Raw genomic sequence first — 72,089 nt, 5'->3', positions numbered from 1 at the left:
AATTGTTGCTCCTGTCGGCACCAATGACTCCTGCCGTCTGGGTTCAGAGGTCATCCTCAGTTCGTACAGGCGGTTGGTGGAATTGGTGAAGGTGGAAAGCCTCGCTCGCGGGGTGGAATCAGAGCTAACTATTTGTAGTATCGTTCCCAGAACCGATCCGGTCCTCTGGTTTGGAGCCGAGTGGAAGGCTTAAACCAGATGCTCAGACGATTCTGCGGAGATCTGGGGTGCAAATTTCTCGAGCTCCGCTATCGGGTGGAGAAATGTAGGGTCCCCCTGAATAGGTCAGGTGTGCACTACACGCCTGAAGCGGCTACAAGGGTAGCGGAGTACGTGTGGAGTGCACATCGGGGTTTCTTAGGTTAGAGAATTCCCTCCCTAGGCCCGAAAAGACGCCTTCTGAGACGCGGCAAGGTAGGAGTAGGCAAAATGCAACAGGGAATAACAATATTAATGTGCTAATAGTAAACTGCAGGAGCGTCTATAGAAAGGTCCCAGAACGGCTCTCATTAATAGACGGTCACAACGCCCATATAGTACTAGGGACAGAAAGTTGGCTGAAACCAGATGTAAACAGTAATGAAATCCTAAACTCAAATTGGAATGTATACTGCAGAGACAGGCTGGACAGTGAAGGGGGAGGCGTGTTTATAGCAATAAGAAGTGCAATAGTATCGAAGGAAATTGACGGAGATCCGAAATGTGAAATAATTTGGGCGAAGGTCACGGTTAAAGCAGGTCCAGACATGGTAATTGGATGTCTCTATAGGCCCCCTGGCACAGCAGCTGTTGTGGCTGAGCACCTGAAGGATAATTTGGATAATATTTCGAGTAGATTTCCCCACCATGTTATAGTTCTGGGAGGAGATTTAAATTTGCCAGATATAGACTAGGAGATTCAAACGTTCATAACGGGTGGCAGGGACAAAGAATCCAGTGAAATTTTTTTAAGTGCTTTATCTGAAAACTACCTTGAGCAGTTAAACAGAGAACCGACTCGTGGCGATAACATATTAGACCTTCTGGTGACAAACAGACCTGAACTATTTGAAACAGTTAACGCAGAACAGGGAATCAGCGATCATAAAGCGGTTACGGTATCGATGATTTCAGCCGTAAATAAAAATATTAAAAAAGATAGGAAGATTTTTCTGTTTAGCAAAAGTGACAAAAGGCAGATTACAGAGTACCTGACGGCTCAACACAAAAGTTTTGTCTCAAGTACAGATAGCGTTGAGGAATAGTGGACAAAGTTCAAAACCATCGTACAATATGCGTTAGATGAGTATGAGCCAAGCAAGATCGTAAGAGATGGAAAAGAGCCACGGTGGTACAACAACCGAGTTGGAAAACTGCTGCGGAGGCAAAGGGAACTTCACAGCAAACATAAAAATAGCCTAAGCCTTGCAGACAAACAAAAATTACGCGAAGTGAGATGTAGTGTGAGGAGGGCTATGCGAGAGGCGTTCAATGACTTCGAAAGTAAAGTTCTATGTACGGACTTGGTAGAAAATCCTAAGAAATTTTGGTCTTATGTCAAAGCGGTAGGTGGATCAAAACAAAATGTCCAGACACTCTGTGACCAAAATGGTACTGAAACAGAGGATGACAGACTAAAGGCCGAAATACTAAATGACTTTTTCCAAAGCTGTTTCACAGAGGAAGACTGCACTGTAGTTCCTTCTCTAGATTGTCGCACAGATGACAAAATGGTAGATATCGAAATAGATGGCAGAGGGATAGAAAAACAATTAAAATCGCTCAAAAGAGGAAAGGCCGCTGGACCTGATGGGATACCAGTTCGATTTTACACAGAGTACGCGAAGGAACTTGCCCCCCTTCTTGCAGCGGTGTACCGTAGGTCTCTAGAAGAGCGTAGCGTTCCAAAGAATTGGAAAAGGGCACAGGTCATCCCCGTTTTCAAGAAGGGACGTCGAACAGATGTGCAGAACTATAGACCTATATCTCTAACGTCGATCAGTTGTAGAATTTTGGAACACGTATTATGTTCGAGTATAATGACTTTTCTGGAAACTAGAAATCTACTCTGCAGGAATCAGCATGGGTTTCGAAAAAGACGGTCGTGCGAAACCCAGCTCGCGCTATTCGTCCACGAGACTCAGAGGGCCATTGTCACGGGTTCACAGGTAGATGCTGTGTTTCTTGACTTCCGCAAGGCGTGCGATACAGTTCCCCACAGTCTTTTCATGAACAAAGTAAGAGCATATGGACTATCAGAGCAATTGTGTGATTGGATTGAAGAGTTCCTAGATAACAGAAGGCAGCATGTCATTCTCAATGGAGAGAAGTCTTCCGAGGTAAGAGTGATTTCAGATATGCCGCAGGAAAGTGTCATAGGACCGTTGCTATTCACAATATACATAAATGACCTTGAGGATGACATCGGAAGTTCATTGAGGCTTTTTGCAGATGATGCTGTGGTGTATCGAGAGGTTGTAACAATGGAAAAGTGTACTGAAATGCAGGAGAATCTACAGCGAATTGACGCATGGTGCAGGGAATGGCAATTGAATCTCAATGTCGAGAAGTGTAATGTGCTGCGAATACATAGAAACATAGATCCCTTATCATTTAGCTACAAAATAGCAGGTCAGCAACTGGAAGCAGTTAATTCCATAAATTATCTGGGAGTACGCATTAGGAGTGATTTAAAATGGAATGATCATATACAGTTGATCGTCGGTAAAGCAGATGCCAGACTGAGATTCATTGAAAGAATCCTAAGGAAATGCAATCCGAAAACAAAGGAAGTAGGTTACAGTACGCTTGTTCACCCACTGCTTGAATACTGCTCAGCAGTGTGGGATCCGTACCAGATAGGGTTGTTAGAAGAGATTGAGAAGATCCAACGGAGAGCAGCGCGCTTCGTTACAGGATCATTTAGTAATCGCGAAAGTGTTACGGATTTGATAGATAAACTCCAGTGGAAGACTCTGCGGGACAGACGCTCAGTAGCTCGGTACGGGCTTTTGTTAAAGTTTCGCGAACATACCTTCACCGAAGAGTAAAGCAGTATATTGCTCCCTCTTACGTATACCTCGCGAAGAGACCATGAGGATAAAATCAGAGAGATTAGAGCCCACACAGAAGCATACCGACAATCCTTCTTTCCACGAACGATACGAGACTGGAATAGAAGGGAGAACCGATAGAGGTACTCAGGGTACCGTCCGCCACACACCGTCAGGTGGCTTGCGGAGAATGGATGTAGATGTAGATGTAGATGTAGATGTAGAACAAGTGTGTATATTGTAAGGGTCCATTTGAAGGCGTTGCTGCAGCGTGCATGCAGCGTAGAGCGACTTATGTTCTGGTATGCAAGCACCGACATCTAGGCAAGGGATTACTGTGGCATTCGTGCCTTCCCGACGTGCATGCGGTAAATGCTGAAACATGAACTATGGCAACGTTGTTATCAAATGCGTCCGAACTGGACTAACGTGCTGTTATTCTCTTCTTAGCTGCTAAAGGAGAAGCCCTGGTAGACATCAGTCAGAGTATGAAGAACGTGTATGGTGCAGCATGCCTTTCGAAAACCACCATTGTGAAATGGTGTGCCAAGATCCGTGCTGCTCCGAGATAACGCACATCCCCGTATTGCAAATTTCGTAATGCAGGAACTACGCCAACTCAAATGGAAGCACTCGAGCGCCCGCCCTAGAGTGCTGATCACTTCGCACCGAGCGAGGTGGCGCAGTGGTTAGCACACTGGACTCGCATTCGGGAGGACGACGGTTCAATCCCGTCTCCGGCCATCCTGATTTAGGTTTTCCGTGATTTCCCTAAATCGTTTCAGGCAAATGTCGGGATGGTTCCTTTGAAAGGGCACGGCCGATTTCCTTCCCAATCCTTCCCTAACCCGAGCTTGCGCTCCGTCTCTAATGACCTCGTTGTCGACGAGACGTTAAACACTAACCACCACCACCACCACCTGATCACTTCGCATGCAATTATAACTCCTTCGGTCGCTTAAAAAATTCCTTCAATGGTCAACGACTCTTGGCGGACGAGGAAGTGCAGGAGGCAGTGAAGGACTTCTTCACGTAGCAGGACACGATGTTTTACGAAACGGGTATCTTCAGATTGGTGCGTCGGTCCGATGTTGCCTCAGGGTTCACGGCGATTTTTCATGACTGGCATACCAATGCTGGGCTGTACGGCCTTCGAACAGAAACTTTTTGATCGTCCCATATAGTTCAGGGATGCCAACAAAACTTCAACCTGTCGTTTGGACAGCAAACTGATGGCATGTTTTATTGACGTTTCGGCTTGTTACTAGATCCAGCTGCTTTCGCTCATAAGAAACAAATTAATCTTTTGGAACACATTGCATTACAATCACAAGTGGCAGGTACATTTCTTTGTGTTACAGGGAAAATTATTATAGACTTCTAAATTATGTCAAATAATATCAACAAAAGCCAGCCGGTTTTAAGGACCGTGCAGCTCAACACAGATGGGAACTGCTACCAGCTGCTATTTCTAAATGAGAATTGTATTTCTCCCTTTGAAAGACACGGGTCGCACCTCAAACTACGCTTTCCACTTTTGACACAGTTTTAACCTTCCCACTATATTTGTTTCTATTTGAAATTTAGCCCAACCTTTTCTCCCACTCTATAAACATCTACATATTGCCACAGCTGTATATTTACAAACTGTTAATTAACTGGCACTCGTATGATAACATTTGACTAAGCAGAACACAATTGGAACTGAACTGTAACTGATTCGAATGCGACTTGTCTTCGTATTATAGGCGCAACGGAAGTAAAAAAGTATCTGGCCCTGATGAAAATTTGAATTTTGTAGGACGGTGATTTCAAATAGGTATGGAACGAGAGCAAATTTCTAACCATTATGGATAGGAACATACAAAAACTGTTGCAAATAATAAGGTTTTCAACACGGCTGTCAATCAGCGGCTGTTGTATAATACAAAATTTTGAAAAACACAGCCCTCAGTCGCGAACACAATTAATTTATAAACTAGGTTTCAGTGTCACAAGGGACACGTTCTTCGGACTAAATTAAAACTAAATGTTACAGCATAACGTACCAAAAAATATGAAAGCTGCGGTCATACCTGACAACGTCAGGTAGTCAGAATTAAAATAAAATGCAACAGAGGTGCAAGCCACTAAGGGCTGCCATGTGTCCTCTGCTACAGTCAATTGTTACAAATACAAAGAGAATAACAGTTTTGCAAGAATATCACTTAAAGTACAATAAGTAAAAATTTTCTTCAGACTTACAGAACATGTGAATAGTTGATTTGATTCAATTTTATTTTATCAGGGAAGCGAAAATAACACTGGTCAAGCCCACTGCCGCCGGCACAGAAACAGAGTTTATTATGCCGTATCATTCCCTGTGTCCCTACTAAAGCCAACCAATGCCCTTGAACAATGCAAGGTGATCCTTAATCAGTGCTTTCCTAGACACAATTTCTTCAGCTCTGGTTGATCCCAATATTCTGTGTCTATTAATCTTGAATGCCTCACATTCCAAGATCAAATGTGATTCAGATCCTCTCCCACCACACATATCCTACATTTGGGGTCTTTTGCTATTATCGCCATTTTTGTAGGTCATTTTTAAATTCCCATGGCGTGGCAATAGTCCAACCATGAGTTTCATTTCCCTCCTGTTCAAGCCTAGGATTCAGAGACTTCTCTTAGAACATGGCTTACACATCAATAGCTTGCCATGTTTTTTTTTTGCTTTTAGACCTTAGCCCGATATTCTACATGCTGTCTCCTTGTCCAGTCCCGTAGTTTTATTTTGATCATCGTCTTGTTGATTGTCAGGACAGGTTCCAGGCCAATAAATGGTGTCATCGCCGCTATCCTGGTCAACCTATTGGCATGCTCATTACCACTAGTCTCTGAGTGACCAGGGACCCACCATAGGTTTACCCCATTGCTTTCCCCTAGCTCCACAAGGACTTTGTGGCATCCTGTAACGATCTTTGTTCTTGTTGCAGAGGCTTGTAGTGCTTTCAGGGCTGCTTGTCTGCCTGAATAACTGAGCACGCTATGGCCTCTGTAGCACCTCCGCAAATTCTTCTCCAGGGACACCCTGATAGCAGATATTTCTGTTTGAAAAACAGTTGCCATCTTTCCTAGAGAGACTGCACTCTCCAGCCTTGGTTGTACTCCATACACATCGGCCCCAACACCTTGGTCTGTTTTCGAACCTCAGTGAACCAGACTATGTCCCCAGTACAGTGTCGAAATTTATTCTCCCAGAGCCCTCAACTTCCAATTACTACCACGAAAGGCTTGTTGAAGCAACTGGGAGTTATTATACAGTCAGCCAGCATTTCCCCAACCATACCTACGTCTCCCTCACTCAGTATTTTAGTGTGAAATCCTGGATACCCCAGTGGGTGTGCTGCTAATTCCGCCTGTAATGGCTTAGCAGGCCAATATCTACACATTAGCAAGATCCTTAGCAGCTACCTGCTGTTCTACCTTTTTACATCACACTGTAGCCCCATTAACGATCACAGGTCTTACTTCTGTGGTGTACATCCAGTACATACTTTTGGGGATTATGCCCCAGTATATACCACAAGCTCTCCTGGTACTTATCAGAGTACCTTTCGCCTTGGAACAAGTGCTCCTTACGTGAGGGGTCCATGAGAGTTTCTCATCCTGTGTTACCCCCAGATACTACAACAGTCTTCGTAGAACTGTCCCTTAGATCCTGTTTCGTGCACCAGTTCTGCATAATATTCAATGATCCTTGTGCCATTGCTCTGAGTGGACCTGAAAACTTATCAAGTATTACTATGACAAGATTGTCTGCATATCCCTGGTAATTCTACAATGAGTTCATTCACCACAATGATCCACGGTAGAGGGGACAGGACCCCTCCTTGTGGACTGCCTCTTGCATCATGGTGGCTTCCACCTTTCTATCACTATGCATGGCTCCAATCCACCGGCAAATGGTCGTCTCCAAGCCAAGAACCTCTGCTGCCTTAACTATGGATCCGAAGATGTCCAAGAAGATACAGAAGGATATTTCCTGAAAAAGTAGTACTTTCTCCACCTTCCCATCAATCTGGTGTAGTGCAGTTTAACAGAATTTTCCTGGTTGGTACGCATGTTGTTTTATGTTTAGAGGGACTCTAGTTAACCTCATCTCCCTAACATGGACGTTGATAATTTTTCTAATGTTTTAAGAAGAAAGGAGAACAGACTGATTGGTCTCATGTTCTAGGCATTGGTATGATCAGTTCTCCCTGGCTTTGGAATGAAGACAGCCTTCACTGCCCTTCAGAAGTTAGGACTGATTCCTGCTGCTAGGCTAACCCCAAATAACCTGCTTCGAAATCTTTTTAAGTTTACTCCTACCTGTGGCAAGACCGCTGAAATAATTACATCTGCGCCAGGTGACTTGAACAGATGGAATATTGCTACCGCCCATTGGATTTTACTGTGATCAACACATTCTCCGACAGATTCCCAGTTCTCCCTTAGAATACGTGAAAACCGATATCTCACAGGGACCTAGTCGTGGTCTAAGATGTCAAGGAGGTGTAGTTCCAGCGCTTCATGTGCGGTCCTTGTATACTACCCATCCTCTTTCCTTATAGTTCCTCCTGGATTAGTTGGTATCCTAGTGAGGATTTTGTAAAGTCTGGCCTGAACAGCTGTGCAGCGAGCTACGTTAATTTAAGTATTAACTGTATTGTTCTTACTTGTCACTTCTTCTTTCATGTGTTTTTGCTTCTAGGAAGCTTTAATTTTTGAGTACTAGTAATAGTGTTCCATAGATTTCGTATTTGTGTTGAATACAGTCAGAGAGAGTCCCTTTAGTCAGCTGTAGTGCCAGTAGTGCTAGTGTTTGTTCTGAATACAGTCCAGAGACAGGTGGTGCTATTTTCATTGTTTACTACAATAAGTGTCTAGTAACCACAGTTTAGTGAACTATCAGCCGCCTTTAGTGAATTAGCAGTCTAGTTAAAAGTTGATTAACTCTCTACTGTAAATTGTTAATTTCTCAGAATGGATAGGGTGTGTGACTGCTGTGTACGGACGCAGGAGGAGCTGGCCACTGTTTGCAGACAGCTGAACGTGTTGATGGTCGCTGTCAGCCGTCTTCAGGCTGCTGCCTCGGAGTGTAGCGGCAGTGGGGAGTCTGGTGCGTCGCATGGTACACCCGTTACATGCTTCACCTACGGTCCCTGCCGTTGAGTCATCTTCGCGGGTACCGGGTGCGGTTGGGCCACCCTCTTCCCAAGGGGAGTGGCGAGTTTAGCGGCGTTCGCGGTGCACGAGGCGGAGGGTCAATGTGGATGCTGGCCATGTGGCATCGCCCGCTCTGCCTGTGAGTGGACATGTCACCGCTCCTTCAGCAACGTCCGAGCAGGCACACGGGGGGGGGGGGGGGGGGGGTATTAGTGATTGGGAGCTCCAATGTTAGGTGGGTGATGGAGCCCTTTACCGAAATAGCGGAAAGGGCGGGGAAGAAGGCCAGTGTTAACTCTGTCTGCTTGCCGGGGGGTCTCATCCAAGATGTGGAGGACACACTGCTGGCGGCGATAGAGAGCACTGGATGAACCCGACTGCCAATTGTTGCTCATGTCAGCACCAATGACTCCTGCCGTCTGGGTTCAGAGGTCATCCACAGTTCATACAGGCGACTGGCGGAGTTGGTGAAGGCGGAAAGCCTCGCTCTCTGGGTGTAATCTGAGCTAAATATTTGTAGTATCGTTCTCAGAACCGATCCGGTCCTCTGGTTTGGAGCCGAGTGGAAGGCTTAAACAAGAGGCTCAGACGATTCTGCGGAGATCTGGGGTGCAAATTTTTCGACCTCCACTATCGGGTCGAGAAATGTAGGGTCCCCCTGAATAGGTCAGGCGTGAACTACACGCAGGAAGCGGCTACAAGGGTAGCAGAGTACGTGTGGAGTGCACATGTGGTTTTTCTAGGTTACAGAAGTCCATCCCTAGGCCCGACAAGACGCCTCCTCAGACGCGACAAGGTAGTAGCAGGCAAAACGCAACAGGGAATAACAATATTAATGTGGTAATAGTAAACTAAACAGAACTGCTCTCATTAATAAACGGTCATAATGCCCACATAGTACTAGGGACAGAAAAGTTGTCTGAAACCAGATGTCAACAGCAATGAAATTCTAAACTCAGATTGGAATGTATACCGCAGAGACAGGTTGGACATTGAAGGGAGAGGCGTGTTTATAGCGATAAAAAGTGCAATAGTAGAAAGAAATTGACGGAGATCCGAAATGTGAAATAATTTGGCTGAAGTTCACGGTTAAAGCAGTCTCAAACACGGTAATTGGATGTCTCTATAGGCGCCCTGGCTCAGCAGCTGTTGTGGATGAGCACCTGAAGGAAAATTTAGAAAATTTTTCGAGTAGATTTCCCCACCATGTTATTGTTCTGGGTGGAGATTTTAATTTGCCGGATATAGACTGGGAGACTCAAAAGTTTATAAAGGGTGGCAGGGACAAAGAATTCAGTGAATTTTTTTAAAAGTTCTTTACCTGAAAACTACCGTGAGCAGTTAAACAGAGAACCGACTCGTGGCGATAACATACTAGACCTTCTGGTGACAAACAGACCTGAACTATTAGAAACAGTTAACGCAGAACAGGGAATCAGCGATTAAAAATCGGTTACTACACCGATGATTTCAGCCGTAAATAGAAATATTAAAAAAGATAGGAAGATTTTTCTGTTGGAAAAAGTGACAAAAAGCAGTTTTCATAGTACTTTACGGCTCAAAACAAAAGTTTTGTCTCTAGTACAGATAGTGTTGAGGAATAGTGGACAAAGTTCAAAACCATCGTACAATATGCATTAGATGAGTATGTGCAAAGCAGGATCGTAAGAGATGGAAAAGAGCCACCGTGGTACAACAACCAAGTTAGAAAATTTCTGCGGAAGCAAAGGGCACTTAACAGCTAACATAAACATAGCCAAAGCCTTGCAGACAAACAAAAATTACGCGAAGCGAGATGAAGTGTGAGGAGGGATATGCGGCAGGCGCTCAATGAATTCGAAAGTGAAGATCTAGGTACTGACTTGGTAGAAAATCCTAAGAAATTTTGGTCTTATGTCAAAGCAGTAGGTGGATAAAAAAAATGTCCAGACACTCTGTGACCAAAATGGTACTGAAACAGAGGATGAGAGACTAAAGGCCGAAATACTAAATGTCTTTTTCCGAAACTGTTTCACAGAGGAAGACTGCACTGTGGTTCCTTCTCTAGACTGTCGCAAAGACTGCAAAATGGTAGATATCGAAATAGATGGCAGAGGGATAGAAAAACAATTAAAATCGCTCAAAAGAGGAAAGGCCGCTGGACCTGATGGGATGCCAGTTCGATTTTACACAGACTACGCGAAGGAACTTGCCCCCCTTCTTGCAGCGGTGTACCGTAGGTCTCTAGAAGAGCGTAGCGTTCCAAAGAATTGGAAAAGGGCACAGGTCATCCCCGTTTTCAAGAAGGGACGTCGAACAGATGTGCAGAACTATAGACCTATATCTCTAACGTCGATCAGTTGTAGAATTTTGGAACACGTATTATGTTCGAGTATAATGACTTTTCTGGAGACTAGAAATCTACTCTGCAGGAATCAGCATGGGTTTCGAAAAAGACGGTCGTGCGAAACCCAGCTCGCGCTATTCGTCCACTAGACGCAGAGGGCCATAGACACGGGTTCCCAGGTAGATACCGTGTTTCTTGACTTCCGCAAGGCGTGCGATACAGTTCCCCACAGTCTTTTCATGAACAGAGTAAGAGCATATGGACTATCAGAGCAATTGTGTTATTGGATTGAAGAGTTCCTAGATAACAGAAGGCAGCATGTCATTCTCAGTGGAGAGAAGTCTTCCGAAGTAAGAGTGACTTCAGGTGTGCCGCAGGAAAGTGTCGTAGGACCGTTGCTATTCACAATATACATACATGACCTTGTGGATAACATCGGAAGTTCACTGAGCCGTTTTGCGGATGATGCAGTAGTATATCGAGAGATTGTAACAATGGAAAATTGTCCTGAAATGCAGGAGGATCTGCAAGGAATTGACGCATGGTGCAGGGATTGACAATTGAATCTCAATGTAGACAAGTATAATGTGCTGGGAATACATAGGAAGAAAGATCTTATATAATTTAGCTACAATATAGGATGTCAGCAATTGGGAGCAGTTAATTCCATAAATTATCTGGGAGTACGCATTAGGAGTGATTTAAAATGGAATGATCATATAAAGTTTATAGTCGGTAAAGCAGATGCCAGACAGAGATTCATTGAAAGAATCTCAAGGAAATGCAATTCGAAAACAAAGGAAGTAGGTTATAGTAAACTTGTTCGCCCACTACTTGAATACTGCTTACCAGCGTCGGATCCGTACCAGATAGGGTTGATAGAAGAGATTGAGAAGATCCAACGGAGAGTAGCTCGCTTCGTTACACGATCATTTAGTAATGGCGAAAGCGTTACGGAGATGATAGATAAACTCCAGTGGAAGGCTCTGCGGGAGGGATGCTCAGTAGCTCGGTACGGGTTTTTGTTGAAGTTTCGAGAACATACTTTCATCCAGGAGTCAATCAGTATTTACGTATATCTCACGAAGAGACCATGAGGATTAAATTAGAGAGATTATAGCCCACACAGAGTCATACCGACAATCTTTCTTTCCACGAACAATACGAGACTGGAATAGAAGGGAGATCCGATAGAGATACTCTAAGTACTCTACGCCACACACCACTAGGTGGCTTGCGGAGTATGGACGTATTTGTAGTTGTAGATGTCTGCTTTTCTTGACTAATTGCAAGATTGTATTTGACAAGGTCCTCCCAATATTCTGCCCATTGTCCTTTCCTTCTTGTGAGGTTAAACAGTCTTCGTACTTGCTTGCTCTGTGATTCCAGGTTGTTGTTCCACCAACGTACATTCCTATCCTACACTTCTTCGTGATTGAGCAGTTGTCATGCTATGAGGTCATGATGGCAGAAGTCAGTGCTTCTGCTTCTTCATAAAATTCTACTGGATCCCTTATCAGAGTACTGAATTCCGATAGGCTTGAGTCGAGGTGCCTCCTATTTGCCTCCTAGTCCGTTTTCCTGGGATTCCTATAAGGCATGGTCTGTCTAATGCCCATTTCCATCTTGAAATTAATATACACATGGTCTGATGAGGATGGCTAAAATCCACATACCATTATATGTCATAACTATCCGTGGAAGTGGAACCAAAGATTATGTCAATTACCTCTTCCCGCCTTTTATTCCTAAATGTAAGTTCAATTGCCCGTATTGAGGATCTAAAATACACACCTCTAATGTTGGTATCAGCGCTGCCCCACATTAAGTTGGGGGCATTAGCATCGCATCCCACCAACATTTGGTCGCCCTGTTGTACACAGGCCTCTGTCTCCTCACCTTCTGAGATGGAGGAGCACTGTCTTCGTAAGAAAGGTATGCCGAGGCCATTACAAACTCCCTTGTGATATCCTCCTCACGTTACTGTATCCTGATGGTTACTTAGTCCCTAGAGCAAAATTCCGCCATTGGCATGAAGGGGATTCCATTTTTTCTGTAAATGCATGTTCTGGAGTTTCTTATATTTTTAGCATAAACCAGCTTACCACCAGTACCGCCGAGAGTGATACATCCCTTCTCCATAAGAAGGATTCTTGAACCAGTGTCACATCCACGTCCTGTCTTCCCAGAAGACGAATCAGGGCAGCAGTGGCCGCTTTACTCTGTTGCATATTTATATGTAGCACATTCAGTGTCCATCTTGCCTCCATTGTTACTTCTGATATCTTTGATTACTCTTACAGCAACCTGTGAGAATCTCAAGAATACTCAGGTCCTGTTCCCGCATTATGTCCAGGGACTTCTCTCCGACTTCGAACACAAAAGATCTGGTTGTTTGGGCAACCTCCTGGTTGATAACCTTCCTATATTTATTCGAGGCTTTCAGGTTTTGAGACCCTATCTTCTCAATCAGAGTCTCTGGAGATGTATCCCTAAGAAATTTTGGCATCCACATTAATAACATTGCGGTCTTGAAGAGCTTAGCCGCTATGTTTACCAGCAGCTTTGCATCCTCCCATGGTTATATTAGGGACATCTTTCCATTAAGCCAATACACTGTAACAACCCCCTCACAGACACAGGTAAGAGCACTGTGATCTAGATAGACTCTCCTGAATTTGGGTTTTGAACCATCGTCCCCTCCCCTCAATCTTCTCAAAGATCCTGCTACAAGGTGATCTTGATGAGTGGATACCCTTTCTGGATAACAGCAATCCTGAAAACCGAGACAGCAGTCTGTTTCCCTGCTTCTTGCATCAGGTTTTTCTGGATATGGTTATCCTGGGAAGTGAGAGTCTTAGATTCCTCCCTTGTTCTCTTACTGCCTGTCCTCGATGTAGAAGGGGTTTGTACACCCCCTTCACCTTGGGACAGTCTTTTCTTGGGGGTCTTAGGCTCAAGCCCTTTTAGTTCCCCCCACTTTTGTTTTGGAAGCCACTCTTTTCCTTCCTTTAGCTTTTGTTAAGAAGTATCCTCCCTTGAGTCCCAGATAAGTCTTTTTTCTTAATCTGGTCCATCTTCTTGGTAATCATTCCCACTTCTTGAACAGGTCTGTTCCCTTTTCAGCTGACGGGATGTTTTCCATCGGTTCCAGCCGCAATGTTTCGGTGTCTGGGGTCTCAAGTTGCCTCTCAGCATTGCTATTTTCTTTCGTGTCCATTTTGGTCCCACATGAGTTGGGGATCTAATCGGTCCACGCCACGGTAATCCCACAACCTGCAAGACTAATTACTCAGGGAGGTCGCCTGGTATCCCTGAGGCACTTTGATGACAGATCTTCCTATGTCCCATGCACCTCTCGGCACGGACCACATCACACCTTGGGTTAGGTTCAAAATGGTTCAAATGGCTCTGAGCACTATGGGACTCAACTGCTGTGGTCATAAGTCCCCTAGAACTTAGAACTACTTAAACCTAACTAACCTAAGGACAGCACACAACACCCAGCCATCACGAGGCAGAGAAAATCCCTGACCCCGCCGGGAATCGAACCCGGGAACCCGGACGTGGGAAGCGAGAACGCTACCGCACGACCACGAGATGCGGGCTTTGGGTTAGGTATTGAGGAGTTGGAAAAGAACAAGGAGTGGATGTGGGATGACAGGTCATTGTGAGTCACACTTAGAGTGGACCATCTCCCAAGACATTACCGACCATAGGTTCTCATAGCCAGCATAGCCCTCAGCTTCAAGCGACCACACAAGCCCCTCCACCTGCATGGACAGTACTACTTGAAGGTGGTGTCTCCTTGAGAGGTGAGAATGGTTAATCAATAGAATTTACCACTGGTTTAATTTTTCATGATCTCTATGAGAACGATCTGAACAGGGTTATTTTGAAAGTTTCAATGTCATATTTTGTGTTGAAGACATATTGGAGATCTACACTGTTTTTGTAGCACACAGGAAGTGGGTCAGAGTGTCTATACCACACAAGGCCTACGTTTCTGAAGCACAGACTCATATGGCAGTAGCAATTTGCACAATGAAACTGGGTAGAAAAGTGTCCTTGTTATAAACGACCAACCTTCTTGAGCTCGTTGCAATAACGTTACAGTTGGAGGCAGAAAAAGTGAGACTAAGCACACTTCTTGCCTGGGAACTCGACACACGTCCAAACAGTAAAATGTAGTATCTGCTTGAAGCAGACTGTAGATCCATTGATAACCTCAAAGCCATCTTGTAGTATCAAAGAGATCGTTACAAAAGTCAGTTGCAACATATATCAATGGTGTATGCCAACATCTGACGAAATATTTCGATATATATTCACTAGATATATTTCTTCCTCCCTGGCAAGTGTCAATAAATTGTGGCGAATGTTACAATTTGTTACATTTACGGTATACAATTACCTACATTGAGACAGGAGTAATAAGGTGTTACATAGTTGTGTATATGGAATACACACGTAGTGCAATGATAACACCAGGTTTCTATGTGTATGTAACAAGAAGAATAAAAAATTGCATCGTGGTTTTACCATAACATATTACAGAAAAATCAGATGAGTAACTCATGTGAAAAGCATACAATAATAGGCATGATAATAAACAATTATAATATCTGTGCAGAATGACCCTACAAAAGACTCCAAATCTATTCAAATAAATATATTTGTGTGAAAATCAGTGAAATACACAGAAGTAATGGGAGAAAGGTAGAGAGAGAAGCATAAGGTTCTTGAGGATTTGGGAGTAACCGAGGTTCACATCAGATAAATCTTTATGCAGTCAGTCAAACATCAGTCTATGATTATACCTGATGAGGTCAGTAATTAGCATGCAACGTAGTTATAATTCATTCTTGAGTTCGTGCATCTTTTAATGCTTTTGTCCACAATTTAATCAAACTTTCATCAAATACAGCTGTTTACTGTAGTCTTTACTTCTTTCTGTCATAAGTTTCATACTTCCTCATAATTTCATATTATTTTTGTCTATGATGTCATCAGACTTTCAACAAATAACACTGCTTACTGTACTCTTTGCTTTTTCCTGTCATATGTTTCATACATTCTCATAAGTTCATATTATGAAGCTCCATTGCCCTACATACCCGTTTGTCATCTTTGCTCTACCTACCCAATTCTCATGTTTGTCCCACCAACCTTTATCTCTTTGTTTCCTCCTTACAAATCGTTGATGATTTCTTACACATCTTAAACGATTTGTGAGAGCTCCATACAGTACTATACTAAACATAATTATTATATTAATGGCGCCGCATCCTATGCTAATAATTTCTACAGAGAATATGCCTTATGAAGAGACTCAATAAATGACATGAGTAGGAAAGGAAAATACAACCAGAAAATTCCTTAAGTAAAATGAAAGTGTGTTATTACATTACATCACATGTCAATACAAGAAGACAGTTTGGAATGTCACACACGTTAGCAGGAAAATATAGATTTAAGAATCTTATACTGTGCTATGGCAAAAGAGAATAAAGCTGAAATGTAAAAAAAAATCATCATGTAAAACTGAAATGTAAGAAAAACATCATCATTAGTATCCCTCATACTTCCTGTACCTCCTTTGTCTCATTGAGTGTACTGTATCCATGTGATTCAAGAGTTGCAGCTTCACTTTCCAAGAATTTAAAATTTTACAATCACCTAAACTGTTAGGACATCGTTTCATACATATGAAAAGTTTATCGGTTACACAAAGCAAAGGCATATTAATTCTACAGAAAAACAATGTCAGTCATCAGTATAAACAAGACAATAGACACTAACAGAAAGACAAGTAACAAAAAGTTCAGTGAGGTACTATAGCATAAAAAAGTGTCTCATAGTACAGAGTAGCATTCAGTTCTGAGCCAAATCTTGCAAAATATTTTTTGTGCAAAAATGGAGCCAAAAATATACACCTCTCGAATTATTATAAATTATAGCTGTTACACGTTGTGTTGCTCTGATGAAAAACATTACATGTGTTTAGTAAAAAGGTTGAGTAATTTGCATCAGATAATCATATACTCCATATCAAGGAAATAACTATGTTCTGTTAAGTCACGTTACTTTTGTCCACAATTGTCTTCCAGCCACATCTTTTACGCTTATAGACATGAAATGCGTCCACATCGCATAACACTGACCGTAACAGGAAACAGCGTCCCTATGCCATACCCATCACTCACTCACTTACTATACATTAAAAATCGTAAAAATTGTCTCATTCTATAACAAGGTGTATCATAAGTTTCGTAACTGTCGTCTCATGTATCTTACCAACATAAATCTCATTATCCTATTACAATATTAATCGCTGCCTTCGTCTCAGCCGGCCGAAGTGGCCGAGCGGTTCTACGCGCTACGGTCTGGAACCGCGCGACCGCTGCAGTCGCAGGTTCGAATCCTGCCTCGGGCGTGGATGTGTCTGATGTCCTTAGGTTAGTTAGGTTTAAGTAGTTCTAAGTTCTAGGGGACTGATGACCTCAGAAGATAAGTCCCATAGTGCTCAGAGCCATTTGAACCTTCGTCTCCACATACACTTCAAATAACAACTCCCTGCTATGTTTTCGTCCACTTATTTCCGCGTAACACTTCACAGCTATGTTCGAGAAATATTACAGTTCAGTAAACACAACATCACTACCTCACAATAGATCCTGTAACACTTCATATATCAGAATTTTTGTGTACCGCCCACTCGTCTAATACAGGGATCGCTAGACAACAGTTCAAGCAAATCATATTAATTGAGTTCACTAAACTGACGATACTTAACTCTACGTATCCACAAAGGCGTGTCTCAAGCAAATGGATACATGCAAATTACCAGTGGCCTTCAGTATATACAATTTCAATGCATGGGGGAAAATGCAGTTCGTAAGTCACTGCTGTAGCGTTTGTATGACGGCTCGTCTTGAAATCCAGCCACGGCTTTGCGGCGCGGAGCTTATATTCTCTTCATGTAGAGGCCACTCCTGTCTTAGTGTCGCCTTTGTCAGCGTACTGTTGGTTGACGTCGTCTCACAGCCTTCTCTGCTCTTCCGTTCTTCATTGTCGTGCCAGTGCTTGTCGTTACTTCGGAACATTCCTCCCTTCCCCTCAATCCCCCAAAGCGATGGACAGTTGTCGCATAGGGAGCGCCATAATGGCGGGGGATGAAGAAGGGTGGACGCTTTGCTGAACCGGAAGCTGTGGCCGCAGGGGACGTCAAGCTTCCAGTCGTACCCTGCCATCCAGCCTTCGTTCTGGCGGGAACGTGCCTCAGAAAACGACCAAAAGGATACGCGTCCACCTCTGGAGGCTAATAACCAGATGTAGAAGGCGTCACCTGCAACACTGTGGGCGGGTCCAGCTCCATCGGTAGGACTAGGAGGAGGTGAAGGTTCCACCGAGTCCCCGGGATCCATGAAGCGTGGGGAAGAAACACAGAAGGATCACGGTGCACATGACAGAGGCGAAGTTGGTTGAGATTTCGGCACTGCAGTCTGTCTGGACCTGATATGAGACACATGCAAGGGCCACGTCGACTGACGATCTCGCCTCGCTCCCAAAGTCTGCTGCCACTAAAAACCATGTAGACGACAATATCATGCGGTGCGAGGCGGTTCTTGGGGCCTTACTTCGGCGCTGAATGTTGAGAAGGGTGGGGTAGGTGGGGCAGTGTCCGATGGCGGGGGCCGTGAAGCAGTTCCGACGGCGATGGACCATGTCGTGGGTGCAAACGATAGGAGGCGAGAAACAATTACAATACTTGATCACTGGTCTATGCGGAGCGAAGTTTGGCCATCTTCTGCTTGAACGTTCTAACAAAACGTTCCGCATCGCCGCTTGACTATGGGTAGAACGGTGCACTAGTTAGATGCTGCACGCCATTGCGTTCATAGAATATTTCAAATTCATTTGACGTGCGCTGAGTGTCGTTGTCTGACACTATGGCTTCAGGAAAATCTTCGAAACAAAAATTGAGTGTAACACCTGAACTGTGTTACTTTGTCGAGTTCCGTGGAGCAGGCAAAGGAAACCTGCTACCACTATCAAACAACGAGTGTTCCAAATAGGTCCCACAAAGTCTATGTGCACACGTTGGCATGGTGATTGCGACTTAGGCCAAGTAGAGAATTTTTGTGAAGGAGCGGGCTGGTTTCCCGCACAAGCATGACACTGTGATGTTAATTTTCATTTTAGTAATCAACAGCCTCGGTTGTGCTGTACTCGTGGCTGCCGCATCGCGGTCGCGAAGTGGGGCCGTGGCAGTTTCAGGTAGGTTTTCACAGTCTGACGATAATTTATGGATTTGTAGTTTTAGCTTGACGTTGTCCACTATGGACAAACGGTAGTTCCTGTTATTCTGAAGAAGGTTGGGTTATCCCGACTGAATACTAGGTAAATTATAGGTAAACGGTGCAACTGAGGCTGTCGGTAATTAAAATTAATAAAAATGGTACAAATGGCTCTGAGCACTATGGGACTCAACTGCTGAGGTCATAAGTCCCCTAGAACTTAGAACTACTTAAACCTAACTAACCTAAGGACAACACAAACATCCATGCCCGAGGCAGGATTCGAACCTGCGACCGTAGCGGTCGCGCGGTTCCAGACTATAGCGCCAGAACCGCTCGGCCACCAGCGGCCGGCAAAATTAATATTTATACAGTTGCTGACAGGGTCGCGAAATGTTGAAGATCTTTAAACACAGTGATTTCATCTGTTCTATTTGGATGTCCATACCCTGCCAAGTACAGTGTAGGTGCCCTGACTGTTTAATATCAACAAGCCAACATGGACCTTGGTGAGGTAATGCAACACTTCTTTTTGCAGCGCTTTAGATATCAACACACGTGGCTGTCCACTGTCATTTGGAACAAGAATCCCACCTTCTTGTATAGCGAGGCTATGCCGCCGTCAAAGTATCGGTGCATTACGGAGTTCTTTGAGCTACAAAACAAACGAGGCCAAGAGAAGAGAATGTACATTAGCTAAAGCTTTAAATCTGAATCAGCGTCCGTGGCCTGTGCTATTTTTTTCTGTAGTTCAGAGGAAAAGATTGAAGCAATTCAGAATCCTGAGTATCGATGTGACACCTCAAGATGCAGCAGAATCGTCAATGTCATCAGTGTCAATCGGAAGACTTGGAAGTGCGTCTGCATTACCATGTTGAGCTGCTGTCGGTCGATAAACAATGTCGTACTGGTATCGCGACTACAACAAAGCCTGTCTTTGCAATTTTAGGACAGTTCTTACAGGAACCGGTGCCGTCGGATGAAAAATGGACTGCAATGGCTTTTGATCCGTTACTAAGTAGAAGTTTCTTCCATAGGAACAGTGGTGAAATTTGGTGACACCATACACAATAACCACAGCCTCTTTCTCAATTTGTGAATAGTTACACTGAGCCTTGGACAATACTTTTGATGCGAAAGCGATAGGCCTGTCGTTATAATCAATTCTGTGCGAAAGCACTGCACCTATTCCGTAAGAGGAAGTGTCAACTTTTGCGATGCATCTGGTTTGTCAGGATCAAAGTGAATTAAGCATCGATCACTGAGTTGCGTATCTTTAATTTTTTGAATAGCTACTTGGCACTCATCTGTCCAAACAAAGCAGACATTCTTGCGACGCAAGCGATGCAGTGGAACTGCGATTGTTGCAACATTCTGTGTGAGCCGGATATAATAGTTCATTGTCCTCAAGACTGACCACAATTCTGTGATACTGCAAGGAACTGGCAAATCCGGTATGGCTAACAAATGCGACTGAAGAGGATGAACACCTTGACTGTTTATTATATGACAGACACTGCAACTCAAGTTTAAAAGAATCACACTTGTCCAGTCCACACTTTAGTGCTACATCAGATAATACAAGAAACAAAGCAGACAAATGTATAGTATGATCTTCAGGTACACCATCTGCTACGACAATATCGTCCAAATAGTCTCAAGTTTTGCACTGGAGCAGTCAGCTATTCCAAATACCGCTGGAAAACTTTGCCTACAGAAACACTGCCAAAAGGCAAATGCAAATATTTAAACAAGCACAAGTGACAATTCACCACAAACACATTTTGAGGTTCTGCATCAAGTGGTATTTGAAGATATGCGTGATGCAAATCAATTTTTGGAAAGTAGCAACCAGTGCTTAAGCTGTCCTGGAGATCCTCGGGGCATGGCGAAGGGTAAGTATCAATTACAGTTTATTGGTTGACTGTAAAGTCAACACAGAGGCGAAGGCGACTGAAGGTTTGGGGAGCGAAACCAGTGGACTTGCTCACTGACAGGCTTGTATGGGCGCAATAGCTGCACTTCCTTGAATGCTTTAAGTTCAGCAGCGACTCTGTCCCATAATGAAAAGACAAAAGTTCTGGCCTGACAAAATTTTGGCTAAGCATTGTCTTTCAGAGCAACATCTGCAACAAAATTAGTTTCCTTGCCTAAACCTGCAGAAAAGTCTTCTGGAAAATCTTACAGCAAGCTAGCTACACTGTTGTTTGCATGGAATGCAGACACTGGCAACATACTGTTCTGAATGTTAAAGCCAAACAAATCAAATGAATCAAGACCATATATGTTCTCACATTGTGTGATTGTAGCACCTCAAAAGTCACTGTTCGAGTAAGCAAGCGATACATGGCAGGTAAAATACATTTTTCGAAAATGGGAGTGTCTTCTCCATTATTAGACATCAGATGCTTGGTAGTTTTAGACAGCCATGGGGAACTTAAGAGTTCATAGGTGTGATGATTCAGCAATGTAACCGAGGCACCCGTGACCAAGTGAAATTTTCCACGATTCCCACAAAGAAGTAAACGAACAAAAATTTGTTGGAATGGCGTAGCACTGAAGAAACAGCTCGCTTGGTAGTTTTGCTACTGCTTGTTGCAGACTTTGAATATACTGAATTAATGGCATGGGCCTTGTGACTAGATTTTTGTGAGTGGGCCAAATTCTTATGTTTGTTCTTTTCCAAAGATACGGATTGTGAATTTCCTATCCTGCCACAAGCATAACACAGTGCTTATGAGGGGAAGAGGGGTGGGGGTGTCTTGGCATTTGTGCCGAGAATAACACCAAGGGCATGACTTAATTATGTTCGCCTCTGTAGCTGCCTGTTTAACAAGCTACTTAGGCGGCATGGAAAGTTGTTTAAGCGGCATGGCGAGCACAAGCTGTCACTGCCTAACGGGCCGGTCGCAAACAAGCGTCTCAACACGATAAACTTCGGGCTGTTCACATTTATCGGCCAACAAGGCACCTGAACCATACTGATCTAGTATTAGCACTACTTGCTGAAATGATGGATTGGTTTGTCCCAAAATCTGTTCTCTCAGTTTGTTATATTGTATACAATCGTATCAGACAACATAACATCTGAATATAAAGCACCACAAGCACATTTTAATTTGCATTTCCTCATCATACCATGCAAATCTGTTACCCACTCGTGATAAAATTTGCTCTGAACGTTTTTGGCAATTAAAGGACTGATACCTTGTTGCTATCACATCCACTTGTTGGTAGCAGTAGTTAGTTAACGACTCTACAACCTGTTCATATGAAATTTCACTCAGAGTGGCGTTAGGGAACAGTTTTAGGATGAGTCAAAACACTGCACTGTTTACCTTGGACAATGGACGGATACGTTTCACAGTACCTGGTACGTTGTGAGCACTTACGTGGGCTTCAGACAGTTGCAATCACTCAAGCCATTCCCCTTCTTGTTCATGAAACTGGTGAAAGCTGAAAAGGCGGTACAGTGCTTGGAACTGCTGGAGGTGTTGCTTGTGCTGCATTAGTAGTTTGGTTCTCCAGGAGCTGCTGTACCTCGTTTGGCAGCGACAATATTTGCTGGCTCTGAAACTGAAACATCTGCAATAGTTGCACTGCATCTAACGCTGGCAGCTGTGGCACCTGACCAGGGGGTGGTGTAGTTGGGGTGGTCATGTCGGAAGAGACAAATGCAAGAAACTAACAAGGCAAGGAAGAAAAATAAGTACAAAAGCAATTGAAATTTCTGCAATGCCCACCTGCAAACACTAATTAGCAAAATCACAATAAGAGACTGTTAAAGCAAGTAAACACCCCTGCAAAAAGAAACAAGAGAGGAATAAGGCGCCAGAAAAACACAAAAGAAAATTCCATGCCCATGAGGTGCAGCGTTTTTTTTCCTTTTTTTCCTTTTTTTTTTTTTACCCTCCATCAATTTTTGTGTATCGTCTAATGTAGGGTGCCTACGAAGCTGTTCCTCGGATCGTAACACGACAGTTCAAGCAAATCCTATTAATGGAATTTATTAAGCTAAGTTAAACTGACAATACTTAGCTTTGTGTATCCACAAAGGCGTGTCGCAAGCAAATGGAGACATGCAAAAAGTCAATGTCCTTCAATTTATACAATTCCAATGCAAGCAAAACAATATCGTTCATAAGTCACTGCTGTAAAGTTTTTATGATGGCTCGTCTTCCAGTCTGGCTATGGCTAGGGAGCGCGTTGCTTATGTTCTCTTCGTGTAGAGGCCGCTCCTGTCTTGGTCTCGTCCTAGTCAGCGTACTATTGGCTGATGTCTCACAGCCCTCTCTGCTCTTGCTGCTCTTGTTCTTCACCGCCTTTACACTGTGAAAGAAATACCTTTCGCTCTTATTTCCAGACAACACAATTACCATCTTAAAAGTCTGTATATCTCTTCAAAAGTGATAGAAAGTGTTTAGCCTATCTGTATTATTATTACTGTGTACATCCAAAAATATTTCTCAATGTCAACGTTCATTTTTTAGAAATTATTTGTTTTTATTCTAGAAGAAATTTCGAAGTCCGTAGCAGTTTGTTTAGTGTAGAATGTCGTGGCACCATATCGCTCGATTTTTTGCTTGATAAATGAAGTTTGTTGCTCAACCATAGCTGCCCTTTTCTATCAAAAGTTGCCTGTTGCGCGACGCGAGTTGCTCCTGCATGTGGATGAATTTATGGATGAATTTGTGGTTCACAAAAGTTGAATATTTAGAGGAAAACATTAATATGCCTTTTACTATATCATGGATAATAATTCATTCCCTGATTATTTAACTTTTTTCTACCTTTTAATTCCTTTTCTTCTATTTTTACAGCGGGCAGATACTGTTAGACATGGCTGAATTTTCTCATGCTGAGAAATTAGAAGGAGCGATCTGTTTTACTTAGTAAAACATTCTAAAGCCAAGATCGTAATATTTATTTGCTTACAAATAACGATTTAAAGCACATTTTTTCTGTCATCTTCAGGTCTGTAACATAGTGAAATAGAAACGAACACCCTCCGAAAAGGCCTTGAAGGCTCAATGGTATGGACCGGCCCCCGTTTCATCCTCAGACCTTCCCTCCACCAGAAGCACATATGGAGACGCATTTGGTCAGCAAACCGCTCTCCCAGACATTTCCAGTTTTCGCGATCGACGCTGCCACTTCTCAGCCAAGTAGCTGCTGATTTGGCCTCACAAGGGCTGAGTACACCAAGCTTGCCAACAGCACTCGGCAGACCTGTGCAGTTGCCTACCCAAGTGCTAGTCAATCCTGACAGTGCTTATCTGAAATATATCTCATATCAAGAGTTACCACGTGATATTTACCATGAAAGTTTTTCGTATTACCAAACTAAGAATTTATCTCAAGGATTACGACATAGGTCATGAGATATATCACATGTATATGAACCATGTTACAGACCTGAAGATGACAGCAGTCTGCCGAAACCGGTTGCTTGGAAATAAGGAAATATTTATGAGATGTTGGCTGTAGAAAGTTTTTACCAAGTAAAAACTGGCGTTGCTCCAGTAGTACCACATTCACAGATATGAAGTAGGCATTTCCCCTCTCCTACATAAATTTTTACGATTGGACTGGTTCAACTGGCTCTAAGCACTATGGGACTTAACATCTGACGTCATCAGTCCCCTAGACTTAGAACTACTTAAACCTAACTAACCTAAGGACATCACACACATCCATGCCCGAGGCAGGATTCGAACCTGCGACCGTAGCAGCAGCGCGGTTCCGGACTGAAGCGCCTAGAACCGCTCGGCCACATCGGCCGGCTTTACGATTGGACTGGAAGTCCAAGAATGAAGTTCTGGGATTAAAAAGGGTGTCAGACAAAGATGCAGCCTCTAAGCAGGCTCTATGGGACTTAACATCTGAGGTCATCAGTTTCCTAGACGTGGAACTACTTAAACCTAACTGACCTAAGGACATCACACACATCCAATCCCGAGGCAGGATTCGAACCTGCAACCGCAGCAGCAGCACGGTTCCGGACTGAAGAGCCTAGAACCGCTCGGCCACAGCTTTTCACCTCTACTGCTCTATCTACATATTGAAGAAGCAGTCTCTCTCTCTCTTTCCCAGCATTTATCCCAACATGCGGGGTTTGCTGTTATGGTCAACCGAATTTGGCGTGTTACTATTAAGGGGTGGCCAGATGCCCTTCCTGTTGCCACCCTGTACCCCCCCCCCCCCCCCAGGACAGAATGTCTGTATATGGTGTAATCCATGGAATAATGCAAATGTCTGCGAGTCGTGGAACTGAGGTGGTACATGGGGACAGCCTCAGTATTCACTTATCAGGATGTGGAAAACCGCCTAAAGTCCACATCCAGGCTGGCCAGCAAACCAGCCCTCGTCGTTAGGATGCCGGGCGGATTCGACCCGGGGCCAGCGCGCCTACCCAAGTCGAGGAAGCAGCACGTTAGTGCTCTCGGCTACCCTGGTGGTTACACTGAAGAAGCAATGATGGAAATAAAAGAAAGTTTCAGGATTTGAATTAAATTTCAGGGTGAGGGGATATCAGTGATATGACTTACTGATGACGTTGCTAACCTCAGACGAAATCCTGTAAGAAGCGTCATGCTAAAGCTTTAATCGGATATGTAGAGTGGTCAATCCAGGTATTATATAGCATGGGTCTCAAAACTGAAAGACGAAAACGATCTACAATGGAGATTCAATTTGCTGGATAAGCAATATTTCTGGAGATGAACTTTGATATTTATGTTACAATGGGCACAGGAAAACACTTTCCTTTCTATTAGTGTCAATATTTCCATATCTGTGGAAAAACAATATGAAAAGTAAACCACACATACATGAACTACTGCATGACGCACTCTATCAACAGCCAGTGCAGCAGTTGGTATCTAACAGATTATCCTTTTGTCGGAGTTAGTATACGTCGTTATTGTGCATGTAGACAGTTTATAATTAGCTAGGCTAACTCTTTTATTCATATTTCTCCTGCTGGCAATTGACAGCCCTAAAGCACGCAATGTAGTTTCTTAGTGATCAAAGACTATATCTTGATAACTGTTAATAGTGACCTTTCCCAAGTTGTAGCCCCTGTTTCCCTCACATCACCAAAGTTAAGCGCTGTTGGGCTTGGCTAGTACTTGGATGGATGACTGTCTGGTCTGCCGGTCGCTGTTGGCAAGCGAGAAGCACTCAACCCTTGTGAGGCAAATTGAGGAGCTACTTGACTGAGAAATAGCGGCTCCTGCCACGAAAACTGACACCGGTCGGAAGAGCGGTGTGCTGACCGCACGCCTCTCCATGTCTGCATCCAGTAAGGCCCCTTTTAATTAAAACTTACACTTTAACTCCTTGGCGATTCCTTGGCGACGCTGATGTAATTTGAAAAACTGTGAAAAACTGTATTAGATCCTCCTTTGTTTGCTTCTGGAGTTTCCCTTCACAAGAATCGTGACTTCATCGGCGTATGGCTCCACTGTTATCTTCGTTTCGTTATCCTGCAGCTCTGTGTGCCTTCTGACCAGATCCTGGGAGGTGGAGTAACATATGAGTCCCTGTGCACAACCTTTCGAAATTTCGTAGGACTCCCATCTAGACACGACATCGTCTCCTCTGTATTTGTTAATAGTCATTAAAACAGCTGTGTAACACTCGTGAGAAGGCCAAGAAACTCAGACAGTCAAATAGGTTTGGCGGTTGTATGATGTCGTAGGAGTGGGAAAGAACTGTTGAATAATAAGAGGAATTAAAAATGAAGGAAAGAAGTCTACATATATGTACAGCCAATTTTTTCTTCGCTTTTGTGTTGTTGCATGTTTGCTTCGATTCTATATTTTTGATTTCAGATTTCGAGCTTGGTTCTGCAAGTATTATTTCTCTTCACAATTTGTTTTATGTTGCGTAAATGAATGGCTTAAAAAGTCTCTCTCTAATACAAGTTTCTAAATTCCTCATCATAGACTGTTTTACTTGCTTGTAAATCGCTGATTTACAATTGTCCTTACTTGCAGACCAGATTGAGGTTCTGTCGAGTTACGCATGAACCACATGTTGTGACGTAACTATAGAGGAACGTCTACCAGCAAAACAGTTAAATGTCGCATTAGAAATTCACTTACTAGTACCATGGAAGCTAAGATCTTCAAAAGAAGGCTCTGACTTTACTCTGCCCAAAACACCAAACATTTGAAGAGAAAAAATACCTGTAGACCCCAGACAGAAATGAAAACAAAAGATACAAACGAAGAAGAATGTAACAACAAAGTTGTGCGACTAAGGAATTGAATGGAATTGACTATATCTGTATGTGAATTTTTTGCAGTTTTAAGCCTTCTATCCATTCCCCAAGGGTTTCTCAAGTATTACCTTACACCCTGTAGGCTATAGCAATACGGCCACAACAGAATGTTGAAGTGTCTTGTGTTTCACAAATGCACAATCGCCTACTACAGTATTAGTACAGCTCTTGGTGTCTGGCCAGGGTAACTGCAAAAGAGTAGGCTCCATAACTGATAAGAAGATTTAGAAAATTTAGAAGATTATTCTTTTGCACTGATCCGTGGTATTTTAGTGCAGTTAAACTGTCCATTTTAAAATTATGGTTCTAGTTTAGCATGAAATTCCGAAAGTCATATGTGAAGATGTGTGAATGCTCCATGATATGTTTCCTGATAATATTTTTGTCATTACTGCGATTTTACCACGAAAAGAAATGGCTTGTCTTTTTTGTGTTGATACTGAAAGGTTGTATAATCGACATATTTTGTGTCGTTCATACATTCAGCGTCTTGTAATTCATCTTTACTCTCTCCTTAACGGATTGGAACCACCATTCGAACTATATCTAAGTAATTAAGGAAGCGCTCATACATACGCAGGTCTTTAGGAGAACAGGCGTATCATGTTCTCCAGATTTCGTATTGTCAAGACTGAGGTTAGCTTCACTCCAATTTGCTGTGAAACCCTGAAAGTTGCAGATTCTGTTAGCAGTCATAAAGGAAACAAACACAATGAATGCCAGTTCGGTTTTGTCTCCACTGTTCTAACTTCTGATGTCGCTTAAGAAACTAGTGACTAATTTTTACTCACTAGACTACACGAGATCCAAATTTGATGTACCAACTGTCACATTTCACAGCTAAACAGCGTACTAGAAACGCGATTTACGAGATTTGTGTTGATATTAACATTGTCAAAAAGCTCATTTGCAACGATGACATGTGCACATATCGGGGGATTTATAAAGTTTGATTTGTCCTGAGATACACTCTTTCGCAATGTATCACTTCATAATGGCATGAAAGGTGCAAACCAGGAAGACGCTCTATTTTGGAACCGATGTACATGATTTTCTTTAACCGTTTTTTTTAAGAAAGTGTCGGTACTTGCAAATAAAGCCAATGATTTCGACAAAGAGGTCGTTATCAAAATGTGCACCAAAATACTAAATTTAATTATATCTTAAAAATCCTACTTACTACAATAGAAAGAACGACGACTCACAAGTTACATAAAGATATAATGAGATTTAATATATATTTCATGTGTTGTAGCTCTCGCCAACTTCAAAAACGTTGGTGTATATGCACAGACAGTCTCCAGCTCATTGGGTTCATGCGCTAATCACTACTACTCCCTGGAAGACTGGCTTTGCACAATTCCATAAATCCAAGTTCCCATTCACACCTTAGGCTACTTGGTATTCCCCGTAAACTCGAACCTCATTGAAGATTATATGCTTCTGTATTAGAATAGCAATTCAGCATCGAACGGAAAGGGGTATCCTGCCTGAAAGAAAGTCATAGATGCTTTAATGAAATGAAATCTATCATTCCTGAGACCTTTCGCAGTCTCAAAACATCTGTGATGATGCCTAATTCTGAAAGTGAACAAACATTTAATCAGCATTGCCAGCAAACTACAGTTGTCCATTTTGTCGCCGATGTCGAAACACTTTCGTTTTGACGAAACTGTATCGATTTACTGGCTTCTGCTTACCAAACGAAGCGTCTTCTGCATGACTGGGAATAGATTTCGAACTTTTTCTATCCGTATAAATACGTTTGTTTATATTTTTCAAGCACTCAGGCTGAATTGCCTCATGTAAAAAAATCGAAATTACAAGTTAAGCAGGAGCGAGACAAGCACTGTTTACCAAAAAAGAATCATGTTACGGAGAGAAATCTTCTTAAGAACAGTATTTTAGTTGATACTCATGTCCTTGGTGATACTATCCGAAACTAACAAGACAGCTATTCCGTCGGTAACTATTACACTATCACATCGGTTGCATTCGACATCTCGGGTACCCCACACCCCCAAGCAGTAAATTGCGATGTAATATACTGTAACATTTAGTTTTTCGAATGAACCTGAAGAACATTTTAAGCCAATAACAAAATTAGGCCAAAGAAAGGAAAAAATTCCTATTCTAATGTACCCTCTGAAGGTCGAAACTGCAATAAATAATTACTACAGTCACTGGCAAAATGATGCCTTTCAAAAAGTTTTACATGGCTGTGAACCCCATCCATCAGGAGATAATCACTAACACGTCTCGTGGACATAGAAATTCCCCTGAAAGCACCGAGGTGTGAATAGGCGGAGACCACCCATTTTGCACTGTGGCAGTGAGATGTTTGTTTGTCCGAGCGGTAATACGTGTAATTACACCGCAGTGGAAGCGTCGCCCGCCGTATGTCACGTGGTGGGGCGTTGTCAGGTGGCGGCGGCGGCGGCGGCGGCAGCACGCGGACCCCTGCCGGCAGGTAATTAACCCGTGATGCCGACACCGGCGGCGAGTGCGCTGCCCGTGCGGTTTTCCCAGCTGAGTGGCACCGGACGCTGACAAGCGCCGCGGTTGCCGGGCTGCAGAATGCGGTTTTGTGCAGGCCATTGGAATTTGCAGGTATTACAGATACGCACCCTCTCTTCAAGAATGGAAGGAAGATTAGGGTTTACCGTTCCATCGACCTTGAAGTCATTAGACAAGAGGCATACCTCGGATTTTTTCAAGTATAGGGATGGAAATAAGCCGTGACCTCTCAAAAGAATCATCCCGGCTCTCTCCTGGAGTGGTTTAGGGAAGTAACGGGAGACACGCTTTGCACGAGGTAGAGAGGATCTCAAATTAATGATACAGCAGTTAATGGGAGTATTTGGACGAGGCAGGTTGATAATAAAAATAACCAAAACAAAATATCTAGAAGTGGGAGGAGATGGAAGGAATATAGTACCGCCACAAGCAAATATTAAAGCTTTAAATCAGTTCAAATACTTAGAATCGATTCTTCAATAAAATTCTTCAGGGTATCAGACCACATCGTCATAATTTAAAATGCGCCAACGTTTCGGCCAGCGTTGCAGCTAGCCTTCATCAGGGCCTTACGTTAAGTAAGGTCCTGATGAAGGCTAGCTGCAACGCTGGCCGAAACGTTGGCGCATTTTAAATTATGACGATGCGGTCTGATACCCTACGTAAGGCCCTGATGAAGGCTAGCTGCAACGCTGGCCGAAACGTTGGCGCATTTTAAATTATGACGATGCGGTCTGATACCCTGAAGAATTTTATTGAAGAAGACAACAGCCGCGGAAGCCTACGCTTACATTTAGAATCGATTATCCATTTTTCGGGAAGCTCTGAAGCAAATGTGGAATGCCGTATCCATAAGGCAACAGGAGATATTAAGATGATGTACTGTGGAGCAAGACAATGTCAAAAAGAAACAAAGAAGAGGATTTTGCAAACAGTAATGGAAATGATTAACATATGGTGCAGAAGAGGTCTCTGAGGGAGAGGCAAAGAAGCAGAGTAAAGGCAGTAGAGATGGATGGAATAAGAAAGGCAGCCAGGATATCCATAACAGCGAGGAGAAGAAATGAAGAAATGAAGGCAATGGATATGGAACAATTGGTCGCACAAACATTTGAGAAGACTTCAATGACATGTCCACGTACGGCGAATGAAGCAAGGGCGAAGGCAAAAGCAATTAGGGAGGAGGAATTGTGGACGATCGAGATTAACATGGAGAGCGGGTGTAATTGGAATGAAGAGGAATACAGCCATTATCGTGAGATCTGGCGAATGAGAATACAGGCCAACTGCTGAAGAGTGGAGAAACCCTTAAACGTTAGTAAGCAAAAGTAAATAAGCAAGGAAGCACTAAATCTAAATGGACCGACACGGATTTGAGCCGTCTTTCTCCTGAATATGAGTAAAATGATAGGATTTTTTCTAGCTAGCTCTTGGCTAAATTCTCCTAAACATGAGATCCAACATAGAGAGTTCCAGACAGCACCGTGTCACACCAAGTGTCATACATATTTTAGTTCTGTCTGGATGAATCTATGCAACGTCTTTTGATTCATTAGCAGTTTGTTTTAATAGACACAGATATAAAAAATAGTAGACGAAGGATGCTGTGCAGACATTGGCTAAAGGAATGTCTTAGTTAGAAGGGTAGCTTACAGACTGGCCATCACTGATTATCTACACACCCAATGAATTTGAAGGCCTTGGCCCAGATATGAATCACGTAAAGGAGTGTGAAGCAGTTTTCCGATAACCTCGAAAAAATCGAACTTGATGTTTAGGAGATTCCCAAGTGCTCTTAAACGCAACAATTTTCGATTATTTTATAAATTCGTTGGTACCTTGACGTTTAGTCGTTTAGTCACAAAGTCCATGACTCACGATTGTCCCTTCTCACAGATATTTCTTTAGTGTTGTTAAAATACTATATATATAATCAAATGGAAACATAAACAATTATTGTGTCATAATTTTTAATAAAACCCCATCTTTTCATTTTTAATTACTATTTACATGAATATAATTTTTGATACAAACATATGAACCGCCTTATAGTGATGAAAAATATGTATCAGTACTACAATACAGTCAATGGAAAAAAGAAAGCATTTTACTTTATATTTGATGATCCAGGGTGTAACAGAGATCACATGGCGACGCAAACATACTCCAGATTCGAGGACCGTAGAACAGCACGAATCTTCAGAACAAGCTTTTAAATTCCATGCGCATCTACAATGAAATTTTGACGGTATTGTGTCAAATGCTGAGTCGTATCTAGCCGTAGTAAAATGGTACCGAAGATTTGACGAAGGCAGCCCTGACGTCGGGAAGGAGGGCAGTCTATATCGACCACAGACGATAGTATCCACGCAATCGACAGGCGAGAGTATTGAATGGGGGGGGGGGGGGGGTAATTTCCTAACGATGAGGACGCTCACGTAGCGGTACTCGAATAACTCTCGGTGAAAAAAGAGCTCGTCTCTATCGTTGAGGAATTGAACGAGTGATATAGAACGCTGAGATTGTTGTTGACAGAGTCTTGGTGGCTACATTGAAAACCAATGTAAACCATTTCTTTCTCTTTAAATTTTCGCACATAATTCAAGAAAAGTTTCTTGGACTACCAGAAAAATATGTCACTTACTTCCTGAAGTCCCTTTGTCTATGTCGAACTGAAAACAGATAAACATTTCGACTTTGTTGTGTCCATCAGTGTTCAATAGTTCTGGTTGCAGATCGATTTCTCAAGTCCATTGAATAAAGTTCATTTCCCCCAAGGGTTAATTTTATAAAGTAATGGATATGTTGTCTGCTTAATATCGCTCAGAATTATTCTAATCTTCAAAGTTGATTTTTCTGTGTTAATTTGTGAATTCTGTTGTACTGCTTTAGTAAATTGCTGTCCGGGCATTGACTTTCAGTTCGTATATAAATGTAATCGAACAGAACTGCTCCTTAAGGTCCCCTCTATAGACTTAAAAACATAATGAGAGTCTTAATTTCCCTTCCTTCTGATTTACGGAAATTACAGCACAATGACTGAGTAGAAATAGTACTGACAAGTTGTTGAAGAGTGACTAAATCATAATACATGTGCACAAGAATAATTTCGGGCAAGGCAAGTCTTCTAGTCGAGACTGTATACAAATGAGCCTCCTTGCAGTGTATGCAGATATAGCACCTCCATACGTAGCAATCATTCATAGCCTTTCGCTTGACGAACGATCAGCACCTAAAGACGCATGTCAGACCAGTACTCAAGAAACGAAACTGGAGTAATCAACTGAATTACAGAGCTATATATGCAGTAGGATTTTGGACCATGTACCGTGTTCGGACATTATGAATTACGTCGAAGAAAAAGATCTACTGACAAATCATCAGTACTTATTCAGACAATATCGCTCCTGTGCAACGCAAATAGCATTTTATTGCCTTAAGGAATGAGTGGTATCGCAGCAGACGTCAAAGTGATTAAGTGATTCCTTATATATATATATATATATATATATATATATATATATATATATATATATATATATATATATATATATATTCCTGGAAATGGAAAAAAGAACACATTGACACCGGTGTGTCAGACCCACCATACTTGCTCCGGACACTGCGAGAGGGCTGTACAAGCAATGATCACACGCACGGCACAGCGGACACACGAGGAACCGCGGTGTTGGCCGTCGAATGGCGCTAGCTGCGCAGCATTTGTGCACCGCCGCCGTCGGTGTCAGCCAGTTTGCCGTGGCATACGGAGCTCCATCGCAGTCTTTAACACTGGTAGCATGCCGCGACAGCGTGGACGTGAACCGTATGTGCAGTTGACGGACTTTGAGCGAGGGCGTATAGTGGGCATGTGGGAGGGCGGGTGGACGTACCGCCGAATTGCTCAACACGTGGGGCGTGAGGTCTCCACAGTACATCGATGTTGTCGCCAGTGGTCGGCGGAAGGTGCACGTGCCCGTCGACCTGAGACCGGACCGCAGCGACGCACGGATGCACGCCAAGACCGTAGGATCCTACGCAGTGCCGTAGGTGACCGCACCGCCACTTCCCAGCAAATTAGGGACACTGTTGCTCCTGGGGTATCGGCGAGGACCATTCGCAACCGTCTCCATGAAGCTGGGCTACGGTCCCGCACACCGTTAGGCCGTCTTCCGCTCACGCCCCAACATCGTGCAGCTCGCCTCCAGTGGTGTCGCGACAGGCGTGAATGGAGGGACGAATGGAGACGTGTCGTCTTCAGCGATGAGAGTCGCTTCTGCCTTGGTGCCAATGATGGTCGTATGCGTGTTTGGCGCCGTGCAGGTGAGCGCCACAATCAGGACTGCATACGACCGAGGCACACAGGGCCAACACCCGGCATCATGGTGTGGGGAGCGATCTCCTACACTGGCCGTACACCACTGGTGATCGTCGAGGGGACACTGAATAGTGCACGGTACATCCAAACCGTCATCGAACCCATCGTTCTACCATTCCTAGACCGGCAAGGGAACTTGCTGTTCCAACAGGACAATGCACGTCCGCATGTATCCCGTACCACCCAACGTGCTCTAGAAGGTGTAAGTCAACTACCCTGGCCAGCAAGATCTCCGGATCTGTCCCCCATTGAGCATGTTTGGGACTGGATGAAGCGTCGTCTCACGCGGTCTGCACGTCCAGCACGAACGCTGGTCCAACTGAGGCGTCAGGTGGAAATGGCATGGCAAGCCGTTCCACAGGACTACATCCAGCATCTCTACGATCGTCTCCATGGGAGAATAGCAGCCTGCATTGCTGCGAAAGGTGGATATACACTGTACTAGTGCCGACATTGTGCATGCTCTGTTGCCTGTGTCTATGTGCATGTGGTTCTGTCAGTGTGATCATGTGATGTATCTGACCCCAGGAATGTGTCAATAAAGTTTCCCCTTCCTGGGACAATGAATTCACGGTGTTCTTATTTCAATTTCCAGGAGTGTATGTATATATCTGCAGAAAGCAGATTGACACCGTTCCTCAAAAGCTGTTTCCAATCAATCTGCGTGCGTGTGGAATAACGTTTCAGCTTTGCGACTGGATTCGTGATTTCGTGTCAGAGAGGTCACAGTTCGTAAAAACTCCGAAAGTCTTTGAGTAAACGGGAAGTGATATCTGACGTTCACGAAGAAAGTAATATAAGCCCTATGTTATTCCTAAACTGTATAAGTGATTTAATATCTAAGTACCCATTCTCGATGGTTTTCAGAAGATGCCGTCATTTACCGTTTCATAAAATCGCCAGAAAATGAAACAAAACTCGAAATCGTTTAGACATTATGTCTCTACGATGTGAAAAGCGCTATTTGCCACTAAGTAATTAAAAGCATATCATCGTCGACATGAGTAGCAAAATTAGTCTATTGAATTTCGGTTACACGATAAATTACATAAATCTAAAAACTGACTATTTGAGTAAATACCAAGGCATAATAACCAAGAATAACTTGAATTGGAACGATAGCAGAGGTAATTTTGTGGGGAAGGCGAAACAAAGACCGTCTTTTTTGGCAGAAGACTTGGAAAATCCAACAAATTAAGTGAAGAGACTGCCTACGTTAAACTTGTCCGTCCTCTGCTAATTACAGTGCTGTATGGAATGCTCACCAGACGGACAGAGGACTTCGATAAAGCTCAAAGAAGGGATGCTTGTTTTGTATCATCGGGAAATGTGGGAGAGAGTGAAATGCATAAGACAACATAGATATGGTGGTTAGTCTTTGAAAGTAAAGCGGTTTTCCGTTGCGGCGAGATATTTCCACGAAAATTCAATCTCCAGTTTTCTCCTCCACATGTGAAAATATTTTGTGGACGTGCACCTGCGTTTGGACAAATGGTAACCAAAATAAATTAAGAGCTTTCTGAGCACGCACGGATGGATTTCAGAACTAGTTTTTCCCTAGAGCTTCAAAGTCTCGTGGACAATGAGGTCAGAAGAAATGGAACATAAAGCAGCGAGTGGATGCGGATTATGGGAGCGAACACTGTACCATTTCTGAAAAAAGATTACAGAAACCCTGATAGCCGAAACCAACATGGCTAGGAGGAACGCTGATCATTGAGTCAAGAGAATGTTAGTATGGTGTGCTAAGGACTGTGTCAATTCGTTCAGTAGCAGGACAGAGTTCAGGGTTCTGGCTAAAAGTGGTGAGTTAGCAGGTGCCAGCACATTTCTCTGGTGTCATGTTACAACTGAGACAAGTATGCCTGCCATTTTTCACTAATGTCAGTATGAGCACAGCACTACCTTAACTCCAAGGTCATTCCAGGAATCATGACATCCTGCTACGTACCGAACTCCAGGAGGGGAGGGGAGGGTAATTTTGCCTGAAGCAGCCCCCCCCCCCCCAAACTCTGCAGAGAAATGAAATACGGTCAAGTATCTGACCTGCCAAAAAGTTCGTCAACTATGCTTACATTACCGACTTCCAAAAGGATTAACTAAGCAGTCACGTTGGGAACTTTGATTTGAAGCTAAGTATCATTGGAATGAGTAGGTGGCATACTTCTGTACAGATAATTAAAAGACAACATTTTCTTCTAAAATAAAAATAATTAGAAAGGAATTCTGACTTGCTGAAAATGAGCTTAAATACTACCACAGAACCTGAAAACATAAATAAATGCAAGTTCACTTCCACACCGTACTTGTTCCTTGTCACCAGCAGATTGCTGCCCTGTAGAAAACGAGTGCTTAGACCTACCAGCAGATGGCTGCACTGAAAACTCAACATTAGTTCGTATTCTGCACTGCACCAATAGATGGCTCCACCATTAAAATTTTCCTTAGGTTGTATGTTGTACAATGAGTAAGTAGTTCTCACTGTTATTAGTAGATGAATTACAGTGAAAAACACGACAGGGCTGTATATCAATTATTTTCCACAGTTAAGATGTTGTAATATTTTAAAACACCTGCAAAATACATTGGAAATCCAAAACGTACTATGAACACGCTGAGCATCTATGGCTTAGTTGCAGTTAATACATGAAAGTCGTTGTAAGAGCAAAATCAATTAACGAGATGTCACAGTATTGCAATTAGAAAATGTAACAGAGATGTTAACTCATTACTTTCAACGTCTAAGACATTGAAGAATGTGTAAAACGTCTGCAGTATGTCAGCAGCACGAAAAATGTGATGTTTACATAGAGAATTGAGTGGAAGTAAGATTTTTTAGCCCATCATTTAGTACTGCCCCCAATAGACAGCTACACTGTTCAAAGGTGCAACAGGATCATATATTAATTATTTTACCTCAGCTAACATGTAGAAAAATGATAAAGTATGTGCAAAATACATCAGGAGCCCTAAAATGTGTGATGTTGACGTATGATTTTCATTCCACATACACACATATTCACCAACTTAGTGCCCAAAAATCTAGAGTATGCACCCTAATGATTCATTTCAACAGCTAATAACAGCCGACATTTTAGAAGTTACACCTAAAAATTCGATGTCGTAAAGTAATCCTAACAAGGCTTATAACAGCAGAGAAATAAGAGTTACCAAAGCAGGCAAATAGATATTCTGAATATAACTATTAGCCTTACTCACAACACACTCTTAAGTACAATATTTCTGACACAGTGCAAAAAGCGCGAATTTTACATCGGCAGTTGAGGTTAATACACGAAAGAAATGCTGTAAGACTCAAATAAAGTAAATAATATACAACATATTCCGGCAGTGTAAAATAAAGTATGACATAATTTCCATATATACAAGTTTTTATCAGAATTCTAAATTTGTGCCTCAGAGGTAGATTTGAACCCCTAATTTCAAATGTACTTGTGCTTAATATGTCAGATTTTTGAGTTTCCAGAACAGCCATGTTAAATATATAATTTTGGTCCCACTGTACATCATTTTCCCTTTTAAATGATGTTTATAAAATGTGAGTCACATACAGCTCCAATTTCTTCAGAAAATATACCACTACGTTTCTTGTTTCATAGACATTGATAAAGTTTTTCATAATCTCTTTTGCTGAGGAACTTTCAAGACATATACGAACTATTTGGCAATAAACTGTAACAAAACACCTGTGTTTTTGAAGCTACATGAAAAAGTGGTTGTGGGGACGTAAACTTTGTCTTTAAGTTCAAAGGTGTAAACTGTGCATACAACACTTATTTAAAAATTGCAATTAATGGTTAGTGCCCCAAATTACATAATTTCTGAGGACGTCCAGTATGTGAGAAATGTTGAACGTTTATGTTTGATGTGCGACCTATTAAACATCATATTTTAAACAGTATAAGGATATGAGTTGAAATGTTTCTTTCTTATGCTGTTTTCTTTGACTTGTTTGCAGAAGGCAGTCATCTGCTTGTTCAACCATAAACTTCTGCAGTGTGGCCAAACCATCTTCTTTATTTGGGTAAAAGCACACTGTTGTGAAAGGTAATGATCAAGCTGATGACCTTCCTGCGAAGGAAATTAGTAAGGGGTTCTTACTTAGGTGGATCTTACGGACTTTTAATCAATAATGAATGAAATGATGTTGGTGGCCCTTAACTACGTACCCTCCGACTCAACGTTGAAATATTAAGAGTTTTGGCTGGTTTCGTTGTCTATGGGCTGGGATACGTAGTTGCCGCATTACAGGCCAAATACTGCTGTGTCTACAGTATACGATAAGAATACACACATGAATCAAATGGTCGAAGGTTCCTACCACTTGGCAATTGAGAATGTAACGTAGAAATTTATAAATGAAAGATTGCAATTAAATAAAATCTGCAGGTACTATTTTAACGACTTCAAATGATGAGTACGATACTAGAAGTACTTCTGACGATGTGGTATATTTCTGCAAAACACTTATTTGTGTCGATGGTCCAGCATTCAAATAAAATATAAGTTGAATAACAGGGAAACAATAGATTTCTACTTCCCGTAATTAGTTATGAACAACAAAATAGCTCATGAGATATTCACTTCTGAACGCATACTACGTCTTCAATGCAGAAGCCACGTAAATCACAGAAGAGCACAGGTCGGCACTCCGAAGTACTTCTATCCTCCGCGACCACGCGTACTACTCCACTGTCCAAGTCTTCCCGCCGACTGTCCGTCGGTCACGCCATCACGTCCAGCACCTCCGTATCCCTCACGCCTCAACATTCCGAACTCTCTCGTATTCTACAGAAATGATACTCCTCCACAACCTCCATACGTCTCTCTCAGTAACGATCGCTGTGATTGGCTAGAGGGCTCCCTCCATTTCTCCAAGCCGATGTGCACTCACAACGTACTGAAACACATACGAAATACTGGATTTACATTTAAATAGCTTGAAAATAATTAAACATTCCTACGGCTGGACCATAAACACGCTCTAACACACATTATTAAGTACATAAATAATTAAATAAACATATATCAAAGGAATAGAACAAAGGTAGGTCAGTAGTCTAGAGTCTCTGTGCTTTCTGAAGCACAGTCTAAGGAATGAGACCAATCTAAGGAATGAAAGAAACTATGAGATTTCAGAGGTGAAACGATTTCCGTCGTGGGGCATTCTCAAAATGACTCGCATATTTAAGAATTCTTCTGTCTAGTTGTCACGACTGCAGAATGAAGTTTGAGACTTGGGAAGCGAGAACAATATTGGTTTGCTTCTTTGCTGAAAACATTTATGTTACTGGCTAATTTGAGGGTTGCTTAGGAAGATTTTGCGCATGCAGTTCGTCGAATGCTGCCCTTGCTTCGCACTTTACACAAACGATGGATGAAATTTGTCTTTGAGGACACATTTTGTTCAAATTTTACTACGCCATTAACACGAAAGAAACATTAAAACAATGAAAAGATATTATAAACATGATCAGATCATAATATTTATAAGAATATTGTTATAGTAGGTATGAAAATGAAATAACACCTTTAATAGCACTTTAACCCTCCTTCTTTTTTAAAACACCTACCACAGGTATCATAAAGACACCCCGATTAATAGTCTTGAGGCATTTTCATAAATGTTATATTTAAACATTAAATAAATGTTTTAGTCAAGAAACAAAAAGCTATTTAGACTGGGGTTGTATTGTTCCCTGAGATACTCAGTGCAGGAAACAATGAATAAATTTTATTTTGCTCTAATTACGAAAGTGAATAAAACGTCATTGAATACAACTGACAAGTGAGATATATATTTCCAGTGTGCAGTGGGGTTGTCTTTACCTCAGTGGCATTAGAAAGAGTACAATAGGAGCTTATCAATTGGTAGAAAAATAAGTGGGAAGTAATATTTAAATTGCTGAAGGCGTTTCTTACAACAGCTGTTCATTGAAACAGCGCCGTTCTGTTTTCGTAAATGATAGATTCATATTGGGGTCATGTTGTAAGAATCATGAATATATTTTGATGTGTTGTAAATACAGATATGAGCAAAACATTTTTCCACACATTTGGCTCAGAGCGAGAAAGTCTTACATTTTGAAAAAAATATTTTTGAAAATGAGGGAGAGGTATATTTCCAATGTGAGTAATGGGCCCTATTGACTACCGGTTATTTATGAGTACTAAGTAGTAGTAATCAATGACCATTTTGTGATAATTTTTGTTGATATCTAATAAGCTTTCCTCAAGCAATCTGGCTTTTCGTTTTTGTTTCAGATCTTAAATTATCAGTGTGCATACAGCATTCGTGGAAAAAAAGAAAAATATATTTGGCGAATATTCTCTTACTACATTAGTTAATTTGTTAAATAAGCTGTATCTGGTCAAATGAGGATCCAATTTCAGACCGTTATATCAAAAAGATGTCTTCAATGTCCACATTATCAATGCCACAAATATATACATAAACTTAACACATATTATGAAAATACCTTCTAGTTATTAAAGAAAGTGACTTCCAAAAAATACTGAGTGCAATCATCGAAAAAGGTACAACAAATATTCTTGCACTTCCAGTCAAATTTTTGTGCTTTGCATACAACACTTATTTAAAAATTGCAATTAATGGTTAGTGCCCCAAATTACATAATTTCTGAGGACGTCCAGTATGTGAGAAATGTTGAACGTTTATGTTTGATGTGCGACCTATTAAACATCATATTTTAAACAAATAAATTATAAGTTTTTGTGAAACCCTGGTTGGTGAGCTCTATTACACGATCGGGTTTGCAATAAGTCTTTGGTTGGAAAAACCAGGGACAATCACAAACTGGCACTAGAAAGTTCACTTCCATAATTAATGTTTATAAAGATGTTTGCTGAGTATGTTTATTGCAGCATTAAATGAAGCGAAGTAGGTGGAGACAGGATACGTAATAATTAAACGAAAATGTGGTTTACGGTTTCAAATAAAAATATTAAAAAACAAAAGGCCTTTCTGGGCTGAAAACAAAGCCCACAAAATAAACTGCTTCTATAACTACACTCCACACTGACTTCTCTCAGAAAGTTTGTAGATTTCGAACATACGGCTCTATGTCGCCTAGAAACTAACATGAACATCTTCTCTCTAGTATCCTCACATGAAGTCTTCACCCAGCCATCCCATGTACGAACCATTCACTCTACTCTCTCCCAAGTAATGTGTTCACTCCTCTCTCTTCCAGAACTAAAGTTCCGTTTTCATACACAAACAACAACCAGTTACGCATCCGTTCCATCGTATGCATTCACCCACTACCACAATAGATACAGGCAGTCTGTCAACGGCATCGTTTTTGTTGTTTCCCTTACAGATGCACCGTCACTAATGACGTACCTTAACACAATATAAAATTTGCAACTTTCTTGCCTATTGGCCTTCTTAAGTAAATATATCTTATGAATCGCACTCAAACGCATGTTAATTGATGTGATATGACATATAAATAACCAATTAATTGTTATGTATTGTTTGTTACATGGTCGTTAGTCTTTTTGCATCTAGTAAATTAAACAACAAGAAACTATACGTGGAACTTACTCCTAAGATGCTATCTGTGCTACCACAGACCATTTATTTTGACTGTACCATTCCTTTAATTTTAAAGTGTACCTTGAGATTTAAGCAATAATTCTGCACAGGTTTCCCTTTTACGTGAGGGTTGTGAGATAAAGTAGATGAGGTACCTAAATTGGTACACGTGGTTTGTCTTTACATATTGTTCTGTGTATCCTAATGAAATTTCTGTCTCGCTGTTCGTAACTTGGAAATATAAGTTTAGCCATTTTCACACGTCTCCAATAAATGCTCGTATGGGTTTGGTCGGGCCAAAATACAATAGCTGCCGGCTGCTAAGCCCTTCTGATCCAGCTCAGTACAATTGGCAGTGTTTAGACGACCGCTACTGAAGATTTCTGTTCCATTCATAGGGCACGGGAAGCTTTTCCCGAGCCATTATACTCACCACAAGAATTCCTTTTAGTCAGATTCGGTGATTACAGCTAAATGACACTGAGACAAAATCCTTGCACAACTGCCTTGGCTGGAATTTCACAAGGCACTCAAAGCTGCTGTTTACTCTGGTACATCATCTCACACGTCAAACCTTTAGACAGAAAAAAACAACATTGTCCCACTTACAGTTCAAACTTGGGAAACTTTCCATTGATTAAAACTATAGTGCTAATGAAAAGTCCATCGTTTTGGTGCTAAGTAGGGTTAATAGACAGTATTTTCCTTTCCATACATTCAGATCATAACTAATGTGCTAACAATCTCGGACTTAAAGTGCGTCGAGCCCTGATTCTCGGCTTGCCACACGGGGAGCCCCTAATGGAAGACGTTGTGGCTGCAGTAGCTAAGGCTTGCAGCGGCAGGAGCGCCTGCTCGGTATGCAGCCCGCGACACGCCACGCTGCTATTTCCCGCGCTGTTAGTCTTCATTACTCCAAGGGACGTGAAAGCTTCAGCTAGCGCCGAGCCGGCACTCGCCGTTTTTCACTCTAAGGGAACAGCTGCCTTGCTTCGTAACCTTTCTGGTGAAGATGAAAAAAAAGCAAATCGTGTGGCTAGCTTTTGTTCTCCCCACAACACGAGGTAGAAGAGGAATCCCAATGAGCTGATACAAAAACATATCTAGGTGCTTCTCCAGATACTGTGATCACACAGAGATGAATTCAGTTTCCCTGCATATTCTGTCAGGAAGATTTAGGGTTCGACTGCAGGTTCGTCACACAATTTTCATGTGTCAAGGAGTTTTGTACTCACACCACCTACATGCAATTACTCAAAACACTTGTAGCCTTCGGTGATACATTGCCGTACTTCCTGTAACTTAATTTGTTACTTCCAGTATATGTGTATGTTTTGGTTGGCAGGAGTGCCAACACCGTGTTACTAGAGGATGCCGAAAGGCACGCGTTTTAGCTCACGCAGGCTGGCGTGAGGTGTGGAACAGGACAAGGAAATTAGAATTTAGAAAAAAGGACGTAGCTGGTGGAATACTTAACTATAATCCATTAATGGTGAACGTCGGTCTGGACGGTACATGATTCACAATATCAATAATAACCTATAATGGCGCCTTGCTAGGTCATAGCAAATGACGTAGCTGAGGGCTATGCTAAACTATCGTCTCGGCAAATGAAAGCGTATTTTGTCAGTGAACCATCGCTAGCAAAGTCGGTTGTACAACTGGGGCGAGTGCTAGGAAGTCTCTCTAGACCTGCCGTGTGGCGGCGCTCGGTCTGCAATCACTGATAGTGGCGACACGCGGGTCCGACGTATACTAATGGACCGCGGCCGATTTAAAGCCTACCACCTAGCAAGTGTGGTGTCTGGCGGTGACACCACTTTCCTCCCCCGCAAATCGGCGTACGGTTGTGGCATAAGGCTTCCGCCCGCCGTGGGGAGGACCCCATGTTGACGTATGCGACGAGGTGGGGAGCCTAACAACAGGCGAGGCTGTGCCACCCGCACCCTGCCATTCGGACCGCGGGGAGCTAGGAAACGCCTGAAAACCTGCTCCAGGGTGCACGCCAACATGCGGTGTATACGCCCGGAGAGAGACAGGAGGGGCCGAAGTGTCGTCCTCCATGGGGTCGGGGCACCCGACGGGCGAAGACGACATATGGTCCGGAGCGGGCAAGAGTTCCACGTCGGAGGACATCCGGTCACGGGTTACGATCGGCGGCGCTTGACCCAGGGAGGCGCCCGGCGGCTGCAGCGAAGCGTCCACTGCGGGCGTCGCCGGCGGGAGAAAAGGCGGCGGCGGCGGCGGCGCGTCGCCATGGGGCAAAATGGAAGGTAGCGTCGGTAACACCTGGGGCTGAGGCGGGCCAGTAGATAGGTCCCCAGGGCGCTGACCGGACGGCACCGTCGCTGAAAGCAGACGGCTAGCGGCAGATGCCATGCGACGACAGAGGCGCAGCTGGTTGAGATGCCGTCGCACCTCACCATAGCCCCCAAAACCAGATACATAGCGCATCCGAGGCAGCGAAGAATGCGCCCTTCGAGCCAACGCCGTGAACCTCGGTAGTGACGATAGTAGACAACGTCGCCTGGAGCAAAAGCAGGTGTCTGCCGCTGCACAGGAACCTGATGCGGCGGATGTAGCAAAGACATCAAGGTTCGATGATGACGAGCGTGGAGCAACTTAGCCGGCGAGCGACCATCTCGGGGCTGAGAGCGATACGAGGACAAAAAGAGCAATAACGCGTCCTCCTGAGAATGCGACTCTTTGAACTTCAACATCTGGGACTTGAAAGTCCGACCAATCGTTCAGCGGCACCGTTTTACTGTGGCGAAAACGGCGCGGACGTCAGATGTTGAATACCATTGGACTTGCAGAATGACTGAAATTCTGCGGAGATGAATTGTGGGCCATTGTCGGAAACAATAGTCTGTGGAAGACCTTCAATGCAAAAGATGGCAGATAACGCTTTGATGGTGGCAGATGACGTCGTGGAAGACATCCGGACAACAAAAGAAAATTACTGAATGAATCTACCACAACCAACCATCGAGCATTCCAGAATGGACCAGCAAAATCGATGTGTAAGCGTTGCCAAGGGGAAGTGGCTTTTGGCCATGCAAAGAATTTCCGCGGTGGGGCTGACTGTTGTTCGGCACACATCATGCAAGAAGAGCACATATTCGTAATCGCGGCATCGATTCCGAACCAAGTACAGTGCTGACGAGCAAGTTGCTTCGTTCTCACTATACCCCAATGTCCTTGGTGGAGAAGCTGTAAGACAGAGGACTGTAACGAACGGGGGACCACGACCCTGGACTGATCATTATCAGAACGCAACAGGAAAACACCACGTCGAACAAAAAGTCTCTCCTTGTAAGCAAAAAATCGGTGAACCAACGGATCCCCGATCCGTGACTTTGACAAGGGCCATTGCGTAGCAACAAAACGCAGAACGGTAGCAAGGACAGGGTCGGCAGCTGTGGCAGTAGCTACACGACGAAAATCAATCGGAAAGGATGCGACCACGTCATCGGTTGCCGAATCAATGAATATGCAAGCAAGTTCGGAGGAATCGAATGCTCTATCCCGAGCAACAGGGAAATGGGACAACGCATCGGCGTTTCCGTGCTGAGCAGTGGACCGATACAAGATATCGTAGCGGTACTGCGAGAGGAAAATAGACCAGCTAATGAATTTCTGCGCTGTACGTGGAGGTACAGGCTTGTTCGGATGAAAAAGCGATGTCAAAGGTTTGTGGTCTGTGATAATGGTAAAATGACGACCATACAAGAAATCATGAAACTTTGTAACACCAAATACGAGAGCCAATGCTTCTTTCTCGATCTGTGAATAATTTCTTTGCGCAGACGAGAGCAATTTGGACGCAAAGCAATAGGGCGATCGTGCGAGCCATCTTTGTGCGCAAGCATAGCACCGATCCCGAATTCCGATGCATCTACCATCAACAAATGGGGCTTCTGGGGATCGAATGGCGTAAGGCAAGTATTGGAAAGCAACGCAGATTTCAGCTGGCGAAAGGCGCGTTCGCATTCCGTCGTCCAGACGAAAGGAACACCTTTACGGCGTAAGCGATGAACCGGAGCTGAAATGGAAGAGGCGTGAGGGATATAATGGTGATAATAATTAATTTTTCCCAGCACACTCTGTAGCTGCTTCAAATTCTGCGGCGAAGGCAAGTCTTGTATGGCACGGAGGTGCTCGGGACTAGGATGTATGCCTTGGGCATTGAGTAGATGTCCCAGGTAGGGCAAGTCACGAGCAAAAAACACACATTTGTCCTTCCGCAAGCGAAGACCATTTTGTCGCAAGACCTGATATAATGTTCTGAGATTGGCTAAATGTTCTTCTTCCGTCTTTCCGGAGATCACAATATCGTCCAGATAGTTTGCTGCAGTAGGGATCGACGCACAAACAGTTTGCAAATATTGCTGAAATAATGCAGGGGCGGATGCACACTCGAATGGCAGTCGTTTGAATTGATACAACCCAAGATGCGTGTTAACCACCAAAACGCGCTGGGAGTCTTCGTCCACCGGTATTTGCAAGTACGCATCTGCTAGGTCCAACTTCGAAAAATATTTACCCGTGCACAGTTTGTCAAAAAGATATTCCAGGCGGGGTAAAGGAAAAGTTGCAATCACTTGTTGTGCTTTCACTATTGCCTTGAAGTCCACACAAAGTCTCAATTTTCCCGAGGGTTTTGGCAAAATTACTAAGGGTGATGCCCAGAGAGAAGCCTGCACACGTTCACACCTTGTGATTCCAAATCGTGTAATGTTTTTGCGACCTCATCACGCAATGCGTGGGGAACATTGCGCGCTCTGAAAAATTTCGTTTGCGTGTTTACTTTCAGTTCCAAATGTGCTTTATAGTTCTTATCGCAACCAAGGCCCGGTGCAAAAATGTCTGTGAATTCTTCACATAGACGAGAAACACTGTCTGAAGGCACAGTCTGATTCACTGTTAGGACCTGATTTACTATAGACAAGTTAAACAACTGAAATAAATCGAAACCAAATAAGTTCATTGCAGAAGAAGAATGAAGGACGTAAAATGACACAAGTTTTGTTGGTCCTTTGTATGTTGCAAGAAGGCTGCACTGTCCTAACACAGGGATCTCTTGACCTGAATAGCTAGTTAACTTAACATTTGCGGCACACAACAGAGGTGTGCCCAGCAGTTTGCAAGTGTCTTGATTGATCAGTGAAACTGCAGCTCCGGTATCGAGCTGGAATGGTATCACTTTGCCGTTAATGTCCAAGTCTACAAAAAGTTTATTGTCCTGCTGACGACAAGAGTGACTGTCTCATGCAACGTGAACTGACACTGGTACATAATCACTTGCGACTTGACGGGATTTCCGGCGATGTCGACGCACTTTGTGGGACGAACACAGTCACTGTTAGTGAGACTGGCACTGAGCGGAGTGGAATGAACTACATGAATTTCCATGGGCGAAGTTTCACGAGCCTGAGTATCCTTGATTCGAATTTGGCACGAAGCAAAGGGCCGGGAATGGTTGTGAGTGTCCGATCTGGCAAACACTCTGAACATGTCCTTTTTTATTACAGAAAAAGCAAATAGCCTGGCGTTACGGGTAATTCTCACTCGAATGTCTAGTAGCACACCGCGGACATGATTTTAGCACTGCATTTGCTTGCCTGCTCGGCACACGTGGCTGAGAGCTTGGTGGCAGCAGCGCGGCCAGGCGCGAGGGCTGTTTACTGCTCCGTGCAGCACGCCCGGCGGGCCGGTTACCCTGACACACAGCCGGTGAGGTTCCAAATGATTCCTGAGCAAATTCAAGTGTGTCCTGCCGATCCAATATGTCCATCACTTGTTGAAGGGAGGGATTCACTAGTTTCAAAATCTGTTTCCTCATAGGAACATCAGAAACGTTCTGTGCAATTGCATCATGTACCATAGTATCTGAATAAGGAAGTCCACATTCACACTCAAAAGCACAATCCCTAGTAAGGCCTTGCAATGTTACAACCTACTCACGATTAGTTTGACCTGCCGTACGTTTTATACGAAAGAAGGTATACCTTTTCGCAACTACATTGACTGATTCTTTGAAATATGCATCTAATGCAGAAAAAATTTCGTCGTAGGACAGAATTGCTACGTCGCGTCGGGGAAATAATTTGACTATCACATGGTATGTTTGGACGCCGACCGATGATAACAAAAAAGGCTGCCGCTCGTTACCTTGAATTCTGTAGGCGGCGAGATGGGATCCAAATTGGCGTGACCACTCCGTCCAGCTTTCCAGTGCAGCATCAAAAGGTCGAAAAGTTGGTGCAACAGCGTGTTGTGGCTGCGTTAGTGGTGGAGCGGCGGCTGCCGCATCGTTTTGCATTGCCCGTTGACCCTGGACGAGCATGTGTTAAGCATTGACCATAAGAAGGGGCCAGATGATAGGACACATGCTAACACTTACAGAAATAACGTCTGCTGATTCTGTAAGCGATAAAATTCGGACAGTACATCTGGAGATTGTGGCGAAGCCATTACACAAGTAAATCAGGGCAATATCGATAAGAACGCGGTTTTGCCTCGTCGCCACTGTTTTGGTTGGCAAGAGAGCCAACACCATGTTACTAGAGGAGGCCGAAAGGCACGCGTTTTAGCTCACGCAGGCTGGCGTGAGGTCTGGAACAGGACAACGAAATTAGAATTTAGAAAAAAGGACGTAGCTGGTGGAATACTTAACTTTAATCCATTAATGGTGAACGTCGGTCTGGACGGTACGTGATTCACAATATCAATAGTAACTGATAATGGCGTCTTGCTAGGTCGTAGCAAATGACATAGCTGAAGGCTATGCTAAACTATCGTCTCAGCAAATGAGAGCGTATTTTGTCAGTGAACCATCGCTAGCAAAGTCGGTTGTACAACTGGGGCGAGTGCTAGGAAGTCTCTCTAGACCTGCCGTGTGGCGGCGCTCGGTCTGCAATCACTGATAGTGGCGACACGCGGGTCCGACGTATACTAACGGACCGCGGCCGATTTAAAGGCTACCCCACCTAGCAAGTGTGGTGTCTCACGGTGACACCACAGTGTAAACTTTCTACGTTTTTCTCTAACTGTATACCGTCTGTCAATGACAATACTGTCTAATAACACTGCTGTCCTCACGGAAACTGCGGAAGGCCTTAAATGGAATGAGCAGTCTAGTGACTAACTAAGAAAGGTGGAAGTAATAAGGATCAGACTAAAGGGGCGAAGCTAGAAAGATTTTAGGTGCATACTACTACAGACAAACTAGGCATTTCTATTGTGAAACAAAGGTCTTAATACAAGGAATAAATTTCTGAGAATGTACATTTGAGACACAGTGTTGTATGGAAATGAATCATGAGTTGTGAGAAAACTGGAAGAGACGAGAATCCAGACGTTTGGAATGTGATGATCTACAAAGATGTTGAAAATTAGGTTCTCCGCATAATAGACGAGTAGACAAGCATGTCTTAAGCTTTGACCATAAGAAGGGGCAAAATGATAGGACACATGCTAACACTTACAGAAATAACGTCCATGTTACCTGATGGAAATGTAGAGGGTAAAAGCTATGAATACAGAGATTAGAATACATATACAAGTTATTGACAATTATGGTTGTATATGGCAAGTGATGAAGTGATTGGCGTAGGATAGGAAGCTCTGGCGAGCTGCATCAAACCACTCGTATGACTGATGACAGAAAAAAAGAAAAACTATCAAACCTATCAAATTAAGGACCGTTGTAAATAGAAAACTTTATAGCCGAATCTGACCTGTTAAGGGATATAGCTTGTTTGATTGTCAAGTTATTTTGTTGTGTATGTAATATAGTGACTATTATGCACTCAGATATTTCATGTCACGTCTTCTTTCGTACACTGTTGAGAAATCAGCATTGTTATTGGGACTAAATGGTCGCGAATAATTGATCAATAACTCATTTATGTAGGTAACATATCAAAGAATTCGATTACTTAGAAATGTTTACTTTTGAATAATTATTCTCTAGACAACATTGTTACAATTTATTTGTTGAAAATATTCCCACAGTCTGTCACATCCCAGTACAGGTCCCATCACCAGCTTTGAATGCAAGTTTAGCCTGCGTGGAACAGTTTGGATATTGACGACAATGTATGCCACCGTCTTTTACGTTACCTTTAACGATTTGAGAGAGAGAAAGTCTCCTACAATGCTCAGTACAAGCTATTCTGAAACGGAGAGGAGACATCGTTGGGTTTATAAGAAATGAATAAAGGTTCAAATGTTTAATGATTCAATTTAAGAACAGTTTATTTCTGAGTTATTCAGCCTTATTCAGAGAGGTGCTTACAGTGGCTTTCCATCTTTGCAAGTCAGTGAGTACAGCCTACAATTTACATGTTCCTTATCCCTGAGTTATCCTTGCCATATAAGAGGCGGGCGCTCTGCTCGCCGCTAGTTCCGACAGTACAGTGCCAATTGCGTTTGCCGCAATGGCGAACAAGTGTGAGACAGCGCTTGTTCCTCCTTACATTCTGACACACAGAAAATATCAACTCTTATGAAATGTGATTACCGGCAATCATTCACAATAGATGAGACTGCACTTCTTCCCGTTTATGTTCTGACACACAGAAAATTCCAACCATTACTCGTTGCTACTACTAGATACCAACTCAAAAGAACTTCTTATTTTCTAGCAGGCAGAAAACTCAAGATAATATCTGGTTCTGGGTAATTATCGGAAATTCAGTTGTCCTTCTTCGAATGTATACAGAGTTCTTTACTATATGAACACCAAATGTCGCTCTATAGTGACTGCTCCCGACGACCCGGCTATTGTTACTCCTTCTCCCTACTACTTCTTGGTAATCACTGTCTTGGCCGCCTGCCATGGTAGTTCATCTACTAGCTTTTCAGGGACATATGTGAGAGTTTTTCCCATATTGCTGTTTTCCACTGACTCTTGCAAATGTCTCCTTAAAAGTTCTTCCACAATCTTCCGACAAGCTTCTCGGACATTCTGGCAGTATAGCGACATCTACTAGTCATCTTTGTGTCTGAGAATGTGGTCCTCGCCTAGTCATTAAAGCCCCGCCATTCAGTTTACAGGCTACCAACAAGTCCGATTTCATACAGAATATTGGTCCTCTTTCTCATTTCCGGCTGGCATCACAACTTGTGCGTCGTTCCTGACAAAGTTCTCTCCTTTCGTCACAACCTTGCCACTTCTTACATTAATAAAATTTGATAGCCATGACTAATTTCAGAGATATTCCCCCCTCCCCCCCCCCCCCCGCTATTTCCGTTTGACGTTAATGTCAATTTTTCACTCATTTTTTCAGTAGATATTACGGACTGTTCGAGTGTTGTGCCATGGCCGAGTAAGGGACTTTTTGCCTCATAGCAAGAGAGCTGGTAGTTGGGTGAGACACTTCCAATGGCATTATTTGGGAAGGGACTTCCACAAGCGACTTTTGCCTTTCATCACAGGGAAACCTTCAGAAAACCTTGGTACTATGGCATGGGACCTAACTTTAATTTACTTCTTGGATGATATGACCCAGTTATAAACATATGTATGACTAGTGTATGTGTATACAGAATACTTTTTATGACTTGTTCGACATGATGTAAGCCACCTATCTCCTTACAGGCTTTAGTTGACGGCCACAATGTGATCAACATATATAGAACACGTTCATCAACCAGAATTATCCGGTTTCACTTATCCGCTTTCCTGTTCCTACTGTTACCAGGTAATGCAGATTTCTTGTGTCTTTTAAGTAGTATTACCCGACTGTCTAAATGTGTCATTTGTAATCCTGTTTAATATCAGCTGCATGCTACACTTATGAATATATCACAATTTTACATTTCGCGTTTACCAGTGAAAGGTATGAATTTAAAACATTATTCCTGATACAACTGGCCATCGTGTTCGTATTTTCAGAATACAAAAGGCAAGAAACAGCAATTTTTCTCTACTAAAGGTTTTCATGTGGGAAGGCCAATTTGATTAGATGTGTTCCTTAAAAAGGGGAAATAGGAAGAGGAAAGGAAGCTTAAGTTTCATAGTATATTGTTGACATTGTGGTAATTAGAGTCAAGGTCAAACTGCGATGACATTCATGTGAAAATGGTTAAAAATGTTGCTGTAGGAACAAGGCTGAAACTATTGTTGAAGAAACGACGTACACGTTTGGCCGAAGTGATTTTTATTAGGGGTGACCAAAATGTCTCCTTTTGAGGGCATTACTGTAGCATATATACAACATTCCACGACTCCTACGCAGGTATATAATCACCGACATGTAGGCAAGATACTAGTGAGGCATTTGTGTCATTCTGATGTGCGTGCAGTAAATGACGAAACGTAACGGATGGTGACGTTTTTATCAAATGTGTCCAAACAGGGCCAATGTGTTGTTACTCTTTTCTTGGTCTGCCGATGGAGAAACACCAGTTGACATTCGTCGGAGAAAGAGCAACGAGTGTGGCATAGCATGTCTGGGGAAAATCACCGTTGTGGAATGATGCACCAAGTTTCGTGCTGGTCATAATTCGACACAAGACGCCGGTCGAACATGGAAGCCAACCTCATCAAATTACGCCAGCTCAAATGGGAGACACTCGAGCAGCCACCGTATAGTCCTGACTTCTCCCCATGCGGTTATCACACCTTCGATCCCTTCAAAAGGTCTTAAGCGGTTGATGATCGCTGTCGCTGTCTGTGGCAGGCAGTTACGGACTTCTTCAAACACAGGTCACAGACTTGTACCAAAAGGATATTTTCACATCGGTGCGTCGGTAAGCTGACTGCCTCAGTGCCACGGCGATTTTGTTTGATTAGTATACCGATTCTGGACTGTGCGGCCTTCGAGCGGAAACATTTTGGTGGGCTCTTATAGATACTCATGAAACACCTACGGAGGCAAGAAGAGGTCAGGTAAACTAGTCCCGTATCTCACTACAATTTCCCACCTAAAGTCCTTTAGAAGGTAACATACTACTAAAGGAGAAACAGGGTATGTGAAATAAAGCTAATAAATTTTTTGAACTGATTTATGAGTGGTAATTTTCAAATCCGAGTTTCTCTTCTCGTGTGACACTTCTAATTTACCAAGGTTATTACATAGGAATAATTACTAAGCAACTCATTACGCTAGTCTACCATGTGTAAATAAAAAAACTATAAATATCGTATGGCGTTGTCTGAAATATCCCAGGAGTGACTTCAGCCGCCTGGCGGAGATGATTTTCTTGTTCCTGTGGTATTTCTCTTATTTAATGGGCTGGAAGCATTGAGTTTAATAAACAACTGTCCCATCCTCCTCCCTTTCCCGTGCACTTCACTGATATTAAATTTCAGGATTGAGTGAAGAGTGAATCGTCCGCGAAGCGGGAGCAAATCCCACAAAATCACCCACAATGAGTAAATGATAATTGATAAAAATTATTTTGTAACCGAAAATATTCAGAGGTAGAAAATACCGCTAAAGTTGTAGGGTTCTTTCAATTAGAACACGACTGCTGGTCTGAGGTCGCTGGTAATACACCACGTCCTGTGCTAGTCCAGCGTGGCGCTCTGGGTCACAGCACGAAATAATAACACCTGAAGAGACCGGTCGTATTCTAAATCAAAGAACCCTACAACTGTAGCGGTATTTTCAACCTCTGGTATAATGCTTGGTTGTGGATGTTCCTCCGACTGAATTGTTTGTGCCAAAATATTCATCTCACTGCGTACAACACTCGTAGTTACTACCGTGATAATGTTCAACATTCAAAGAGTACACAGCTCAGTCTTTGAATAAGAAAGACGTTGTATAATATCTCTAACGTTTATAATCAAAATTTGTAATAAATGAAGAATAACGCTTTCTCGGTGTCATAGACTTACTACAATAGGTAACAAAAATAGTTAATTGTCAACAAACACTCTAGAACATGCTCTGAAAAACCGGCATATACGTAATGCGCCTCGTAAACCCAAGCTATGCTTTCTTAATGTAATATCAGCTAACAACCATTTCAAATATTCTGGCAACCAGTAGCATTATATCGGCTGAATACAGATCTAATGCAATGACAGATGAGTACACATTTTGAATTTTATTTATTTATTTTATTTTGCGTATGGCAATACAGCGACAATATTTTATATAAGTACAACAATATGTAAACGAAAAGTATAAAACCAAACAATGTGTAAATAGTACATGTGTAAAAAAAACAAGCAATAGCACAAAAGGATAAAGTACAAACACTCAAGTCAAAGTAACTACACGTTAAAAGCTTGGCAAGCCTGACTAGAAACTCATTCATATATTTGAAGCTCAGTATCTAGATTGCACAGCCAATCCAAAGCAGAGGGTTTCACAAATATAACCTCAGAGACAGGTCCGGCGTATCTTCTTAAGGGGCATTCCTCAATAATATGGCGGACGTTCTGTTCTGGTGCTCCAAAGTCAGAGTCTGGTGAGTCGCATAGACCCCACTTGTACTTATATACATTGCATCTTGCATGGCACGTTCTGATACGGTTTAATTCAGTCCAGGTACATCTTTTCAGGTCAAATCCCGGTAATTCCAGAGTAGGTTCTTGGATACCTTGTTTATTAATTCCAGAATCATTCCAAAAGTGCCGCCATTGCTCCTTTATGTCAGGTTGATGTTCTTGTGTATTAACCCATATAGGCTTCCGTGACTTCAAGCGGGTTGATGGTATTTCGTTCAAAACATCATGGATTGGTAGATTCTGTGGGTAAACTGAGTCATGAATTTTTGACCACTTTCTTGCTGCTGCTTCTTGCCCTCTCAATTGTGGAGGTGGGATATTGCTTACAGTATGCAGCCAAGGGATTGGGGTGGATTTAATAGCAGCCGTTATTACCCTCATACGCTCATTCAACTGGACGTCGATTTTCTTAGTATGAGTGCTCGAATGCCAGAAAGCAGAGCAATATTCGGCAACTGGGTATACCAGGGCTATTGCGGCAGTACGTAAGGTGGATACTCGAGCTCCCCAAGTCGAGCCAGCCAATTTTCTCAGGATGTTGTTGCGACTCTTTAGCTTTTGGCTTACGTTTTCTAGATGTTTTTTGTAGGTCAGGGAGCGTTCTGGTCTAGTGAGATGACAAGGTATTTGGGGTTGAAGTTGTGTTTGACTCATTGTTCACAGAAGTCCACATTCAGTTCCTGGTGGGCCATTTTATTGTTCAAGTGGAAAGCACACACCTCAGTCTTCGTTGGATTAAGGCACAGTCACCATTTTAATATAATAGGAATTCAGGGACTCCAGATCTTCTGTGAGTACGTTCGCTCCTTCCCCAAGTGTTTTAGTTTGTACAACTAGTGCCAAATCATCGGCGTAGCAAAATTTCCTGCTGAATGTATTTGGCAAGTCGCCAATACACAAATTAAAAAGGGTTGGAGCCAACACAGATCCTTTAGGAAGGCCATTTTTTATTTTACGCGATCTGCTGGCGTTGTGGCCGATGCTCACTTTGAAAGACCTGTTCGTCAGCATGTTGATCATTAAGGTTTCCAGTTTTAAACTAGGTATGTGTCTCTTGAACTTAAGCATAAGACCCTGGAGCCACACAGTGTCGTATTCCGGCGATAGATCAACAAAATCTACATTGTCTTGTCGCTGTGTGTGGCCGTGAGAGATCAAAGATCTATTTCGGCCGCCATTTGTGTAGACTTCCTGCCGTCCTGCTATCGCAGTCCGTTGTCCCGGGTGCACCATCTTACAGGTGCTCTACACGCCGGGGAGGGTGAAACCTGCTGCTGGCGCATAATATACTGCTATCGAATAGCACCAGGGGGACCATCAAGCTAAGTTCCCTCTCTGAAAGACGAATCGCCATCAACAGTGTTGCACATTTTGAACTGAATTTTTATTAATGAGCAATGGCCACTGGATGTTCTTTGTCTATAATATCATTGTCAGGTTGCCACCACCGCTCATGCTGCCTACGATCGATCACCGCCTACATCCCCCGGCGAGTTGAGGTACTGCGTGGCGGCTCGGAACTTACTAGAACAGTTAATACAATGATAAAACCTCCTTCATCCCCTCCCTCCACTGCTTTAGAGCTCTAATTTCATCACCCATAAAAAGTTTTGCCAATATCACGCTAGCCTGATTACTTAACAGCAAAACGCACGGTCGGTCGCCATAGGCGGATCTTCAGACTCAACGTGGATTGGCCACTTTTCTTATGGATATGTGGGAGCTGTGTCTTCGTGAAATCTAGGCGAGTGTATAGTAAACTTGTATAGCGTAGTTTTAAGAGTGTGCAGAGCGATGATGATGAGAGAACGGGGAGGGTGAAACCTGCTGCAGGCGCATAGTATACTGCTATCGAATAGCACCAGGGGGACCATCAAGCTAAGTTCCCTCTCTGGAAGACGAATCGCCATCAACAGTGTTGCACGCCTTCGTTTCATAAGAAGCTACAGAGAGGTTTGGAATCAAACGAATCCAAATCTTTTCTTTTATACATAACCCTGATATCCTACATCCATTTTAATCTGGTTACCACACAGCATTCAAGCATTCATCTACCTCTACAATTTTGGCCCACGCCAACTTCCCTCTATTCCATTGTCTAATTAACTATTCCCCGCTGCTGCAGGACGTGTACTATCAGTGGTGGACAATTTTACATCCAGAATGTGTTACCTCTGATGATAACACAATGAAAGCATACAGTATGGTTGCAGGTCGTCCGGAAATATAACGTCGATCGGTACCTCTTGTTTTGGACAAGGCTGCAGTACCTTCGCAGAAAGATCTAAGTTTCGGTTATTTGTATTTCTGAAGCACATAAGCTACCCCATCAGACCATGGCCTACGGCTCGTAGGACCTTTCCATAACAATATCTTCTTGATCTTGTTTTTATTTTGCTTCTATCGTCATGGTCAAGGCCATTGATATGTTGCATCATCTAAGCACACACACATCTTTTTCTTGGTCGTCCTACGGATCCTGTATCCAAATGTCTGCAATTTAAGGCTTGTTTTGGTAGTCTAGAATCTGGCATTCTTTGTAGATGTTGTAGCCATCTTCGTCTTTCAGACTTGATCTTCTCATTTGTAGCATATAACCCAAGTTTTTCTCAGATGTCTTCGTTTCTTAATCTATCTAATCGTGTACCGCCCTTCACTCCTCATGGAAATTTCATTTCTGCTGCTTGGATTCTACTTTCTTAGTAGCTGTCCTAGTTTCACTTCCAAAATAGCAACTGATTGTTCCGCATATCATTTGCTATTTCTGCAGTTAGTTGTCAATTTCTAGTTCGTTCTGCTAGATATAATATTTCCAAAGTAACTGAAAAGACTGTGTTCGATGGTTCTGGTTCGTGTTATGATCTTAGTGCTCACCGGTATTGCCCCTTTGAAAGCCATAATTTTTGTTTTTGGAATGAATGTTTTAGTATTATATTCCTAAAAATGTGGTTAAATTTACAGGTGGATCCTTGTATGGAGGTTTCACTATCCTGTACAATTACAAGGTCTTCTGCAAAAATCACTGTATTAAAATATGTGTTATGTGATGATCTTAACCCTGGATCAATATGTTATTTCCATGTATCAATCATATCATCAATGTACATACTAAAATGTGTGGATGACAAGTTACACCCTAACCGAAGGCCTGGGTTATAGGTTTGTCTTCTGATGTAGCATGGTTAACCTTTAGTGTAAATTTGTACCTCTGTATAGGCTTTTCATCATCTTTACTATATGTTAAGGATACCTTTCTTGTGCAATATGTTCGATAAAATTTTCCTATCTACACGGTACAATGCTTTCTCTGTGTATAATGCCATGCATATTTCCGTAATGAAGTCAGTTTGTTTCTGTACAATTCTTTTACGTGTGAAATCATCATCAGTTTAGGATATCGCTCTTGTGAAACCATTTTCGTTCTTCATATGACAGGTTTCATGAAATAATTTTTAGACGTTAATTTATTATCTTGTCGTAAATCTTATATGCTGTACCTGTTAATGTTACATGGTGGTAATTATTGCGTTCATTTCGTTCATCTTTTTAAAGATTGAGACAACATTGCAAGTGTCCATAATTTCAAGATTTGGAGCCTTTTCCACATCGTATACATGAAGAAGTCTTAGCTTTAAAAATAACCCCTGATACTTAACTTCGCGTTTATGCCGTCAAGTACCTTTGATTTCCTTCTTTTTGTTTTATTCAGGACCTCGTTAAGTTCTTGGATCGTAATGAGTCCGCCATCATGTGGTTTATCCACATTATGTTCAAGGTATGAACATGTTTAGCGCTCTCGGAGTAAATCTCAGATCGTCATGCTAGCAAAAGTTCAGACCAAACTGCAACTTGTCCATAAGCAAACAAAATATACCAGCTGTATGAAGGAATTTTCAACATAAAATTGATATTGCAGTACTATATGAGTACAATATCCATATAAGGCACAGAAGTGGCACATTCAATCCCAAAGTAATTTCTTCCGCTACTTATTTTGTAGGAGAAACATCTTTAAGGTCACCCTTGGAAGCATTTATATATACCTGGAAAGCTGAATGACACAGTGCCATCTTATAAATTGATTTATTCACCGACGGCTTTGGCGAACGGGGATTCACAATGGCAACACGTGACATAACATGTATGTCGTGCGATGTGGCCATTGTATATTTTTTCCTATTTTGGCTTTGGTCAACAATCGAAACCGGTCGTAAATAGAAATATTATAAGACAGAATTGTGTCATGCATATTTCTAACAGAAATGCATTCTCCCATCTGCACTAACCCCACCTCCCCTCCTCTAGATAGATAGTTTGCAGTTTCACACTTTATCCTTGGTCTAAGGTTACGGTCTTTGATTTGCAATCGAAACACCGTAGATCCCTGGTTCGAAGCTGTGCTGTGTTTGGTGATAGGTAAGTAAACCTCGTTTCTCAAATATCTAAGCTCCCGGGGAGCATAAGTTTCATATTTGAAGACGGATAAATATAAATTCGTTTTCTGGAGTTCTTCTTCTTTACAAGGAACATTTGTACGAGGGTAAGTCAATTATTATCCGCAATTTAGTTATATTTTTGTGTATTTTGGTAGTACTGTCGTTTCACGTTGATGATGCATCATGTGTTTATTTTTTTCTATATCTTATCAATTTTCCAGCTGCTAGGTTAGATTCGTTATTGCTGCTGTGCTGTTAATCATAGCTGCTTCGTTGTCTATTTGGATAAAAGAAGAGCAACGTTCAGTGATCCGTTTTATGTGCTCGGAAAGCGTATCTGGGGCCAAAATTCATCGAAGACTTTCGGTACATTACGGGAACGGTGTTTGTCACAACGGGGTGTCTACAGTTGGATTGTAAAAATCCGAAATGGTCGCACAAGTATTACGCACGATGAAGGAGCCGGACCGACCGTTTACGGCCACAAATGAAGAAACCATTGTGCGTTCACGTGAAATGATTCTCTTAGACAGACGATTAACTATTGACGAAGGGGCTCATCGCCTGCAAATTAGTCATGGTTTAGCCTACGAAATCATCAACAACAGACTTGGGTTTCATAAAGTCTGTGCAAGATGGGTCCCAAAACAATTCACATAGTTGGATAAACAAACGCACTTGGACATCCGTAAAAAAAAAAAAAAAGCATTTGGATCACTATGTTAACGAAGGGGACAACTTCTTAGACATGATCATTGCTGTTGATGAAACACGGATCGATCATTATGAACCTGAGAGTAAACGGCAGAGTATGGAATGGAAATATACAAATTCGCCGTGCAAGAAAAAGTCCGAGACCTAACCGTCCGCAGGAAAACTAATGCGTGCGGTTTTTTGGGACGCACACGGTCCAGTACTGGAACATTACGGGGCAAGGAACACAACAATAAACAGTGTAAGTTGCAGTAAGATGCTTACTGCCAGGCTAAAGCCTGCAATTCGAAGCAAACGCCGAGGATTGTCGTCAAAAGGTTTGTTGTTGCATGACAATGCCCGTCCGCATACTGCTGCCTTCACTGCTGAAACGCTTCAGAAACTCAAATTTGAAGTACTGGATCATCCTCCATATAGTCTTGATCTTGTCCTTCTGACTATCACTTGTCTGGTCCACTCAAACCGGCATTAAGGGTGCGTCGATTTGCATCGGACGGAGCACTGAAAAAAGCGGTGCATTCCTGGCTCGCAGCTCAACCGAGAACCTTCTTTTATGAGGGCATCAAGAATCTTGTACAACGAAGGACCAAGTGCGTTGAAATGCAAGGAGGCAATGTCAAAAAATGATGCTCTTGTAAGTTTCCTATGTGATTATAATAAAATTTTATAACTACTTTGCTGATAATAATTAACTTACCTTCGTACAATCTGAGAGCCTGAAAGTTCTTCTGTAGTTTCGAAACTAATTCACACATGGCGATTGGGCACGTAACACAGTTCTGTTGGGTCGTGTTTATGCCCTAGTTTGCATTGCCATCCTAACGGAGAAACCAGTCAAGAAAACATTACGACGACTGAGATTGGAAGCATAATCTAAAAATATGAAGAGAAGGAGAAACAAAGGTATACATTGCTAAAAAAACTATTTGAACCTAATGAATCTCAATCAGAAATAACTGAATCTGTAAGATCAAAGACTGATAAGGACAAGAAATTGCTGAAAGCAAGGACAAGGAAAAATGTGAATCGGCTTACTTATGATATTATTTGTGCTTCGCCCAAAGGAAATTTTTCACTTGCTTCCCTGTCTTCTGCCATTCTCTGCCGGTCGGCGTAATTTCTGTTTCCCTTTATGTTGTCTTTCGTCTTGTATGTTCTCTTTCATCTCAATCACCTCTCACAGATTAGTCGTTACAAACAGTTTGTTGGCAAACTCATATGCATAAATTTGCCCTCACCCACCCCCCACCTCAAACCCCCCCAACCACCCAGGTGCGTAAACTATGCACGTACCCGGAGCACGTTTACGAACTACATGTAAAATTATTTCGCACTCTTAAATCTAACGCTGAGTTGCAAGTACATGTTCTAAGCTATACATTAATAACCATGTTGTAAGACTAAACATTCATAAGCACGATAAATCTAACCAAAATTGTTTTCAAAATTACTGAAAGAAAACTCCATAAATGTGCGTTGATCTCCGCTACGATTTACATAGGACGTTCATAGGTAGCAGAATATATTAGAATGTTACCTGACTTGAAAGTAACAATGCGGAGCCCAGGGAAACAGAAAGTTAACAGAAAATGCTTTGCAGAACGAAAACCGGAGGATTTAAACCTGATTTCAGAGAAGAGTTTTAAACCAATCTTTTTAAAGAGTTATTCTAGATACACTTGTAAGAAACATAAGGTATATTGCCATAGACAGCATCATGAATATATTTGGTTCGTTATGGAAGTACATAGGCCATAAACAACATCATTAACATATTTTGTTTGTTATGGAACTACATAAGCCTAAACTATCAGCGTGGACATTACTAAATAGGATTTAAATCAAGAACTTTTCCCGTTAAAAAGACTGATGCAGCTAACTTTAGGTCTAAGTCACTTCCCTCTCTGTGGCTTACAATGCTTTTAAGAACTGCAATTTTGATAACGTGTTTTTAAATATAATACTAGCCTTGCGGAATTTCTGCACTTCGCCGATTACTGTTGACAAGGCAGAGTACTCTTTACAATGTGGCCTATCGGCTTGTGCTGCTTGTTTCTTTATGTGTCATCGAAATAGAATCAGAGCTAGCGCGCTCAAGAGAGTATAAAAGCATTCTCATCTAAAAAATCTAGAAATAAAGTACTCGTATAATGTTGTATATCAGTTTTATGTAGGCGGCGTGCATTAAAAAAGATTCTTAAAATGCTTTGTTTGATTTTTTGCATTAAAATTCTGTTACTGCGTCCTAGAAACATATGTTTGGAATAATCCTAGCGCCGAAGCTGCTTGTGAGGTGTGAACATAGTGAAGCCGTTAACAGTGTAAAGTATTTCAAGTCTTCTTCAGACAAACAGAAATTTAATAAAAACCTCACAGTTCTACGCTAAAAGCTGACATAAATATTTCTTTATTGCGACCAGTTTCAGTTCTTAGAACATCTTCAGGCGTCATAAGACATTTAAAGCAGCTTAATTGACGTTAGAGTGTCTATGACGTCAATTATCACAAAATTCATCGATTAGTATGCTGCCTACGTCTACCCACTATGTTAAAGCTATATTCAATACATCAAAATAAAGTAGATTGTGATTGGTACATTTTGTTATTGACAGCTTAGTATAAATGGTTCAAATGGCACTATGGGACTTAACATCTCAGGTCATCAGTCCCCTAGAACTTGGAACCACTTAAACCTAACTAACCTAAAGACATCACACACATCCATGCACGAGGCAGGATTCGAACCCGCGACCGTAGCGGTCGCGCGGTTCCAGACTGAAACGCCTAGAACCGCTCGGCCACAACGGCCAGCAGCTTAGTGTATTTTACTACTTTACAACAGGGATATGTGATAGAATTTATAGTTGACACCATTATCTTCTTGTCGTCATCTGAGCTGTTCTAAATGTCTTGTTATGCTGAAGATGATATGAGAACCAAAACTGGTCGTAGTGAAGAATTAGCTATATTTATTATCGACTCTTGGCAGTGAAATCTGATGTATATAAAATTTCTGCTCGTCTAAAAACGATTTGATTCGCCTTTAACTGCGTCACTATGTTAACGCCAAGCAGCTCTGCTTTCAGTATAGAGTTCCAGAAGTGAATTTTTTAGCAAGCGGACACAGATAGTTTCTGCTGAGAACGGTTCCACTAACTTGAAAATATCACAACACCAAAAAATGATAACTGTAAATAAACTTCTGGAATTTATTTGTTTAGATTGGTTAATTGAAGGAGGGGGACGGGGCTGATGGGACTAAACAGAGAGGGCACCTATCTAGGTAATATACTGAAGTGATTAACATGGCAGCATCATAGATTGACGTAAGCGAGAGATGAGCCACTGCAAAGATGAAATGCTGGTACATTAATAATCAGTGTGACCACCAGAGTGTTGTACACCGGCCGCCTGTCAGTTTGTTGGATAAGAGTTCCACGCCTGTTGAACTAGGTCTGCCAGTACACCGACGTTTAATGAAGAGTTATTCGATGAAGTCCCATATGTGTTCGATCGGAGAGAGATTTAGTTACTAAGCAAACCAAGGCAACATCGGTAGATGGGCGAGCGTTATCCAGCTGAAAAACAAGCCTTGGAATGATATTCATGAATAGCTTCACAACAGACCGAATCTCCAAACCGACGTACAAATTTGTCTTAAGGGCGCGTCGGATAACCGCGAGAGTGCTCCTGCTGTCGTACGAAATCGCACTGAAAAAGTAACTCGAGGTATAGGTGCAACTGTGTATAGCAATAAGACAGGTTTCTTGCAGGCCCTCAACTGGTCCTTGTCTAACCGGCAGACTGCCATCACTTGTGGGCAAGGTGGAGGTCCGTTGTGTTTTCTGATGAAAGCTGGTTCTGCACCAGCTTTCATCAGAAAACATAAGAGACCTCCACCTTTCCCACCAGTGAGATCTCGGTTGACGCCCTGAAGTCGCAAATGACGGTGGTTTGGGGTCAGTGGAACGCACACTACTGGGTTCAAATGACTCTGAGCACTATGGGATTTAACTTCTGTGGTCATCAGTCCCCTAGAATTTAGAACTACTTAAGCCTAACTAACCTAAGGACATCACACACAATCATGCCCGAGGCAGGATTCGAACCTGCGACCGTAGCGGTCGCGCGGTTGCAGACTGAAGCACCTAGAACCGCTCGGCCACTCTGGCCGGCCACACTACTGCGCTTCGGGCTCGGAGATATCCTTGAAATAACCGATTTGTTAAAAATCGGTTTGTGTTGCTGTAATGCCAACTGCAGCTTAGATTGCGGCTGCAGAGCCATACGCCGAATACGATGCTCTTCCATCTTGGTAGCACCACATGGCAGTCGGGAGCCCGGTCTTCTTGAGACCATACATTCTCGTGACCACCGCAGTGGCTACATTCCTGCAAAGTCCTTCACCAACATCGCAGAAGGAACATCCTGCCTCTCGTAGTCCTGTTACACAACCTCGCTCAAACTCAGTGCGCTATTGATAACAGCGTAACAGCGTCTTTGACGCCTTAGAAGCATTCTTGACTAACATCAACTCACTCTGTCCAGCCCCGAAGGTATCACACGCTCCCAACCGTTACAGTGTTTTTTTAAAGCAAACCTGATTTGCATCCTCATAATAGCGCTACTAGCTCTACCCTTACGCGAATGACATGAAATTTTAACAGACACCATCTTTCAGATGTAGAAGCACGCCTACCACCTTCCGTTTGTGTCCCACAACTCCATCTCGGTATTGTGATATTTTTCCCGTCAGTCTATTTGCGAATCATACACTGAAGGATTTATTACCAAAGTCATTACTGGTTTTAAACAATTTAACCAATCCGATTTTAGCAAGATCTCGAATGCCCCAATACGGAATTACTCACTTCACAGTGAAACCTCAAGACCGTGAAAACACGGCGCAGTTAGACTGAATCAAGTCCAACAAATGGTGGGACACCTAGTGTGTAGCTCTTTGCTGAACTGAGACCCTGAAACGACAAGCGATCAAATCAATGTTTTGCAGTGTCAAAACTTGATCATTTTCAATTATGCAGTTATATTTGTTATTTACAAACAGACCCAGCTCCTTAAGATTAATTTTAAGATAAGTGAGTAGTGTCGTACATCAGAAGTCAACTTAAAAGCGGAATTCCCTTCGTTAGTGACCTTCCCACGTCAACAATGACATGACTAGTTACTGCAATCCGTTCAATAGACTAACGAATTTTTTGTCGCTGTGCAATTTTCACTGAATTTCAATTACATCGTCTTGTTCATCTTTATTGTGTTGGTTACTGTCATGACTCTGATCAGTGTGTTCCATTTTCGACAATCCCATAATCTCATTTTTCGAATCTGTGAATAACTCTTACAGGTCGTTACGAATCTCCGTTACCCTTTCTTCGTTCAACTCTGCACTCAGTTTTAAATTATCTGCCTTCAGTTATTGACTCAATCGTTGAATACCTGCATTGAACTCTTTCGTAGTACCTTCTCTTTCTTTGTTAACATTTCGATTATTATCACCTAACCTTTGAATATCTGCCCTCAGACCTGCGCTAATTTTTTGTAAAATTCGTATCAACGCTTCCTCACATCCTATACCGATCCTATACTGCAGTAACCACTTTTCATCCATCACCACCTCAGACACCCCACAACTGCATCGTGGTCAGGAACAAATGACGGCACAGTCGACTCTTCACGAGAATAGTACCGACCCTCGACTCACGTCCGATGCAGAAGAAGGGTTGCACGAAGGAGGTCAGCACCCGGAGCCCGAGACGACCCCAACACGTGACTGTCAGCTGGATTGGGTGCAGCCACTATTCTCACACTGTTACCATAGGCCGGAGCACACAAAGCGTGGCGAAGGGATATGAACTACAATGCAGCAGGATTACCCTACGATTGTGGGTATCAGAGTACCACAACGGACGTAAACCATCCGACATTACTCATTGGGAGACTTGGCCAATGACAATGTGATGCGCATGAACCGATGCCGCTTGCTGACGCTGCATCAGGAGGGCCCCGCACACAAGGTGATCTTTCCTTGCTTATCGGCCGCACCGATGACAGGACGACGATCTGTCCACGGTCACGGCGATGTCGTGACGATTCCCAGCCCACTTACTTAACTGCGATGTCAGAAGTATACTGCATAGGTACCGTTAACATCAACGCCATTCGCACCCCAGTAAAGTTTAAGAAATGCGTACATGGGTACTGTTTTCCTCTAAGAGTTATGACCTGACGTAATACTGGACTTTTACGATTTCAACGCCTGTAGTTTTCCATTTGTCGAAGGCAGTGGTGGCACGGCCACACTGTTAAGGGAAGGGATTGAGGCGTCGGACGTCACTTAGCTTCCGTCGCCGCGCTGTGCCGCGATGACAGTCGGGGCACTCCGCATGGTGAACGTTTGATGCACCATTAGGATCGACGTAGCTACGAAAAAGGACCGTCCTCTGTTCCGGGTAGTTGATGTCAATGTTTAAAATAAAGCGGAGCACTGCATAGAGGACGACTATTTCAAATGTGTTCTGCGGCCCGAGGACCAATACCGCAATTCGTCCTCTGCCAAGCGTTGCAGGCATTGCGGGACCTCGCGCTGCAAGACACCTGGGTCCTACAATACGGTGACAATCGTAGGCACACTTATCTTACCAGCTACTCGGCCAGCCGCTTGTATAGGGTGTACGTATCACAAGGACTCCGCGCGGCGAAAGTTGGTGCTGAGGTACGGCAAACGGCTTTTATTGATCACCAAACTAGTATCTACGCCGCTGCCTTGCCTCGCCAACACACAGGACTCAGTATGGGACCATGGACACTGAATGTTGCTCATCTCTACGATGAGGTCTGACGCCGAGAGATTGAGGATACTTGACACCGATGCCAACGCCTCCAACAAGCTTACAATTTTACATTCCTGTGATGGCTTAGTTGTGTCAAACCCACCGTATGCAGGGCACTTATCGGCTGCAGCAACGGACGACTTCAGAATTTTATCACACGGCGTTAGGGAAACTGATAATGCAACCGCCATTATTAGACCGTCAACGGGCCGTCCAACGCATCAAAGAGCTTCTGCTCCAGCGCACAGCGGTGCAACTGGAATGCGTCGAAGTCTGTGCGAGAATGCAAGACGGTCTTAATGGCGAACGAGCGTCGCTGCACCTCGTACTACGAGACAGTCGTCAGCGCAACTGCAAGCTCTTTACAGCAATCGAAACGATTGAGGGAAGGCTAGCTGTGACACCGACATTTCCGAAGCGTTCACCTAATATCATCGCAAGAAGTGATGTGGGACTGGGAGACGTGCTGCACGAAATACCAGCAAGCAAGGCCGTGCAGGACGATCACACGCTCCTGGCAGACATTACCAGGGACGAACCGGATATGGCCTTGAAGAGTGGTGCAGTGAATCAATTATCTGGGCCTGATGGGCTCCTTATTGAGTCTTACCGCTCCTGCTCTGATCTTACTGGCGAAACATGGATTAAAATGTATAAAGGACTTATGACGCCTACCTTCCGTGTCACCACCGAATTTACCGAATGCAAAATGATTCCTGTGCCTAAACCTAGTGCTGCGTGCCGCCCGCAAAGTTATCGACACCTGACTTTCTTGAATGCCGACTATAAGTTTTTTTATGTACATCCTCCTGGCCCGTCTGCTCTCCAAAGCCAAAGATGCAATACATGCCGTTTAAACGCGCAGGTGGATAGAGCGATGCTCATTCGGCGTTGGGGTCGTATAAGGCACTGATATCAGCCTGCAACCTCCGGAGCGCACTAGCTGCGGTGGATTTCGATCACGTTATCGAATCAGTCGATCATAGATTCGTACAGTCATGGAACGCATTGGTCTCCCGCGCGTGTCTTCGCATTCACTAAATCCGAGGGGACGCTTTTATACGGCAGGAAAATCTGTGCGACAAAGTCGAGAGGTTGACTAGAGAAACTAGCCGCTGGAGGTCGGAGCTGCGGCGCGAACGAGGCGACGTGTGCCGACAGCGGTCGCGAGAAGGAGTTTGGGGGAGTGTGGTGGACCCAGACCGGATGCGTAGACAGGCCCTTAGTCAGTCGGGAGCTGCTGCCTTGGTTGTCTGCGACTGTCTTGTTTACGACTGTCTTTCGATGAGGTGGTCCGTGGAGCTATGAAATGTTGACCTCGTTTCTATTCGTACCACTGTGTACGCTACTTGATAAGGCCGATAACGGGGATTGAGGACTGTGAGCCTTGTTGCGCTTCGGACACATCCGAATGTAGTGAATGGTCGTGAAGTGCCGAGTTGAATCACAAGCTAGTTGTGAACGTTTCTCTTGACTTGAGCTTTATGCTTGGAACCCTGTATACGGGATATGGGTGTCACAAGAGTATAGCCTCAGGTATACGCTTGCATATGACTTCGTGGTATAGCTTGATCGGCTGAATTACAAGGCCTATTCTGTTAAGATTCTTAGCTGTAAACGCTACCTTGCATTGTCGTGCTTGCTTTAATTACTTCCCCGCAGCTCGTGGTCGTGCGGTAGCGTTCTCGCTTCCTACACCCGGATTCCCGGGTTCGATTTCCGGCGGGGTCAGGGATTTTCTCTGCCTCGTGATGGCTGGGTGTTGTGTGATGTTAGGTTAGTTAGGTTAGTTAGGTTTAAGGAGTTCTAAGTTCTAGGGGACTGATGACCATAGATGTTAAGTCCCATTGTGCTCAGAGACATTTTTGTAATTACTTATGCCGAGAATTCTTCCGGGTTGTATGGGCGTGCTCCATGGATCTCTCCTATCCCTAATGTATCGTCCAAAGCTACGTTGGACATCTACGGAGGTGCTCCTCGTTGTGCTGAGTCGGCAACTAGGAGCACCACCGAAGATGTCCAACGTAGCTTTGGACGAAACCCGGAAGAATTCTCGGCAGTTGGAACATCTGGTCGAGAAAGCCTTCATTGTATGTAATTACTTACGTTGAACCCTATTTCAGCCGTAAATAGAAATATTAAATAAGGTAGGAAGATTTTTCTGTTTAACAAAAGAGACAAAAAGCAGATTTCAGACTACTTGAAGGCTCAACACAAAAGTTTTATCTCAAGGACAGATGGAGGGGGGAAACTGCCTAATGCAGTAACCGTATCTGTAATACTATTGTGACCAAGGAGGGCGTGTTGGTGCCTTGGACTTAGATTAGGGACTATGTTATCTACATGACGGATGTGTTAAAGTTTTCATGTTTAAAGGTTTCTGTTAAAGCGTCTCTCTTAATTTTTTTCCCATTTAGCAAATTAACTGTATTTATGTCTGGTGCTAGCAGTATTTTCTTAAATTGGGTGCTAAAGCGCTAAATTCATTTAATCACGTTTTAATCTCTGTAAACTATGACTAGCCAGTTATGGAACGTTGGTTTTACGATTTTAGTTTGTTATATGTCTTGAGAATTCATTGCTTCTGAAATGAAGTGACTGTCTTATTGTGTTGATATTCTTGATATTATATATTAATTCAATCATTTTCTTAACATTAGTGTTTGTTAGTCTTACGTTTTGGCACGAATTCAGGGAGTTGCTAGTAGTTGTAACCTTTGCGTATAAACAAAAAAATATAAAATAGCTAAATTTGGATAATTAAATTCTGACTTATGGAAACTGATAAATCTTAACTCATGAATAACTGATAAATTTTGAAGTAAGCAGCGCTACGCTATTGCCCTGTGAAATCCATCTGAATCTGTCCGTGAAAAATAAACTGAAAAATTCTTACCTCGTAATAGTGTCGACGGATAACGCTGTCTATATATCTGCTCGTAAATGGCACAGCTTAGTGCAATGCTGGCCTATCTACTAATACTGGATAATATTTGTCTGAGAACTTAATTAGTAGAAAAACTGACTACTTAGTGACACAGCTGCACAGCTGGTCGTCTGATTACTAAAGAACACATGACTAAGATCTGACAAAAATTCTGGAATATTTTAGTTTAGATAAATGACTGGATAGGGACTGGCAGTGGCTTAAGGGGAAATTATACTTTTATAGTTGACTGGTAAAAACAATTATATTCTTATTGATGAAGATCTGCAATCCAATACACGGGAAGATAGAATATATTACAAATCTGGGTCAACTGGTGCTAACGAATCACAAAAGAAAGGATTGAAACAAATTCATATTACCATCTCAGACAAGTGACTTAACTACGCGCATGTCAATAAAAATAATAAAATTTACCTTACAATATATGGTTGACTTAATTACATTGTTAATTCTTCATTATGTTAAGAATTATACATTTGTTCATCATCATCTTATTCCATGGCATCATTTAGCTCTGCGGCTGATCACAATTATTATTCAGTTCCACATAGTAAAATTTTACAATTTGTTCTGCACTGTGACTTTAGCAACTACACTGTAGCAGCGAGCGACTGCAACTGCGGCAGAGACTGCTCTGACCTACGACTCTACTGCAGATCTCTTTTAACAGGGGCAAATGTATTTTATGTCTCAGGCAGAGCCTTTGAATTGTCGTACTAGCAAGTGAGCAATGCATCGAGATTACATTGGCTCCAGCAGGGTGGTGAACCCCTTATATAGTCCAAGATGTTGAGTGCCTCAATAATTGTTATATATATAGTTCAAGAGCGCGATCTAGAAAATGGAAAAAAACCTACATAAGATACCATTATCATACATACACGCAAGTGGTTGAAGTTGCTATAAAAATTAACCTTACCAATTGTTAAATAAATTTTCTGTTACAAATGTTTAGCTGTGAATGGTGTTGCTTTGTGTTACCCTTGGGTTCCCCTTCCATACCACAGTCCTTGGGCAGGCCTTTACCTTCCCCTTGGTAAAACCATTTTCACGATGGTAAAGGTTGACAGTTATCGATCAGAACCTTTAGCTATAGAACGTTCCGTGAAGTAACGATGCCCCTTTGCTTACATGCCGCGGAGGTTCCGATGCTAGGCATATGCCGATGACGTATTCCTGGCCAGGTCACGGCATGAGACACATGGCACTACGATTGCTTCAATAGAGCAGTATTGTGGCTGTCAATAACATCAATCTGTGGAAGACGAAGTATATGGATTTGGGCAGGGGCTGTCCCAGGAAACGATAGTGCCCATCACTAAAGTATCCGCGCTCATATGTTCAAGGGTGATCTTTCAAGGCAATATTCAACGTACTTCAGCAGTCACATATCGTCGACCGTTACAACAAATACGTGCACTGGTGCGACTCCAAGCGCTAAGCATGAGGGACACGTTAAAGCGTGCGCAGTACATTAACGTCTATCTATGTAGCTTAAAATCGAAACATTTGTAGTCCGCAGCTTGTGGTCGTGCGGTAGCGTTCTCGCTTCCCGCGCCCGGGTTCCCGGGTTCGATTCCCGGCGGGGTCAGGGATTTTCTCTGCCTCGTGATGACAGGGTGTTGTGTGATGTCCTTAGGTTAGTTAAAGTAGCCCTAAGTTCTAGGGGACTGATGACCATAGCTGTTAACTCCCATAGTGCTCAGAGCCATTTTTTGAAACATTTGTACCGCGTGCTACCGATGCCCACTAAGATTGCTGCGAGGCTAAAAGCTGCATTTGGACATTTTTTGTGCGCTGAAGGTTTTTCAAAATTCATTACGAGAGTTTGACTTTGCCCTTACATGAAGGTGGCGTTTTTCAAAATTCATTACGAGAGTTTGAAATTGCCCTCACATGAAGGTGGCGTAGGTCTGACAAACGTCAGAAACAGAGCGTGGGCACTGTTTCTTGGAACGATGAGCCGACTATGGCATTCTGAGAAAGTCACTATCACAGGCACCGTGATCTTCAAAGGGGCGCCACATTCGCTGCACCCACTACTTCCTGTCGGTGATATTTCGCTGCCATTCCATCTCGTTATGACGTTCCTCATGGACTATAGTTATTTGCTGGATGACCTGCGTTCTACACGATAGCCGATGACAAAGGACTATTATTGCCAAATGTAAAGGTATCAACACGCCAACGGAGTTGAACGACGCTACCCCTCTGTACGACGGAAGAGAGTATGGTATGCGTTCCATCTATCCTTTCTCTCCATGGAAGTGCGGGCTTCGTGGTACGTGATTGTGAATGACACTCCATTCATCTGGTCGACGCGCCTTTGTGTCCACTTTTCTCAATAACCGAGGTACATCGGTTGACGTGTGGTACAGCAGCTGCATGTTGGCTGCTCACAAAACGACATCCGAATGACCTAAATGTTGTCTACTTTTCAGCAGTCCGGAGAAGTGAGGTCAATTGGATTCAGAAAATGGCGCTATACTATTTATTCCGTGACGATGAGAAAGACGAGTTTAATTATTGGCCGTTCCTACTGGACATACGCGGATTTACAATGCTGCGCGAAATACCGGTTCTGTTTCCCAACTATCCAGGTTCGTTGTCTATGGAGCCACCGCTAGCTACGGTGTTCCAGGTGCGAGAAGAGGTAGATGGCGATGGTCCACGATTCTAGATCGATTGCAGCCTATGTACACAGGGGACAGTATTCCTCATGATACGAGAAAACGACCTGGATGATCTCTGTGCTCACCTGTTGTAGGGTTTTCTCTACATAGCTGGTCAGACATTTACTTTTTAATTAAAACAAGAAAGGAGAAATAATCGAACAAAAATAAGACCCCTTGGTATCTTCCCTTCGATCCCTTTTCCAGTCCCATTCGCAGGACGACACGGTGCCCAAGTCTTCAGTGTCGAACCCTCCCCTCTCTGGCGCCATGTACCACCCCAGCAAAAACAAAGGGGATGGGGGAAGGTAATTTCTTTTACTAGTAATAACACTCTCGGTCCCGTGTTCGAACTGGTTAAGTTCTGAACAAGTCATCAGTACTGGCG

Source organism: Schistocerca nitens, chromosome 8 (assembly GCF_023898315.1).
Source record: "Schistocerca nitens isolate TAMUIC-IGC-003100 chromosome 8, iqSchNite1.1, whole genome shotgun sequence".
In the NCBI taxonomy this organism is placed as follows: Eukaryota; Metazoa; Arthropoda; class Insecta; order Orthoptera; family Acrididae; genus Schistocerca; species Schistocerca nitens.
This window is presented reverse-complemented; position numbering follows the sequence as displayed.